This window comes from Rhinoderma darwinii (assembly GCF_050947455.1).
Source record: "Rhinoderma darwinii isolate aRhiDar2 chromosome 2 unlocalized genomic scaffold, aRhiDar2.hap1 SUPER_2_unloc_11, whole genome shotgun sequence".
In the NCBI taxonomy this organism is placed as follows: domain Eukaryota; kingdom Metazoa; phylum Chordata; class Amphibia; order Anura; family Rhinodermatidae; genus Rhinoderma; species Rhinoderma darwinii.
Window position 1 is genome coordinate 291,554 of NW_027461676.1, and position 72,089 is coordinate 363,642.

Sequence of the window (72,089 nt, forward strand, 5' to 3'; positions counted from 1 at the left end):
GGTGCCATACCACGACACCTACATGGAATTTTGAAAAAAAAATATGTCTCTATTCCCAATACCTTCCTATGGGAAACTTACTAGATAAGACTTTTGAACATAACAACACAAGAATTGTTATCTTCAAATAAAGGCCTCCTCCTCCCCTTCAGCCTTGCCTCTCCATCTCCAAAATTGGTGTCTTTACCAATCTTATGTGTCACTTATTGTAAATAGCAGCAAATACTAAAGTTCCTATAGCCTATGACCTCATAATGCGGAAATCCAGTCAGTACAGAATTCTTAAAAAAATAGTTTCAAACCCCTGGCTATCAGATATCTCATACTACTCTGGTACACAGAAGTAGAGACTGGTGACAAATTTACCAAAACCAAGTCCCTGTGGAGTCACTGGTTTCAAAGACTAAAAAAACACAGTGAACACCATCACTAAAATCAAATCAGATGACTTCCTAACCAGCAAATGGCGCCATACTATGACACCTACACAGAATTTTGAAAAAAGCAGACCTCTTTATTCCCAATACCTTTCAAGGTTATTGGTCTGTGGTATTTCTCCAAAACAAACATGATACCATCTCAGACCACACAATTTTACCTTGAGAGAGAGGAGCAATAACATAAGCATTACATCTCTCTTTATTGCCCTGATCAAATCCAGCTAAAGGGACCTACCCTAAGTTATTCCACTTCACATGAAGCACCAATATCCAAGGAGGGCCCAGCAACTGAACCAAACAAAGCACTTCTGACCAGACATCTCCATTGGAAATTAGATGAACATAATGGAAATGACACAGTGATATGATAGCAATCTCACCATATTACCAATTTAACTATAATGATTTGAGGTACATCTAACTTCAATGTAACAGAATAACATATAAAATATAGTAAAAGAATCTAGATAAAATCTCCATGATTATACACAGCCAATCAAAATCAAATGAGAGTACAACATTAACATGAAATGTGTGCAAGTATAAAACAAAATTGAAAACTATACCAAAAAATTTCCAACTTTTTTACAATAAACAGGAAAACACAGAATTAATTTACCCAGAAGTGTATACCCCTTTACAAGCACTTTTTTTTTTACAAAATGTATTGATTCTATAGTACAACACATGATAGCTATGCATTGGAAAACATACAAGGTCTGGATATCCTAAGTCTACACAATTTATCATCACACAAAAGCTCTCAAAATCTGCTTCAGTCCTGGTTCTTTATCTAAACCTATGGCACCACTACAGGCATTGGCTTTAAGCCCAATATACATATGAGTCTCCAACCATTTGTAAAACAGCTCTTAGTATATTAGGTGAGTAAATAATGCTACTTATATTATATTTGTCAGATAGTGGGTACATGAAGAATTTGGAAAAAAAGATAGCGAGCTATGGGAAACTTACTAGATAAGACTTTTGAACATAACAACACAAGAATTGTTATCTTCAAATAAAGGCCTCCTCTTCCCCTTCAGCCTTTCCTCTCCATCTCCAAAATTGGTGTCTTTACAAATTCTTTGCGTTACTTATTATAAAAATCAGTAGACAGTAAAGTTCCCATAGCCTAAGACCTCATCATCCAGGAAACCAGTCAGTCCAGAATTCTTAAAAAAATAGTTTCAAATCCCTGCCTATGAGATATCACATACTACTCTGGGAAAAATAAGTAGAGACTGGTTTATAATTTAATCAAAAAACAAGTCCCTATGGAGTCACTCGCTTCAAAGACTAAAATAACATAATGAACACCATCATGTAAAATAAACTCATATGACTTCCTAACAAGCAAATGGTGCCATACCACGACACCTACATGGAATTTTGAAAAAAAAATATTTCTCTATTCCCAATACCTTCATATGGGAAACTTACTAGATAAGACTTTTGAACATAACAACACAAGAATTGTTATCTTCAAATAAAGGCCTCCTCCTCCCCTTCAGCCTTGCCTCTCCATCTCCAAAATTTGTGTCTTTACCAATCTTATGTGTCACTTATTGTAAATAGCAGCAAATACTAAAGTTCCTACAGCCTATGACCTCATAATGCGGAAATCCAGTCAGTACAGAATTCTTAAAAAAATAGTTTCAAACCCCTGGCTATCAGATATCACACACTACTCTGGTACACAGAAGTAGAGACTGGTGACAAATTTACCAAAACCAAGTCCCTGTGGAGTCACTGGTTTCAAAGACTAAAAAAACACAGTGAACACCATCACTAAAATCAAATCAGGTGACTTCCTAACCAGCAAATGGCGCCATACTATGACACCTACACAGAATTTTGAAAAAAGCAGACCTCTTTATTCCCAATACCTTTCAAGGTTATTGGTCTGTGGTATTTCTCCAAAACAAACATGATACCATCTCAGACCACACATTTTTACCTTGAGAGAGAGAGGAGCAATAACATAAGCATTACATCTCTCTTTATTGCCCTGACCAAATCCAGCTAAAGGGACCTACCCTAAGTTATTCCACTTCACATGAAGCACCAATATCCAAGGAGGGCCCAGCAACTGAACCAAACAAACCACTTCTGACCAGACATCTCCATTGGAAATTAGATGAACAAAATGGAAATTACACAGTGATATGATAGCAATCTCACCATATTACCAATGTAACTATAATGATTTGAGGTACATCTAACTTCAATGTAACAGAATAACATATAAAATATAGTAAAATAATCTAGATAAAATCTCCATGATTATACACAGCCAATCAAAATCAAATGAGAGTACAACATTAACATGAAATGTGTGCAAGTATAAAACAAAATTGAAAACTATACCAAAAAATTTCCAATTTTTTTACAATAAACAGGAAAACACAGAATTAATTCACCCAGAAGTGTATACCCCTTTACAAGCACTTTTTTTTTTACAAAATGTATTGATTCTATAGTACAACACATGATGGCTATGCATTGGAAAACGTACAAGGTCTGGATATCCTAAGTCTACACAATTTATCATCACATAAAAGCTCTCAAAATCTGCTTCAGTCCTGGTTCTTTATCTAAACATATGGCACCACTACAGGCATTGGCTTTAAGCCCAATATACATATGAGTCTCCAACCATTTGTAAAACAGCTCTTGGTATATTAGGTGAGTAAATAATGCTACTTCTATTATATTTGTCAGATAGTGGGTACATGAAGAATTTGGAAAAAAAGATAGCGAGCTATGGGAAACTTACTAGATAAGACTTTTGAACATAACAACACAAGAATTGTTATCTTCAAATAAAGGCCTCCTCCTCCCCTTCAGCCTTTCCTCTCCATCTCCAAAATTGGTGTCTTTACCAATTCTTTGCGTTACTTATTATAAAAATCAGCAGACAGTAAAGTTCCCATAGCCTAAGACCTCATCATCCAGGAAACCAGTCAGTCCAGAATTCTTAAAAAAATAGTTTCAAATCCCTGCCTATGAGATATCACATACTACTCTGGGACACATAAGTAGAGACTGGTGGCAAATTTAATCAAAAAACAAGTCCCTATGGAGTCACTGGCTTCAAAGACTAAAATAACATAATGAACACCATCATGTAAAATAAACTCATATGACTTCCTAACAAGCAAATGGTGCCATACCACGACACCTACATGGAATTTTGAAAAAAAAATATGTCTCTATTCCCAATACCTTCCTATGGGAAACTTACTAGATAAGACTTTTGAACATAACACAAGAATTGTTATCTTCAAATAAAGGCCTCCTCCTCCCCTTCAGCCTTTCCTCTCCATCTCCAAAATTGGTGTCTTTACCAATCTTATGTGTCACTTATTGTAAATAGCAGCAAATACTAAAGTTCCTATAGCCTAGGACCTCATAATGCAGAAATCCAGTCAGTACAGAATTCTTAAAAAAATTGTTTCAAACCCCTGGCTATCAGATATCACATACTACTCTGGTACACAGAAGTAGAGACTGGTGACAAATTTACCAAAACCAAGTCCCTGTGGAGTCACTGGTTTCAAAGACTAAAAAAACACAGTGAACACCATCACTAAAATCAAATCAGGTGACTTCCTAACCAGCAAATGGCGCTATACTATGACACCTACACAGAATTTTGAAAAAAGCAGACCTCTTTATTCCCAATACCTTTCAAGGTTATTGGTCTGTGGTATTTCTCCAAAACAAACATGATACCATCTCAGACCACACAATTTTACCTTGAGAGAGAGGAGCAATAACATAGGCATTACATCTCTCTTTATTGCCCTGACCAAATCCAGCTAAAGGGACCTACCCTAAGTTAATCCACTTCACATGAAGCACCAATATCCAAGGAGGGCCCAGCAACTGAACCAAACAAACCACTTCTGACCAGACATCTCCATTGGAAATTAGATGAACATAATGGAAATGACACAGTGATATGATAGCAATCTCACCATATTACCAATGTAACTATAATGATTTGAGGTACATCTAACTTCAATGTAACAGAATAACATATAAAATATAGTAAAAGAATCTAGATAAAATCTCCATGATTATACACAGCCAATCAAAATCAAATGAGAGTACAACATTATCATGAAATGTGTGCAAGTATAAAACAAAATTGAAAACGATACCAAAAAATCCCAACTTTTTTACAATAAACAGGAAAACACAGAATTAATTCACCCAGAAGTGTATACCCCTTTACAAGCACTTTTTTTTTTTACAAAATGTATTGATTCTATAGTACAACAAATGATAGCTACGCATTGGAAAACGTACAAGGTCTGGATATCCTAAGTCTACACAATTTATCATCACACAAAAGCTCTCAAAATCTGCTTCAGTCCTGGTTCTTTATCTAAACCTATGGCACCACTACAGGCATTGGCTTTAAGTCCAATATACATATGAGTCTCCAACCATTTGTAAAACAGCTCTTGGAATATTAGGTGAGTAAATAATGCTACTTCAATTATATTTGTCAGATAGTGGGTACATGAAGAATTTGGAAAAAAAGATAGCGAGCTATGGGAAACTTACTAGATAAGACTTTTGAACATAACAACACAAGAATTGTTATCTTCAAATAAAGGCCTCCTCCTCCCCTTCAGCCTTTCCTCTCCATCTCCAAAATTGGTGTCTTTACCAATTCTTTGCGTTACTTATTATAAAAATCAGCAGACAGTAAAGTTCCCATAGCCTAAGACCTCATCATCCAGGAAACCAGTCAGTCCAGAATTCTTAAAAAAATAGTTTCAAATCCCTGCCTATGAGATATCACATACTACTCTGGGACAAATAAGTAGAGACTGGTGGCAAATTTAATCAAAAAACAAGTCCCTATGGAGTCACTGGCTTCAAAGACTAAAATAACATAATGAACACCATCATGTAAAATAAACTCATATGACTTCCTAACAAGCAAATGGTGCCATACCACGACACCTACATGGAATTTTGAAAAAAAAATATGTCTCTATTCCCAATACCTTCCTATGGGAAACTTACTAGATAAGACTTTTGAACATAACACAAGAATTGTTATCTTCAAATAAAGGCCTCCTCCTCCCCTTCGGCCTTTCCTCTCCATCTACAAAATCGGTGTCTTTACCAATCTTATGTGTCACTTATTGTAAATAGCAGCAAATACTAAAGTTCCTATAGCCTAGGACCTCATAATGTGGAAATCCAGTCAGTACAGAATTCTTAAAAAAATAGTTTCAAACCCCTGGCTATCAGCTATCACATACTACTCTGGTACACAGAAGTAGAGACTGGTGACAAATTTACCAAAACCAAGTCCCTGTGGAGTCACTGGTTTCAAAGACTAAAAAAACACAGTGAACACCATCACTAAAATCAAATCAGGTGACTTCCTAACCAGCAAATGGCGCCATACTATGACACCTACACAGAATTTTGAAAAAAGCAGACCTCTTTATTCCCAATACCTTTCAAGGTTATTGGTCTGTGGTATTTCTCCAAAACAAACATGATACCATCTCAGACCACACAATTTTACCTTGAGAGAGAGAGAGGAGCAATAACATAAGCATTACATCTCTCTTTATTGCCCTGACCAAATCCAGCTAAAGGGACCTACCCTAAGTTATTCCACTTCACATGAAGCACCAATATCCAAGGAGGGCCCAGCAACTGAACCAAACAAACCACTTCTGACCAGACATCTCCATTGGAAATTAGATGAACATAATGGAAATGACACAGTGATATGATAGCAATCTCACCATATTACCAATGTAACTATAATGATTTGAGGTACATCTAACTTCAATGTAACAGAATAACATATAAAATATAGTAAAATAATCTAGATAAAATCTCCATGATTATACACAGCCAATCAAAATCAAATGAGAGTACAACATTAACATGAAATGTGTGCAAGTATAAAACAAAATTGAAAACTATACCAAAAAATTTCCAACTTTTTTACAATAAACAGGAAAACACAGAATTAATTCACCCAGAAGTGTATACCCCTTTACAAGCACTTTTTTTTTTACAAAATGTATTGATTCTATAGTACAACACATGATAGCTACGCATTGGAAAACGTACAAGGTCTGGATATCCTAAGTCTACACGATTTATCATCACACAAAAGCTCTCAAAATCTGCTTCCGTCCTGGTTCTTTATCTAAACCTGTGACCCCACTACAGGCATTGGCTTTAAGTCCAATATACATATGAGTCTCCAACCATTTGTAAAACAGCTCTTGGTATATTAGGTGAGTAAATAATGCTACTTCTATTATATTTGTCAGATAGTGGGTACATGAAGAATTTGGAAAAAAAGATAGCGAGCTATGGGAAACTTACTAGATAAGACTTTTGAACATAACAACACAAGAATTGTTATCTTCAAATAAAGGCCTCCTCCTCCTCTTCAGCCTTTCCCATCCATCTCCAAAATTGGTGTCTTTACAAATCTTATGTGTCACTTATTGTAAATAGCAGCAAATACTAAAGTTCCTATAGCCTAGGACCTCATAATGCGGAAATCCAGTCAGTACAGAATTCTTAAAAAAATTGTTTCAAACCCCTGGCTATCAGATATCACATACTACTCTGGTACACAGAAGTAGAGACTGGTGACAAATTTACCAAAACCAAGTCCCTGTGGAGTCACTGGTTTCAAAGACTAAAAAAACACAGTGAACACCATCACTAAAATCAAATCAGGTGACTTCCTAACCAGCAAATGGCGCTATACTATGACACCTACACAAAATTTTGAAAAAAGCAGACCTCTTTATTCCCAATACCTTTCAAGGTTATTGGTCTGTGGTATTTCTCCAAAACAAACATGATACCATCTCAGACCACACAATTTTACCTTGAGAGAGAGAGGAGCAATAACATAAGCATTACATCTCTCTTTATTGCCCTGACCAAATCCAGCTAAAGGGACCTACCCTAAGTTATTCCACTTCACATGAAGCACCAATATCCAAGGAGGGCCCAGCAACTGAACCAAACAAACCACTTCTGACCAGACATCTCCATTGGAAATTAGATGAACATAATGGAAATGACACAGTGATATGATAGCAATCTCACCATATTACCAATGTAACTATAATGATTTGAGGTACATCTAACTTCAATGTAACAGAATAACATATAAAATATAGTAAAATAATCTAGATAAAATCTCCATGATTATACACAGCCAATCAAAATCAAATGAGAGTACAACATTAACATGAAATGTGTGCAAGTATAAAACAAAATTGAAAACTATACCAAAAAATTTCCAACTTTTTTACAGTAAACAGGAAAACACAGAATTAATTCACCCAGAAGTGTATACCCCTTTACAAGCACTTTTTTTTTTACAAAATGTATTGATTCTATAGTACAACACATGATGGCTACGCATTGGAAAACGTACAAGGTCTGGATATCCTAAGTCTACACAATTTATCATCACATAAAAGCTCTCTAAATCTGCTTCAGTCCTTGTTCTTTATCTAAACATATGGCACCACTACAGGCATTGGCTTTAAGCCCAATATACATATGAGTCTCCAACCATTTGTAAAACAGCTCTTGGTATATTAGGTGAGTAAATAATGCTACTTCTATTATATTTGTCAGATAGTGGGTACATGAAGAATTTGGAAAAAAAGATAGCGAGCTATGGGAAACTTACTAGATAAGACTTTTGAACATAACAACACAAGAATTGTTATCTTCAAATAAAGGCCTCCTCCTCCCCTTCAGCCTTTCCTCTCCATCTCCAAAATTGGTGTCTTTACCAATTCTTTGCGTTACTTATTATAAAAATCAGCAGACAGTAAAGTTCCCATAGCCTAAGACCTCATCATCCAGGAAACCAGTCAGTCCAGAATTCTTAAAAAAATAGTTTCAAATCCCTGCCTATGAGATATCACATACTACTCTGGGACAAATAAGTAGAGACTGGTGGCAAATTTAATCAAAACACAAGTCCCTATGTAGTCACTGGCTTCAAAGACTAAAATAACATAATGAACACCATCATGTAAAATAAACTCATATGACTTCCTAACAAGCAAATGGTGCCATACCACGACACCTACATGGAATTTTGAAAAAAAAATATGTCTCTATTCCCAATACCTTCCTATGGGAAACTTACTAGATAAGACTTTTGAACATAACACAAGAATTGTTATCTTCAAATAAAGGCCTCCTCCTCCCCTTCAGCCTTTCCTCTCCATCTCCAAAATTGGTGTCTTTACCAATCTTATGTGTCACTTATTGAAAATAGCAGCAAATACTAAAGTTCCTATAGCCTAGGACCTCATAATGCGGAAATCCAGTCAGTACAGAATTCTTAAAAAAATTGTTTCAAACCCCTGGCTATCAGATATCACATACTACTCTGGTACACAGAAGTACAGACTGGTGACAAATTTACCAAAACCAAGTCCCTGTGGAGTCACTGGTTTCAAAGACTAAAAAAACACAGTGAACACCATCACTAAAATCAAATCAGGTGACTTCCTAACCAGCAAATGGCGCTATACTATGACACCTACACAGAATTTTGAAAAAAGCAGACCTCTTTATTCCCAATACCTTTCAAGGTTATTGGTCTGTGGTATTTCTCCAAAACAAACATGATACCATCTCAGACCACACAATTTTACCTTGAGAGAGAGGAGCAATAACATAGGCATTACATCTCTCTTTATTGCCCTGACCAAATCCAGCTAAAGGGACATACCCTAAGTTAATCCACTTCACATGAAGCACCAATATCCAAGGAGGGCCCAGCAACTGAACCAAACAAACCACTTCTGACCAGACATCTCCATTGGAAATTAGATGAACATAATGGAAATGACACAGTGATATGATAGCAATCTCACCATATTACCAATGTAACTATAATGATTTGAGGTACATCTAACTTCAATGTAACAGAATAACATATAAAATATAGTAAAAGAATCTAGATAAAATCTCCATGATTATACACAGCCAATCAAAATCAAATGAGAGTACAACATTATCATGAAATGTGTGCAAGTATAAAACAAAATTGAAAACGATACCAAAAAATCCCAACTTTTTTACAATAAACAGGAAAACACAGAATTAATTCACCCAGAAGTGTATACCCCTTTACAAGCACTTTTTTTTTTTACAAAATGTATTGATTCTATAGTACAACAAATGATAGCTACGCATTGGAAAACGTACAAGGTCTGGATATCCTAAGTCTACACAATTTATCATCACACAAAAGCTCTCAAAATCTGCTTCAGTCCTGGTTCTTTATCTAAACCTATGGCACCACTACAGGCATTGGCTTTAAGTCCAATATACATATGAGTCTCCAACCATTTGTAAAACAGCTCTTGGAATATTAGGTGAGTAAATAATGCTACTTCAATTATATTTGTCAGATAGTGGGTACATGAAGAATTTGGAAAAAAAGATAGCGAGCTATGGGAAACTTACTAGATAAGACTTTTGAACATAACAACACAAGAATTGTTATCTTCAAATAAAGGCCTCCTCCTCCCCTTCAGCCTTTCCTCTCCATCTCCAAAATTGGTGTCTTTACCAATTCTTTGCGTTACTTATTATAAAAATCAGCAGACAGTAAAGTTCCCATAGCCTAAGACCTCATCATCCAGGAAACCAGTCAGTCCAGAATTCTTAAAAAAATAGTTTCAAATCCCTGCCTATGAGATATCACATACTACTCTGGGACAAATAAGTAGAGACTGGTGGCAAATTTAATCAAAAAACAAGTCCCTATGGAGTCACTGGCTTCAAAGACTAAAATAACATAATGAACACCATCATGTAAAATAAACTCATATGACTTCCTAACAAGCAAATGGTGCCATACCACGACACCTACATGGAATTTTGAAAAAAAAATATGTCTCTATTCCCAATACCTTCCTATGGGAAACTTACTAGATAAGACTTTTGAACATAACACAAGAATTGTTATCTTCAAATAAAGGCCTCCTCCTCCCCTTCGGCCTTTCCTCTCCATCTACAAAATCGGTGTCTTTACCAATCTTATGTGTCACTTATTGTAAATAGCAGCAAATACTAAAGTTCCTATAGCCTAGGACCTCATAATGTGGAAATCCAGTCAGTACAGAATTCTTAAAAAAATAGTTTCAAACCCCTGGCTATCAGCTATCACATACTACTCTGGTACACAGAAGTAGAGACTGGTGACAAATTTACCAAAACCAAGTCCCTGTGGAGTCACTGGTTTCAAAGACTAAAAAAACACAGTGAACACCATCACTAAAATCAAATCAGGTGACTTCCTAACCAGCAAATGGCGCCATACTATGACACCTACACAGAATTTTGAAAAAAGCAGACCTCTTTATTCCCAATACCTTTCAAGGTTATTGGTCTGTGGTATTTCTCCAAAACAAACATGATACCATCTCAGACCACACAATTTTACCTTGAGAGAGAGAGAGGAGCAATAACATAAGCATTACATCTCTCTTTATTGCCCTGACCAAATCCAGCTAAAGGGACCTACCCTAAGTTATTCCACTTCACATGAAGCACCAATATCCAAGGAGGGCCCAGCAACTGAACCAAACAAACCACTTCTGACCAGACATCTCCATTGGAAATTAGATGAACATAATGGAAATGACACAGTGATATGATAGCAATCTCACCATATTACCAATGTAACTATAATGATTTGAGGTACATCTAACTTCAATGTAACAGAATAACATATAAAATATAGTAAAATAATCTAGATAAAATCTCCATGATTATACACAGCCAATCAAAATCAAATGAGAGTACAACATTAACATGAAATGTGTGCAAGTATAAAACAAAATTGAAAACTATACCAAAAAATTTCCAACTTTTTTACAATAAACAGGAAAACACAGAATTAATTCACCCAGAAGTGTATACCCCTTTACAAGCACTTTTTTTTTTACAAAATGTATTGATTCTATAGTACAACACATGATAGCTACGCATTGGAAAACGTACAAGGTCTGGATATCCTAAGTCTACACGATTTATCATCACACAAAAGCTCTCAAAATCTGCTTCCGTCCTGGTTCTTTATCTAAACCTGTGACCCCACTACAGGCATTGGCTTTAAGTCCAATATACATATGAGTCTCCAACCATTTGTAAAACAGCTCTTGGTATATTAGGTGAGTAAATAATGCTACTTCTATTATATTTGTCAGATAGTGGGTACATGAAGAATTTGGAAAAAAAGATAGCGAGCTATGGGAAACTTACTAGATAAGACTTTTGAACATAACAACACAAGAATTGTTATCTTCAAATAAAGGCCTCCTCCTCCCCTTCAGCCTTTCCCATCCATCTCCAAAATTGGTGTCTTTACAAATCTTATGTGTCACTTATTGTAAATAGCAGCAAATACTAAAGTTCCTATAGCCTAGGACCTCATAATGCGGAAATCCAGTCAGTACAGAATTCTTAAAAAAATTGTTTCAAACCCCTGGCTATCAGATATCACATACTACTCTGGTACACAGAAGTAGAGACTGGTGACAAATTTACCAAAACCAAGTCCCTGTGGAGTCACTGGTTTCAAAGACTAAAAAAACACAGTGAACACCATCACTAAAATCAAATCAGGTGACTTCCTAACCAGCAAATGGCGCTATACTATGACACCTACACAAAATTTTGAAAAAAGCAGACCTCTTTATTCCCAATACCTTTCAAGGTTATTGGTCTGTGGTATTTCTCCAAAACAAACATGATACCATCTCAGACCACACAATTTTACCTTGAGAGAGAGAGGAGCAATAACATAAGCATTACATCTCTCTTTATTGCCCTGACCAAATCCAGCTAAAGGGACCTACCCTAAGTTATTCCACTTCACATGAAGCACCAATATCCAAGGAGGGCCCAGCAACTGAACCAAACAAACCACTTCTGACCAGACATCTCCATTGGAAATTAGATGAACATAATGGAAATGACACAGTGATATGATAGCAATCTCACCATATTACCAATGTAACTATAATGATTTGAGGTACATCTAACTTCAATGTAACAGAATAACATATAAAATATAGTAAAATAATCTAGATAAAATCTCCATGATTATACACAGCCAATCAAAATCAAATGAGAGTACAACATTAACATGAAATGTGTGCAAGTATAAAACAAAATTGAAAACTATACCAAAAAATTTCCAACTTTTTTACAGTAAACAGGAAAACACAGAATTAATTCACCCAGAAGTGTATACCCCTTTACAAGCACTTTTTTTTTTACAAAATGTATTGATTCTATAGTACAACACATGATGGCTACGCATTGGAAAACGTACAAGGTCTGGATATCCTAAGTCTACACAATTTATCATCACATAAAAGCTCTCTAAATCTGCTTCAGTCCTGGTTCTTTATCTAAACATATGGCACCACTACAGGCATTGGCTTTAAGCCCAATATACATATGAGTCTCCAACCATTTGTAAAACAGCTCTTGGTATATTAGGTGAGTAAATAATGCTACTTCTATTATATTTGTCAGATAGTGGGTACATGAAGAATTTGGAAAAAAAGATAGCGAGCTATGGGAAACTTACTAGATAAGACTTTTGAACATAACAACACAAGAATTGTTATCTTCAAATAAAGGCCTCCTCCTCCCCTTCAGCCTTTCCTCTCCATCTCCAAAATTGGTGTCTTTACCAATTCTTTGCGTTACTTATTATAAAAATCAGCAGACAGTAAAGTTCCCATAGCCTAAGACCTCATCATCCAGGAAACCAGTCAGTCCAGAATTCTTAAAAAAATAGTTTCAAATCCCTGCCTATGAGATATCACATACTACTCTGGGACAAATAAGTAGAGACTGGTGGCAAATTTAATCAAAACACAAGTCCCTATGTAGTCACTGGCTTCAAAGACTAAAATAACATAATGAACACCATCATGTAAAATAAACTCATATGACTTCCTAACAAGCAAATGGTGCCATACCACGACACCTACATGGAATTTTGAAAAAAAAATATGTCTCTATTCCCAATACCTTCCTATGGGAAACTTACTAGATAAGACTTTTGAACATAACACAAGAATTGTTATCTTCAAATAAAGGCCTCCTCCTCCCCTTCAGCCTTTCCTCTCCATCTCCAAAATTGGTGTCTTTACCAATCTTATGTGTCACTTATTGAAAATAGCAGCAAATACTAAAGTTCCTATAGCCTAGGACCTCATAATGCGGAAATCCAGTCAGTACAGAATTCTTAAAAAAATTGTTTCAAACCCCTGGCTATCAGATATCACATACTACTCTGGTACACAGAAGTACAGACTGGTGACAAATTTACCAAAACCAAGTCCCTGTGGAGTCACTGGTTTCAAAGACTAAAAAAACACAGTGAACACCATCACTAAAATCAAATCAGGTGACTTCCTAACCAGCAAATGGCGCTATACTATGACACCTACACAGAATTTTGAAAAAAGCAGACCTCTTTATTCCCAATACCTTTCAAGGTTATTGGTCTGTGGTATTTCTCCAAAACAAACATGATACCATCTCAGACCACACAATTTTACCTTGAGAGAGAGGAGCAATAACATAGGCATTACATCTCTCTTTATTGCCCTGACCAAATCCAGCTAAAGGGACATACCCTAAGTTAATCCACTTCACATGAAGCACCAATATCCAAGGAGGGCCCAGCAACTGAACCAAACAAACCACTTCTGACCAGACATCTCCATTGGAAATTAGATGAACATAATGGAAATGACACAGTGATATGATAGCAATCTCACCATATTACCAATGTAACTATAATGATTTGAGGTACATCTAACTTCAATGTAACAGAATAACATTTTAAAATATAGTAAAATAATCTAGATAAAATCTCCATGATTATACACAGCCAATCAAAATCAAATGAGAGTACAACATTAACATGAAATGTGTGCAAGTATAAAACAAAATTGAAAACTATACCAAAAAATCCCAACTTTTTTACAGTAAACAGGAAAACACAGAATTAATTCACCCAGAAGTGTATACCCCTTTACAAGCACTTTTTTTTTTACAAAATGTATTGATTCTATAGTACAACACATGATGGCTATGCATTGGAAAACGTACAAGGTCTGGATATCCTAAGTCTACACAATTTATCATCACATAAAAGCTCTCTAAATCTGCTTCAGTCCTGGTTCTTTATCTAAACATATGGCACCACTACAGGCATTGGCTTTAAGCCCAATATACATATGAGTCTCCAACCATTTGTAAAACAGCTCTTGGTATATTAGGTGAGTAAATAATGCTACTTCTATTATATTTGTCAGATAGTGGGTACATGAAGAATTTGGAAAAAAAGATAGCGAGCTATGGGAAACTTACTAGATAAGACTTTTGAACATAACAAAACAAGAATTGTTATCTTCAAATAAAGGCCTCCTCCTCCCCTTCAGCCTTTCCTCTCCATCTCCAAAATTGGTGTCTTTACCAATTCTTTGCGTTACTTATTATAAAAATCATCAGAGAGTAAAGTTCCCATAGCCTAAGACCTCATCATCCAGGAAACCAGTCAGTCCAGAATTCTTAAAAAAATAGTTTCAAATCCCTGCCTATGAGATATCACATACTACTCTGGGACAAATAAGTAGAGACTGGTGGCAAATTTAATCAAAAAACAAGTCCCTATGGAGTCACTGGCTTCAAAGACTAAAATAACATAATGAACACCATCATGTAAAATAAACTCATATGACTTCCTAACAAGCAAATGGTGCCATACCACGACACCTACATGGAATTTTGAAAAAAAAAATATGTCTCTATTCCCAATACCTTCCTATGGGAAACTTACTAGATAAGACTTTTGAACATAACACAAGAATTGTTATCTTCAAATAAAGGCCTCCTCCTCCCCTTCAGCCTTTCCTCTCCATCTACAAAATCGGTGTCTTTACCAATCTTATGTGTCACTTATTGTAAATAGCAGCAAATACTAAAGTTCCTATAGCCTAGGACCTCATAATGCGGAAATCCAGTCAGTACAGAATTCTTAAAAAAATAGTTTCAAACCCCTGGCTATCAGCTATCACATACTACTCTGGTACACAGAAGTAGAGACTGGTGACAAATTTACCAAAACCAAGTCCCTGTGGAGTCACTGGTTTCAAAGACTAAAAAAACACAGTGAACACCATCACTAAAATCAAATCAGGTGACTTCCTAACCAGCAAATGGCGCCATACTATGACACCTACACAGAATTTTGAAAAAAGCAGACCTCTTTATTCCCAATACCTTTCAAGGTTATTGGTCTGTGGTATTTCTCCAAAACAAACATGATACCATCTCAGACCACACAATTTTACCTTGAGAGAGAGAGAGGAGCAATAACATAAGCATTACATCTCTCTTTATTGCCCTGATCAAATCCAGCTAAAGGGACCTACCCTAAGTTATTCCACTTCACATGAAGCACCAATATCCAAGGAGGGCCCAGCAACTGAACCAAACAAACCACTTCTGACCAGACATCTCCATTGGAAATTAGATGAACATAATGGAAATGACACAGTGATATGATAGCAATCTCACCATATTACCAATGTAACTATAATGATTTGAGGTACATCTAACTTCAATGTAACAGAATAACATATAAAATATAGTAAAATAATCTAGATAAAATCTCCATGATTATACACAGCCAATCAAAATCAAATGAGAGTACAACATTAACATGAAATGTGTGCAAGTATAAAACAAAATTGAAAACTATACCAAAAAAATCCCAACTTTTTTACAGTAAACAGGAAAACACAGAATTAATTCACCCAGAAGTGTATACCCCTTTACAAGCACTTTTTTTTTTACAAAATGTATTGATTCTATAGTACAACACATGATGGCTATGCATTGGAAAACGTACAAGGTCTGGATATCCTAAGTCTACACAATTTATCATCACATAAAAGCTCTCTAAATCTGCTTCAGTCCTGGTTCTTTATCTAAACATATGGCACCACTACAGGCATTGGCTTTAAGCCCAATATACATATGAGTCTCCAACCATTTGTAAAACAGCTCTTGGAATATTAGGTGAGTAAATAATGCTACTTCTATTATATTTGTCAGATAGTGGGTACATGAAGAATTTGGAATAAAAGATAGCGAGCTATGGGAAACTTACTAGATAAGACTTTTGAACATAACAACACAAGAATTGTTATCTTCAAATAAAGGCCTCCTCCTCCCCTTCAGCCTTTCCTCTCCATCTCCAAAATTGGTGTCTTTACCAATTCTTTGCGTTACTTATTATAAAAATCAGCAGACAGTAAAGTTCCCATAGCCTAAGACCTCATCATCCAGGAAACCAGTCTGTCCAGAATTCTTAAAAAAATAGTTTCAAATCCCTGCCTATGAGATATCACATACTACTCTGGAACAAATAAGTAGAGACTGGTGGCAAATTTAATAAAAAAACAAGTCCCTATGGAGTCACTGGCTTCAAAGACTAAAATAACATAATGAACACCATCATGTAAAATAAACTCACATGACTTCCTAACAAGCAAATGGTGCCATACCACCACACCTCTATTCCCAATACCTTCCTATGGGAAACTTACTAGATAAGACTTTTGAACATAACAACACAAGAATTGTTATCTTCAAATAAAGGCCTCCTCCTCCCCTTCAGCCTTGCCTCTCCATCTCCAAAATTGGTGTCTTTACCAATCTTATGTGTCACTTATTGTAAATAGCAGCAAATACTAAAGTTCCTATAGCCTAGGACCTCATAATGCGGAAATCCAGTCAGTACAGAATTCTTAAAAAAATAGTTTCAAACCCCTGGCTATCAGATATTACATACTACTCTGGTACACAGAAGTAGAGACTGGTGACAAATTTACCAAAACCAAGTCCCTGTGGAGTCACTGGTTTCAAAGACTAAAAAAACACAGTGAACACCATCACTAAAATCAAATCAGATGACTTCCTAACCAGCAAATGGCGCCATACCATGACACCTACACAGAATTTTGAAAAAAGCAGACCTCTTTATTCCCAATACCTTTCAAGGTTATTGGTCTGTTGTATTTCTCCAAAATAAACATGATACCATCTCAGGCCACACAATTTTACCTTGAGAGAGAGGAGCAATAACATAAGCATTACATCTCTCTTTATTGCCCTGATCAAATCCAGCTACAGGGACCTACCCTAAGTTATTCCACTTCACATGAAGCACCAATATCCAAGGAGGGCCCAGCAACTGAACCAAACAAACCACTTCTGACCAGACATCTCCATTGGAAATTAGATGAACATAATGGAAATGACACAGTGATATGATAGCAATCTCACCATATTACCAATGTAACTATAATGATTTGAGGTACATCTAACTTCAATGTAACAGAATAACATATAAAATATAGTAAAAGAATCTAGATAAAATCTCCATGATTATACACAGCCAATCAAAATCAAATGAGAGTACAACATTAACATGAAATGTGTGCAAGTATAAAACAAAATTGAAAACTGTACCAAAAAATCCCAACTTTTTTACAGTAAACAGAAAAACACAGAATTAATTCACCCAGAAGTGTATACCCCTTTACAAGCACTTTTATTTTCACAAAATGTATTGATTCTATAGTACAACACATGATAGCTACGCATTGGAAAACGTACAAGGTCTGGATATCCTAAGTCTACACAATTTATCATCACACAAAAGCTCTCAAAATCTGCTTCAGTCCTGGTTCTTTATCTAAACCTATGGCACCACTACAGGCATTGGCTTTAAGCCCAATATACATATGAGTCTCCAACCATTTGTAAAACAGCTCTTGGAATATTAGGTGAGTAAATAATGCTACTTCTATTATATTTGTCAGATAGTGGGTACATGAAGAATTTGGAAAAAAAGATAGCGAGCTATGGGAAACTTACTAGATAAGACTTTTGAACATAACAACACATAAATTGTTATCTTCAAATAAAGGCCTCCTCCTCCCCTTCAGCCTTTCCTCTCCATCTCCAAAATTGGTGTATTTACCAATTCTTTGCGTTACTTATTATAAAAATCAGCAGACAGTAAAGTTCCCATAGCCTAAGACCTCATCATCCAGGAAACCAGTCAGTCCAGAATTCTTAAAAAAATAGTTTCAAATCCCTGCCTATGAGATATCACATACTACTCTGGGACAAATAAGTAGAGACTGGTGGCAAATTTAATAAAAAAACAAGTCCCTATGGAGTCACTGGCTTCAAAGACTAAAATAACATAATGAACACCATCATGTAAAATAAACTCATATGACTTTCTAACAAGCAAATGGTGCCATACCACGACACCTGCATGGAATTTTGAAAATAAAAAAGAGTGTCTCTATTCCCAATACCTTCCTATGGGAAAATTACTAGATAAGACTTTTGAACATAACAACACAAGAATTGTTATCTTAAAATAAAGGCCTCCTCCTCCCCTTCAGCCTTGCCTCTCCATCTCCAAAATTGGTGTCTTTACCAATCTTATGTGTCACTTATTGTAAATAGCAGCAAATACTAAAGTTCCTATAGCCTAGGATCTCATAATCCGGAAATCCAGTCAGTACAGAATTCTTAAAAAAAACAGTTTCAAACCCCTGGCTATCAGATATCACATACTACTCTGGTACACAGAAGTAGGGACTGGTGACAAATTTACCAAAACCAAGTCCCTGTGGAGTCACTGGTTTCAAAGACTAAAAAAAACACAGTGAACACCATCACTAAAATCAAATCAGATGACTTCCTAACCAGCAAATGGTGCCATACTATGACACCTATACAGAATTTTGAAAAAAGCAGAACTCTTTATTCCCAATACCTTTCAAGGTTATTGGTCTGTGGTATTTCTCCAAAACAAACCTGATACCATCTCAGACCACAAAATTTTACCTTGAGAGAGAGAGGAGCAATAACATAAGCATTACATCTCTCTTTATTGCCCTGATCAAATCCAGCTAAAGGGACCTACCCTAAGTTATTCCACTTCACATGAAGCACCAATATCCAAGGAGGGCCCAGCAACTGAACCAAACAAACCACTTCTGACCAGACATCTCCATTGGAAATTAGATGAACATAATGGAAATGACACAGCGATATGATAGCAATCTCACCATATTACCAATGTAACTATAATGATTTGAGGTACATCTAACTTCAATGTAACAGAATAACATATAAAATATAGTAAAAGAATCTAGATAAAATCTCCATGATTATACACAGCCAATCAAAATCAAATGAGAGTACAACATTAACATGAAATGTGTGCAAGTATAAAACAAAATTGAAAACTATACCACAAAATCCCAACTTTTTTACAATAAACAGGAAAACACGGAATTAATTCACCCAGAAGTGTATACCCCTTTACAAGCACTTTTTTTCCCAAAATGTATTGATTCTATAGTACAACACATGATAGCTACGCATTGGAAAACGTACAAGGTCTGGATATCCTAAGTCTACACAATTTATCATCACACAAAAGCTCTGAAAATCTGCTTCAGTCCTGGTTCTTTATCTAAACCTATGGCACCACTACAGGCATTGGCTTTAAGCCCAATATACATATGAGTCTCCAACCATTTGTAAAACAGCTCTTGGAATATTAGGTGAGTAAATAATGCTACTTCTATTATACAGTGGAGGAAATAAGTATTTGATCCCTTGCTGATTTTGTAAGTTTGCCCACTGTCAAAGACATGAACAGTCTAGAATTTTTAGGCTAGGTTAATTTTACCAGTGAGAGATAGATTATATAAAAAAAAAAATAAATAATAACATTGTCAAAATTATATATATTTATTTGCATTGTGCACAGAGAAATAAGTATTTGATCCCTTTGGCAAACAAGACTTAATACTTGGTGGCAAAACCCTTGTTGGCAAGCACAGCAGTCAGACATTTTTAGTAGTTGATGATGAGGTTTGCACACATGTTAGATGGAATTTTGGCCCACTCCTCTTTGCAGATCATCTGTAAATCATTAAGATTTCGAGGCTGTCGCTTGGCAACTCGGATCTTCAGCTCCCTCCATAAGTTTTCGATGGGATTAAGGTCTGGAGACTGGCTAGGCCACTCCATGACCTTAATGTGCTTCTTTTTGAGCCACTCCTTTGTTGCCTTGGCTGTATGTTTCGGGTCATTGTCATGCTGGAAGACCCAGCTACGAGCCATTTTTAATGTCCTGGTGGAGGAAAGGAGGTTGTCACTCAGGATTTGACAGTACATGGCTCCATCCATTCTCCCATTGATGCGGTGAAGTAGTCCTGTGCCCTTAGCAGAGAAACACCCCCAAAACATAATGTTTCCACCTCCATGCTTGACAGTGGGTACAGTGTTCTTTGGGTCATAGGCAGCATTTCTCTTCCTCCAAACACGGCGAGTTGAGTTAATGCCAAAGAGCTCAATTTTAGTCTCATCTGACCACAGCACCTTCTCCCAATCACTCTCAGAATCATCCAGATGTTCATTTGCAAACTTCAGACGTGTCTGTACATGTGCCTTCTTGAGCAGGGGGACCTTGCGGGCACTGCAGGATTTTAATCCATTACGGCGTAATGTGTTACCAATGGTTTTCTTGGTGACTGTGGTCCCAGCTGCCTTGAGATCATTAACAAGTTCCCCCCGTGTAGTTTTCGGCTGAGCTCTCACCTTCCTCAGGATCAAGGATACCCCACGAGGTGAGATTTTGCATGGAGCCCCAGATCGATATCGATTGACAGTCATTTTGTATGTCTTCCATTTTCTTACTATTGCACCAACAGTTGTCTCCTTCTCACCCAGCGTCTTACTTATGGTTTTGTAGCCCATTCCAGCCTTGTGCAGGTCTATGATCTTGTCCCTGACATCCTTAGAAAGCTCTTTGGTCTTGCCCATGTTGTAGAGGTTAGAGTCAGACTGATTAATTGAGTCTGTGGACAGGAGTCTTTTATACAGGTGACAATTTAAGACAGTTGTCTAATGCAGGCACCGAGTTGATTTGGAGCGTGTAACTGGTCTGGAGGAGGCTGAACTCTTAATGGTTGGTAGGGAATCAAATACTTACTTCTCTGTGCACAATGCAAATAAATATATATCATTTTGACTATGTGATTTTCTTATTTTTTTTTAATATAATCTATCTCTCACTGGTAAAATTAACCTAGCCTAAAAATTCTAGACTATTCATGTCTTTGACAGTGGGCAAACTTACAAAATCAGCAAGGGATCAAATACTTATTTCCTCCACTGTATATGTCAGATAGTGGGTACATGAAGATTTTGGAAAAAAAGATAGCGAGCTATGGGAAACTTACTAGATAAGACTTTTGAACATAACAACACAAGAATTGTTATCTTCAAATAAAGGCCTCCTCCTCCCCTTCAGCCTTTCCTCTCCATCTCCAAAAATGGTGTCTTTACCAATTCTTTGCGTTACTTATTATAAAAATCAGCAGACAGTAAAGTTCCCATAGGCTAAGACCTCATCATCCAGGAAACCAGTCAGTCCAGAATTCTTAAAAAAATAGTTTCAAATCCCTGCCTATGAGATATCACATACTACTCTGGGACAAATAAGTAGAGGCTGGTGGCAAATTTAATAAAAAAACAAGTCCCTATGGAGTCACTGGCTTCAAAGACTAAAATAACATAATGAACACCATCATGTAAAATAAACTCATATGACTTCCTAACAAGCAAATGGTGCCATACCACGACACCTACATGGAATTTTGAAAAAAAAAAATGTCTCTATTCCCAATACCTTCCTATGGGAAACTTACTAGATAAGACTTTTGAACATAACAACACAAGAATTGTTATTTTCAAATAAAGGCCTCCTCCTCCCCTTTAGCCTTGCCTCTCCATCTCCAAAATTGGTGTCTTTACCAATCTTATGTGTCACTTATTGTAAATAGCAGCAAATACTAAAGTTCCTATAGCCTAGGACCTCATAATCCGGAAATCCAGTCAGTACAGAATTCTTAAAAAAATAGTTTCAAACCCCTGGCTATCAGATATCACATACTACTCTGGTACACAGAAGTAGAGACTGGTGACAAATTTACCAAAACCAAGTCCCTGTGGAGTCACTGATTTCAAAGACTAAAAAAACACAGTGAACACCATCAGTAAAATCAAATCAGATGACTTCCTAACCAGCAAATGGCGCCATACTATGACACCTACACAGAATTTTGAAAAAAGCAGACCTCTTTATTCCCAATACCTTTCAAGGTTATTGGTCTGTGGTATTTCTCCAAAACAAACATGATACCATCTCAGACCACACAATTTTACCTTGAGAGAGAGGAGCAATAACATAAGCATTACATCTCTCTTTATTGCCCTGACCAAATCCAGCTAAAGGGACCTACCCTAAGTTATTCCACTTCACATGAAGCACCAATATCCAAGGAGGGCCCAGCAACTGAACCAAACAAACCACTTCTGACCAGACATCTCCATTGGAAATTAGATGAACATAATGGAAATGACACAGTGATATGATAGCAATCTCACCATATTACCAATGTAACTATAATGATTTGAGGTACATCTAACTTCAATGTAACAGAATAACATATAAAATATAGTAAAATAATCTAGATAAAATCTCCATGATTATACACAGCCAATCAAAATCAAATGAGAGTACAACTTTAACATGAAATGTGTGCAAGTATAAAACAAAATTGAAAACTATACCAAAAAATCCCAACTTTTTTACAATAAACAGGAAAACACAGAATAAATTCACCCCGAAGTGTATACCCCTTTACAAGCACTTTTTTTTTACAAAATGTATTGATTCTATAGTGCAACACATGATAGCTATGCATTGGAAAACATACAAGGTCTGGATATCCTAAGTCTACACAATTTATCATCACACAAAAGCTCTCAAAATCTGCTTCAGTCCTGGTTCTTTATCAAAACCTATGGCACCACTACAGGCATTGGCTTTAAGCCCAATATACATATGAGTCTCCAACCATTTGTAAAACAGCTCTTGGAATATTAGGTGGGTAAATTATGCTACTTCTATTATATTTGTCAGATAGTGGGTACATGAAGAAATTGGAAAAAAAGATAGCGAGCTATGGGAAACTTACTAGATAAGACTTTTGAACATAACAACACAAGAATTGTTATCTTCAAATAAAGGCCTCCTCCTCCCCTTCAGCCTTTCCTCTCCATCTCCAAAATTGGTGTCTTTACCAATTCTTTGCGTTACTTATTATAAAAATCAGCAGACAGTAAAGTTCCCATAGCCTAAGACCTCATCATCCAGGAAACCAGTCAGTCCAGAATTCTTATAAAAATAGTTTCAAATCCCTGCCTATGAGATATCACATACTACTCTGGGACAAATAAGTAGAGACTGGTGGCAAATTTAATCAAAAAACAAGTCCCTATGGAGTCACTGGCTTCAAAGACTAAAATAACATAATGAACACCATCATTAACTATTTCATAACTCTATAGGTAGAAAATGTATCGATTCTCTAGTAACACAGATGATAGCTACACATTGGAAAACAAACAAGCCCTGGATATCCTAAATCTACACAATTTATCATCACACAAAAGCTCTACTTATCTGCTTCAGTCCTGGCTCTTTATCTCTAAACCCATGGCACCACTACAGGAATTGGCTTTTAGTACAATATACATATGAGTCTCCAAACATTTGTAAAACAGCTCTTGGAATATTAGGTGAGTAAATAATGCTTTTTCTATTATATTATTTAGATAGTGGGTAATTAAAGAATTTGGACAAAAAGATAGCGAGCTATCAAAAACCTTTGTTAGGGCCTATTCACATCACCGTTCATTTCCGTGCCGGGGTTCCATCGGAGGGTTCCGTCGGGTGAACCCCGCAACGGAAAGTGAAACTGACAGCACAGCTTCCGTTTCACTTTCCGTTGCGGGGTTCACCCGACGGAACCCTCTGACGGAACCCCGGAACGGAAATGAACGGTGATGTGAACAGGCCCTTAATAAGACTTTTGAACATAACAACACAAGTATTGTTATGTTCAAATAAAGGCCTCCTCCTCCCCTTCAGCCTTGCCTCTCCATCTCCACAATTGGTGTCTTTACAAATGTTTCGTGCCACTTATTGTAAATAGTAGAAAATAGTAGAAAATAGTAACGTTCCCATAGTACAGTGGTACTCAGAAGTAGTCTGGTCGCAAATTTACTAAAACCAAGTAACTGTTGATTCACTGGATTGAAAGACTAAAAGAAACTTACTGAACACCATCACATAAAATAAACTCATATGACTTCCTAACCAGCAAATGGTGCCATACCACGACAGCTACATGGTATTTTGAAAAAAGAAGATATCTGTAAAGGGAATTGTTTTATATATTTATATCTATGTACATGTAGTATAGATATATATATATATATATGTATTTGTCACTCCAGAAAGGTATCATCTAATCAGACACCCTGGATGTAAAACAAACAATGAACTAATCCAGGAAGCAGGAAGTTCCAACTGCCCTTCCATCCCCCTACTAGATAATGGAATTCCATGAGGCCCAGGCTCCCTCCCTTTCACGTGCATGAGCCTGTGAGGTCACACAGATGTGCACGGGGGGTGGGGGTTTAAAAGGACAAACAGTCTCAAAGTTCTCGCTCTTGTTCCTGCTCCCTGGCTCCACTAAGGGTCTCCTCTTCCCTCCTGGCCTGCTCTTGCCTCATGGCCCTTCCTGAGAGACCACACCAACTTGTACCACATGAAGCGCTAGTTAGTGTATAAGTGATTAAACATTGTTCTAATTTTTTTAATTTTTTTCACGAGTCAGGAAATATTATAAATTAGATTCTAATTTATAACATTTCCCAGTGCTGGTCACTAGATGGAGCAATTCCCAAAATTGAAGCATTGGCATGTGGTAAAGCAACCACATTGCTTTATGCTGCAAAATTTGAGAATACTCACTCGCTCTAGTGAGCTCACAGAATCCCCCCTCTTTTATCCTGGCTAGTGCCAGGAGAAAGGAGGGGATTGAACGGTCAAACCTCCTACACTGTGTGTCGCCATTTTTTGAGCTAACACACAGTGTAGTAGGTTTACATACAGTAGTAATCACACACTAAAACACCTGCATACACAGACCTAACTTACCTGCTCCTGCCGCCGCCGCTCCCTCTGGTCCGTCCGCTCCGTCTGCTCCCTCCGCTCCAAGTGCACAAGTCCGGAAGCCGCGACCGGAAGTAGTAATCTTACTGTCCGGCCGCGGCTTCCGGTCCACAAGAAAATGGCGCCGGACATCTTTTGGCCGAAAACCTTCAATTTGGACTGTGTGGCATGCGCCGCTCCCACACAGACGGCGTACAGCATAGTGGATGGAACGGGCCCTGTTCGCATTCACTATGGGGCTGTATGTGCCGTATTCCATGTCTGTATGTGTCGTTAATCGACACATACAGAGATGGAAAAAAAAATGGCTGCACCCATAGACAAGAAAAAGTTACAAAATAAAAAAAAGTAAAACACAAACACACAAATAAATAAAACATTTTTTAATAAAACATTAAAAGCAAATTGATATAAAAAAATTTTTTTTCGCGACACTCGTCCTTTAAAAGGATATTCTCATCTTAGATATTTATGGCATATCCAGAGTATGTGTCTCATGGATGTGGATAATAGCTGTAGGACCCGCACTTATTTTGAGGATGGGAGATCCCTGATAGCATACCTGTCGCCTAATATATGTCATAAATATACAAATAAACCATCATCCATTTCTCAAACAGAATTGTTGTCATTATTAAGTCTTTTCAAACAGTAAATTTGCAATAGCCTAGAATCAAAACTCAGTAATTCTGTTAATCCATAATTGAAACAGGCTAAAAAAAAAAATTCAAACAACTTGCATAGGTATAACAAAATAAATGTAGCAACACTCACCTTACCAATAAAATTGAAAAAATATAATAATACTCACCTTACCAATAATAAAAAAAACAGTAATCCAAATTTTTTTGATCCCCTTTTCTCCCATGCTAGCGTGTCCCTGGTTGCCTGCTACTCCCTGTTCTTCTGACCTCAGCAATAATGTGTCGACACGACATGTGACCGCTGTAGTCAATTACTGGCTGTAGTGGTGATATGTCCACACCACTGGGTTTACCTTTGCAGTCAGTGATTGTCTGCAGCAGCCACATGTCTTGTCAACACATTAATGACACGAGCGCTGTGTGCGTAGTTTTTCACGTCCGAGGTGCATCCGTGCTCTGCGCTGTGGGACGTGATGTCACGCATCCCCCATAGATTAGGCCTGATTCACATGAATGTGATAAACGTCCGTGTGTCGGCCGTTGAAACAACGGCCGTCACACGGACCTATATAATTCAATGTGGCCGTTCACACGTCAGTTGTTTCAACAGACCATGTGAAGGGTCAGTGAGAAAATAGGACATGTCCTATTTTTTCACGCTTCACGCATCCCTCCATAGGCTCTAATCTATGGGGGATGCGTGACATCGCATCCCGCACCGCAGAACTGTAGTTTTTCACGTCCGAGATGCGCATTGCTCGTGTGAATAATGCCTTAGAGTCTATGGAGGGATGCGTGAAGTGTGAAAAAATAGGTCATGTCCTATTTTCTCATGGACCCTTACCACGGTCCGTTTAAACAACTGACGTGTGAACGGCCACATTGAATTATATAGGTCCGTGTGACGGCCATTGTTTTAACGGCCGACACACGGACGTTTATCACGTTCGTGTGAATAAGGCCTAAAGCTAAACAGATATCAGCGGGGGACAATGAAAGTGTCGGAACAGGAGTGGCAGGGTATTGGTAAGGTGAGTATTACTTCTTTTGTTATTGTAAACACATGTAAGCTATTTGGAAAAATTGTCATTGGGTTGGACGACCACATTATTATTACAGTGTAACCTCTACATTGTTACATGTAATGGTTGTTTACCTATCATAATTACTGGCATATCTCTAGGACATGCCAACAAATATAATGTCTGACCGCCTAAACTAATACTGATCAAGAGATGCCAGACATAGCGGAAGGAGCAGCGTCAATCCAACCAGTGCCGATACAGCATTATTCTCTTCACAGGCGGCAGTCCTAGCAGTCACACCGGCACTAAGTACATCTTCACGACATGATGTAGCAATATCAATCAATCCTGATACGTTGTTTTTTTTTTACTTTTCATCGAACACAGAATAATTGAGGGAACAAGGATTTGTTGACTTAAAACTCAAAGGAAGTAGATTAAAGGGAATGTGTTGCCAGAAAAACATGTTTTTTTAAAAAAAATTAAACATTTAGTGTGTGGGTGATTAAACATTGTTCAAATTTTTTTTATTTTTTTCGCGAGTCAGGAAATATTATACATTTTTTCTAATTTATAATACTACCCATTTTTGGTCACTAGATGGAGCTAGTTCCCAAAATTGCAGCATTGCAACATTGGGTTAAAAGCCCTCGCTCTAGTGAGCTCTCAGCATCCCCCCCTCCTTTATCCTGGCTAGTGCCGGGATAAACGAGGGGTTTGAAAGGTTTAACCTCCTACACTGTGTGTCGCCATTTTTTGAGGTAACCCACAGTGTAGTAGGTTTACATACAGTAGTAAACACACACAAACACTAACATACATTGAAATCTCTTACCTGCTCCTGCCGCCGCGGCTCCCTCCGGCCCGTCCACTCCCTTTGCTGCCGCTGTTCCATGTGCACAAGTCCGGAAGCCGCGACCGGAAGTAGTAATATTACTGTCCGGCCGCGACTTCCGGTCCACAGGAAAATGGCGCCGGACGGCGCCAATTTCGAATAGGACTGTGTGGGAGCGGCGCATGCGCAGTTCCCACACAGACGCCGTACACGGCAGTCAATGGGACGGGAGCCGTTCGCAGTCCCTATGGGACTGTGGCTGCCGTATTCCATGTCTGTGTGTGTCGTTAATCGACACACACAGAAATGGAACAAAAAATGGCAGCCCCCATAGGGAAGAAAAAGTGTAAAAATAAGAAACAGTAAAACACAAACACACAAATGAATATAAACGTTTTTATTAAAGCACTAACATCTTTAACATATAAAAAATTTATTTGTGATGACACTGTTCCTTTAAGGTTATTCTGTTCTTTTTGTAGCTGCTATATGGAGCAAAATTTCAATACGATGTATATTACAAAGTAACTTTAATTTATATTATTACAAAATTCATTTAGCTGGGCGGTATTACAGCACTTCCTTGTGGCTTTATTTGGGCATTTTGAGTTGGTTTTACTCTAGAAATGTAAGGCCTTACTATAAAGTGCCCATTTTTGGCCTTCTATAGCAGTATCATTTTGGCATGGGATGGTGATATTATTTGATTTCTGAGTTGAGGTGTTACAAAATGCAGTCCTAGTAAGTGACTAGGACACTGCTGCTTGGTTACTGAATGGCAGTATTAGTTGAAGTGGTTCTGTACTAATGCTAAATAAATGTTAAAAAGTGTCAGCACCTAAAGTGATAAGTAATATACAATGTATTAAAATTCTGCCTCTGTAAATAGATACTCTACTGAGATACCAATGAGCTACAAGCATCTTCTTTCTAGGGAATGGTGGGTGGTATCAGAGACTACACCCCAGTGATGAAAACCTCTGATATGTCTACATATAGGTTTTCTATACTGGACGTGTTGTTTAAAGGGGTTGTCTTATGAAGACATGTATATGAAGAAGATATAGAAGGTGATTAGACGCTCAGGAACCCCCAGTCTATGAGCCAAAATGGAGAGACAATATGTTAAAGCGGTTCCTGTTCTGGAGGACTGGAGTCGTCTATACATAACATAAATAGCCATTCATTTGACTTGTCACTATGTAATATTACATTTCCCTTCCTCCTTTCTCGTCTCTGATGGGACAATCCTTTAATGAACTTGTGTTGGCTGATGTTCTTCTCTCTTACATGCAGTTGAGGATCGCAGTTATAAATGATTTCTACTTTTCAGTTTTACGCTACAGTACATTTACATAAAAAGGTTTTTCCATTGATGTTTTACTAAATTACATTTCTAGATTATATACAAATGGACTGGCCATTTCCAATTATACCATAGACTGGCCAAATAAAGAGATATAAAGGGCATCATCACAATGCAGACCAGGCATATCATAATGATTATAATATTGATCATGTGAAGGGAAAGGCACAGTAAAACAATAAATATAAAAACATTAAAGGGGCTGTCTGGGCATGGGACGGTTTTCCATACTGATGACCTATCCACAAGATAGGTTATCAGTATGTGATGGGTGGGGGTCCGACACCCAGACCCCGAACCAGGCATCGGATGTTATGCAGTTTCCGGTGTTGGAAGCAGATGGCTTGTACACTGTATTGCAGCTGTGCTATAGTACTGCAGCTCTGCTCCTATTCACTTGAATAAGAGCAGAGCTGCAGTTCTGCAGCATGGCCGTTATCCTGTGAATGAAGCCATCTGCTTCTGGCACTGACCACTGCATAACTTCCAGAGGCAGCCAAAACAGCTGATCGTTGTGGGGTCTGGGTGTTGGGCCCCCGCCGATCATATGCTGATAACCAATCTTGTGGATAGGTCGTTAGTATAAAAAAATGCATACGGACAACTCCTTTAAATCCAGTGACTTACGGCTGAGGTGGTTCGCTTTACTTTTCATTTTTGTCAGGGCTAGACCATTGTGAAGTGTTCTTACAGCTACGACTTTACTCTTCAGCAAATGAAAGTCTCGGCTCTAGCAGGGCACAAAAAAATAAATTTTTTAGATGCCATAGTAACCCAGTTGCATTACCATGGTATACATTGTCTACCACATTGCCTACCAGCTGCCACATAAAAAGTGGCTGTTAACCCCATAAACAGTGTCAGCCCTGCTGCTACTTTAAAAAAAAAAAATGGCCAGCTGGGCCGATGCATAGTGCCAGCCATGGTGCTCAAATGCTGTGAAACAAAAATATCATGCCATTTCCTAACAGCATTGTCTGGCCTAATTCTACCTTAATTTCATGATTTGCACACAGATTCATGGCGCTGAGGTTCATACATTGGTGTAACTATAGCCGTAACAGCCATAGCAGCTGCAATAGGGCCCAGAGGTCTAGAGGGCTCAATCAGGTGCAAGAACATTGTTCCTTTTTGTGGAGATTACAAAGTTGGTGGCTTTCTGCTATCTAGCACCACTATGTGGGTTCTCTGATATACGGGACTATTATCCATTTCTTCAAGTCTCGCTACTTATGCTGCTTTGTTCGCTCTCAGCCATATCCATCACTCAGCTGAACTGACGGTTTGGCTGAGAGTGGGTCCTGTGTGTCTCTAACAACTTAGATGTGATCAACACCCGCTCTTAGCTGAGCCATCATTTCAGCTGAGTGACAGATTTGGGTGTTAGTGAATGATGCAGCTTCTAAGTATAGAGGATATATGAAGGCCGCATCTGAAAAATTATAGAACCTTTTTTTAATAAAAGTCAATATAAAATAACAGCTAAAACATACATTTAATAAAAATAAATAAAGTTGCAACACAAGGATGTCACAAGAGGGAGCAAACTGAATACAGATTTATACAAGCTCACTGGGCAATGTAAAGTGGAGCAGTTGTCCATAGTAACCAATGAGGTCATTGCTTTCATTTTATAAAGAGCCACTGAGAAATGGCAGCTGGAATTTGATTGGTTGCCATGGGCAACTGCTTCACATTTCCCTTGCACTAGTCTTAATAAATCTCAGTGATCCTGTATAAATCATTACTCACTTTGCTCCCTCTAATTATAAATGATCTCCGAATTTTATCTCTGGCGGTTCTGCGGTGGTCTTTCCCTATTGAAGATGAGCAGTCAGTGACCGGCATTATAACCATAACATTTCTGTTTTTATATGAAAATGAAAGTAGAGCAATGAGGGTGATAAAAAACATGTTTAAAAAAAAAAAGGTTTTGTTTTTATTTCTGAAAAAAGACATACAAAATATGAGCTATAGGGAATCACATGAGACCTTATAAATGTTTTCTTTTCCTGTGAAGGACATTTAAGGGAGATTAATTTGATATGTGTTTCATTGGTGGGAGTCTGACCAATGGGACCCCACTGGTCCCTAGGATGGAGCATGCTCAGCTGTTGCCGTTTCTCCCATAGACATTAATGGAGGGTGACTTCCCATGCTTGGCCACTTTTACACTGGATGACGGGGTCTGGAATATTTAGTAGTGAAATGAGGGCACTTACCTCTGTACCAACACTTTTAGTAGACATGCTGGTGTCTGGGTGGCATCTGTATTCACCTTACAGTCCAGAAACAGGGTAGAGTGAGAAACAGCATCATCTCCATACAATTCGTGGGGCCACAGCACTGGTCTTGCAATGGTCTTCAAGCGGTCTGTAGGGTGGCAGTTGAACTGACCAGTGCTGCAGCATAACAGTTGTCATAGCAACTGAGCCCAACTCTGCCAACAAACAGTGGAATGTACCACTACAAAAACAGGTAAGAGTCACCAAAATGAAAAATATGATATAGAAAGGCAGCCATACAATTAAAAACATGAAAAAGTGAAAGTTCTGCGTCTCACTGCGTCTTCTCTTTTTTTTTTAAGCATATTGCTGCAGTTTACCTGCTCTTTTATTTTATCCACCCATCTATGGTTCAGTCCGTTGTTTGATTACCGACGAGTTGCTTTAAAATAAAAAATTGTACCTATAAAAGTATAATTAAAGGGCAAGTTACGATTTATTTTTCAAGACTGTTTTTAAAAACGCAATAGTTACTTATGCTGTTTACATGTAATGAAATTGCTGCAGATTTTCCTTCTGGATTTGTGGGCGGAAAATCTGCAGAGTATTACAGTAGCAGCAAAGTGGATGAGATTCAACAAATCTCATCTACATGCTGCAGAAAATGTATGTGCAGAAATTGAACTGCGGTGCAGAATTTTTAATCTGCAACATGTCAATTTATGCTGCATAATGGTTGCGCATTTGTTTCAGATTTCTCCATTGAGTTCAATGAGAAAGGAAAAATCTGCAGCAAATGATCAGTGTCGGGAGTTTCCCTGCAGAAAAGCTGAGACGTCGCATGAAAAATAACAAGCAAGAAAAAGGATTTTTTTTTACTCTAAAATAAAAACAAAACAGACTTCTCCCCCTGGCGCTCTAGTAGCAATGCCTCACTGCTCTCCTGGGTTCTTCTCTGTACAGCCAGCCTCCTGGGATGACAGGAGTAGGTGAGTATGGACTTTTTTTTTTAATCCCCTATTCCCCCCTGATCTTCTCTGCAACGATTTGGAGTGGATTTACAGTATCTAAATCGGATTTACTGCATTGTTTTCCGCAGCAAATCCAACCTGTGTAAACTTACTATAAAAATGGACAATATACAATCAACTGTCTGATGAGAGTAATAATTAATTAATAATTTTATCATACTTTGTCAACTACACCCAAAGTTATGGTAAATATTTTAGTAGAGAATGTCCTAAATTCAACATAATGTAAAACACTAAATAAAGAATGTATTCACTTGTGGACTCACAAGATTGTCCAAATAAAAGATATACAATGCATCTGGTTGTATGGTTTATACAACATTTATTTGCAAATAACAGCTCAGGTGTGACTTGTGTGTTCAGTGCGGATATGGAAACAATAATCTCAAGAATATTTTCTCTTAGACTATCACTATAAATACTTCCAATCATGGACATGGATTGTAATGGGGCCATATTAAAAATTCTACTACTCGTAGATGGTCGTTCTGTAACACTGGGCTTACTCGAGTAGCGCCCCATCAAAACAAATACAATCGCAGACCAAATGACCGTTGGACAATTATCTTTACTGAACACACAACTATTATTACAATGGCCCATTAGCTTATTTGGTTACAACACTTAAAGTCGTACGGTGGCTCAAACAATACTATACTGCTCATATATAAATAAATATATATATATATATATATATATATATATATATATATGTCAAAAAATCAGCAGCAACTCCAATAGTAAGGGTGAAAAAAGTGGGTACTTTTATTGCCCGTGCAACGTTTCAGCTCCGTTCACTGGAGCCTTTCTCAAGCCTGATAGGATGTCCAGGTCCTATATATATATATACAGTGAAGGAAATAAGTATTTGATCCCTTGCTGATTTTGTAAGTTTGCCCACTGTCAAAGACATGAACAGTCTAGAATTTTTAGGCTAGGTTAATTTTACCAGTTAGAGATAGATTACCTAAAAAAAAAACAGAAAATCACATAGTCAAAATTATATATATTTATTTGCATTGTGCACAGAGAAATAAGTATTTGATCCCTTTGAAAAACAAGACTTAATACTTGGTGGCAAAACCCTTGTTGGCAAGCACAGCAGTCAGACGTTTTTTGTAGTTGATGATGAGGTTTGCACACATGTTAGATGGCATTTTGTCCCACTCCTCTTTGCAGATCATCCGTAAATCATTAAGATTTCAAGGCTGTCGCTTGGCAACTCGGATCTTCAGCTCCCTCCATAAGTTTTCGATGGGATTAAGGTCTGGAGACTGGCTAGGCCACTCCATGACCTTAATGTGCTTCTTTTGAGCCACTCCTTTGTTGCCTTGGCTGTATGTTTTGGGTCATTGTCGTGCTGGAAGACCCAGCCACGAGCCATTTTTAATGTCCTGGTGGGGGGAAGGAGGTTGTCACTCAGGATTTGACGGTGCATGGCTCCATCCATTCTCCCATTGATGCGGTGAAGTAGTTCTGTGCCCTTAGCAGAGAAACACTCCCAAAACATAATGTTTCCACCTCCATGCTTGACAGTGGGGACGGTGTTCTTTGGGTCATAGGCAGCATTTCTCTTCTTCCAAACACGGCGAGTTGAGTTAATGCCAAAGAGCTAAATTTTAGTCTCATTTGACCATAGCACCTTCTCCCAATCACTCTCAGAATCATCCAGATGTTCATTTGCAAACTTCAGACGGGCCTGTACATGTGCCTTCTTGAGCAGGGGGACCTTGCTGGCACTGCAGTATTTGAATCCATTACGGCGTAATGTGTTACCAATGGTTTTCTTGGTGACTGTGGTCCCAGCTGCCTTGAGATCATTAACAAGTTCCCCCCGTGTAGTTTTCAGCTGAGCTCTCACCTTCCTCAGGATCAAGGATACCCCAAGAGGTGAGATTTTGCATGGAGCCCCAGATCGATGTCGATTGACAGTCATTTTGTATGTCTTCCATTTTCTTACTATTGCACCAACAGTTGTCTCCTTCTCAACCAGCGTCTTACTTATGGTTTTGTAGCCCATTCCAGCCTTGTGCAGGTCTATGATCTTGTCCCTGACATCCTTAGAAAGCTCTTTGGTCTTGCCCATGTTGTAGAGGTTAGAGTCAGACTGATTAATTGAGTCTGTGGACAGGAGTCTTTTATACAGGTGACCATTTAAGACAGCTGTCTTTAATGCAGGCACCAAGTTGATTTGGAGCGTGTAACTGGTCTGGAGGAGGCTGAACTCTTAATGGTTGGTAGGGGATCAAATACTTATTTCTCTGTGCACAATGCAAATAAATATATATAATTTTGACAATGTGATTTTCTGTTTTTTTTTAACTATTATCTATCTCTCACTGGTAAAATTAACCTAGCCTAAAAATTCTAGACTGTTCATAACTTTGACAGTGGCCAAACTTACAAAATCAGCAAGGGACCAAATACTTATTTCCTTCACTGTATATGTATATATATATATATATATATATATATATATATATATATATATATATATATATACATATATATGTATATATATGTGTATATATATATATATATATATATATATATATATATATATATATATATTGTAAAGGATCTGCCAGGCACAACTTCTGTGTATACGCCCATAGGTAAACAGTCTGCACCTGAGTCTATGTCTCTGAGACTGACTCCAGCTTCCACCACTCAGGATGGCAGGCTTAGGAGTGGGAGAGCCTATCGCAGCCTGGCCAGACGGAGCTAGCTCCCGCCCTCTGTCTATTTATACCTGCCTTTCCTGTTCCTCCTTTGCTTGTGATTCTTCTCGTGTGGTTTCCTGGCCCAGCTACAGATTCTGACTATTTGATCCTGCTCCATACTGACCCTGGCTTTCTGACTACTCTCTTGCTCTGCGTTTGGTTCCTCGTGCACTCCTGGTTTGACTCGACTCGTTCACCACTCTTGTTGCTCACGGTGTTGCCGTGGGCAACTGCCCCATTTCCCTTTGCTTTGTGTTCCCTTGTCTGTTTGTCTCTTGCACTTACTGAGCGTAGGGACCGCCGCCCAGTTGTACCCCATCGCCTAGGGCGGGTCGTTGCAAGCAGGCAGGGACAGAGTGGCGGGTAGATTAGGGCTTACTTGTCCGTTTCCCTACCCCCGTCATTACATAATCACAAGCCCATTACCTAGTCTACCCTGGTCCCTGACACTACTATGGACCCCCTTGAGACCCTGGCCCAGAAAATGCAGGGTCTCTCCATACAGGTCCAGGCCCTGGCTCAGAGGGTCAACCAGCCTGACGCTACCATGGTAGTGCCCCTCACCTCTTGAACCCCACCTCAAGTTGCCTGACCGGTTCTCAGTGGACCGGAGGACTTTTCTCTCCTTTCGGGAGAGTTGTAGGCTCTACTTTCGTTTAAAGCCTCACTCCTCAGGTTCTGAGAGCCAGCGGGTGGGTATTATTATGTCCCGGCTCCAGGAAGGGCCCCAAGAGTGGGCCTTCTCCTTGGCTCCTGACGCCCCTGAACTTTCCTCCGTTGATCGTTTCTTTTCTGCTCTCGGACTCATTTATGACGAGACTGACAGGACTGCCTTTGCTGAGAGTCAGCTGGTGACCTTACATCAGGGTAAGAGACCTGTTGAGGAGTATTGTTCTGACTTTAGGAAGTGGTGCGTAGCTTCTCGGTGGAATGACCCTGCCTTAAGGTGCCAGTTTAGTTTGGGTCTGTCGAACGCCCTGAAAGACCTGCTAGTTAGCTATCCCTCTTCTGACTCCCTAGACCAGGTTATGGCTTTAGCGGTACGACTTGACCGACGTCTCAGGGAACGACAACTTGAACGTTTTTGTGTTTTCCCCTCTGACTCCCCCATGATGCCTCCCGAGGTCCCGTTGCTTCGCTCTTCCATGGAAGACTCGGAGGTACCTATGCAACTCGGGGCCTCCGTGTCCCCCCAACAAGTTCCGCAGGAAGAATGGTCTCTGCTTCTATTGTGGGGATGACAAGCATCAAGTGAACACCTGCCCTATGTGTAAGAATAAGCAGCTGGAAAACTTCCGCGCCTAAGTGATCATCGGGGAGGTCACTTGGGCGCACAGGTATTTCCCGTAAATATGAAACATAATAAAATCTTGCTTCCCTTTCAGGTCTCTTTTGGGGGTAGGTCTGCTACCGGCAGTGCCTTCGTGGATTCAGGGTCTTCTACTAATATCATGTCTGTGGAATTTGCCATGTCTCTAGCTATGCCTTTTTATTGATTTGCCTAAACCTGTCCCGGTAGTGGGTATCGACTCCACTCCTCTTGCTAATGGTTATTTTACACAGCATACCCCTGTTTTTGAACTCCTTGTTGGCTCCATGCATTTGGAGCAGTGCTCTGTACTGTTGATGCAGGGATTATTGTCCGATTTGGTTTTAGGCCTTCCCTGGTTGCAGTTGCATAATCCCACGTTTGAGTGGAATACTGGGGAGCTTACCAAATGGGGTAATGAATGCTTGACGTCATGTTTTTCTGTTAATTATATTTCTCCCCCTGAGGAGGTGAACACGCTACCTGAGTTTGTTCAGGACTTCGCTGATGTTTTGTCTAAGGAGGCCTCTGAAGTGTTACCTCCTCATAGAGAATACGATTGCGCTATCAAATTGGTACCAGGAGCTAAGCTCCCTAAGGGTAGGATATTTAATCTTTCTTGTCCCGAACGTGAAGCCATGAGAGAGTATATCCAGGGATGCCTGGCCAAGGGTTACATTCGCCCCTCTACTTCTCCGGTAGGTGCTGACTTCTTCTTCGTAGGGAAGAAGGATGGTGGTCTTAGGCCATGCATTGACTACCGTAACTTGAATAAGGTCACTGTAAGGAACCAGTATCCCCTTCCTTTGATTCCTGATCTCTTTAATCAGGTTCAGGGGGCCCAATGGTTCTCTAAGTTTGATCTACGGGGGGCGTATAACCATATCCGCATCAAAGAGGGGGATGAGTGGAAGACTGCGTTTAACACGCCCGAAGGTCATTTCGAATACCTCGTCATGCCCTTTGGGTTGTGTAATGCTCCTGCGGTCTTCCAGAATTTCATAAATGAGATTTTAAGAGATTACCTGGGGGTATTTCTTGTAGTGTACCTTGATGACATACTGGTGTTTTCCAAGGACTGGTCCTCCCTCATTGAGCATGTCAGGAAGGTGCTCCAGGTCCTTCGGGAAAACAAACTGTTTGCGAAAACCGAAAAATGTGTGTTTGGGGTACAGGAGATACCATTTTTGGGTCAAATCCTCACTCCTCATGAATTCCGCATGGACCCCGCCAAGGTCCAGGCTGTGGCGGAATGGGTCCAACCTGCCTCCCTTAAGGCGTAACAGTGTTTCTTGGGGTTCACTAATTATTACAGGAGATTTATTGCTAACTTCTCGGTCATCGCTAAGCCTCTTACGGATCTCACTCGCAAAGGTGCTGATCTCCTCCACTGGCCACCTGAGGCTGTCCAGGCTTTTGAGGTCATTAAGAAGTGCTTTATCTCGGCCCCGGTGCTGGTTCAGCCCAACCAAATGGAGCCATTTATCGTGGAAGTTGACGCATCCGAGGTGGGAGTGGGGGCTGTCTTGTCCCAGGGTACCAGGTCCCTCACCCATCTCCGCCCCTGTGCCTACTTCTCCAGGAAGTTTCCGCCCACTGAGAGTAACTACGATATTGGCAACCGCAAACTTTTAGCCATTAAATGGGCATTTGAAGAGTGGCGCCACTTCCTGGAGGGGGCTAGGCACCAGGTAACGGTCCTTACCGACCACAAGAATCTGGTTTTCCTAGAATCTGCCCGGAGGCTAAACCCGAGACAAGCTCGATGGGCGCTATTTTTTACCAGATTCAACTTTTTGGTTACTTATAGGGCTGGGTCTAAAAATATTAAGGCCGATGCACTGTCGCGTAGCTTCATGGCCAGCCCTCCTTCGGAGGAAGATCCTGCTTGTATTTTGCCTCCTGGTATAATCATTTCTTCTATTGATTCTGATTTAGTCTCTGAAATTGCGGCTGATCAATGTTCAGCTCCCGGGAACCTTCCTGAGGACAAGCTGTTTGTTCCCCTGCAATACCGGCTAAGGGCACTTAGGAAAATCATGACTCCGCACTATCTGGTCATCCAGGCCTCCTGGGTACCAAACACCTCATTGCCAGAAACTATTGGTGGCCTGGGTTGCCTAAAGACGTTAAGGCGTACGTCGCCGCTTGTGAGGTTTGTGCTAGGTCCAAGACTCCCAGGTCCCTACCAGTGGGCTTACTACGTTCTTTGCCCATTCCCCAGAGACCTTGGACCCATATCTCCATGGATTTTATCACCGATTTGCCTCCATCTCAAGGCAAGTCGGTGGTGTGTGTTGTAGTAGACCGCTTCAGTAAGATGTGCCACTTTGTGCCCCTCAAAAAACTACCCAATGCTAAGACGTTAGCTACCTTGTTTGTCAAACACATCCTGCGTCTCCATGGGGTCCCTGTCAATATTGTTTCGGACAGAGGGGTACAATTTGTTTCATTGTTTTGGAGAGCCTTCTGTAAAAAGTTGGAGATTAATCTGTCCTTCTCCTCTGCCTTCCATCCTGAAACTAATGGTCAAACTGAGAGGACTAATCAATCTCTAGAACAATATTTAAGGTGTTTTATCTCTGACTGTCAATATAATTTGGTCTCATTCATTCCCCTTGCCGAATTTTCCCTTAATAACCGGGTCAGTAACTCGTCAGGGGTCTCACCCTTTTTCTGTAATTTTGGGTTTAATCCACGGTTCTCCTCCGTCTCACCTGGTAGTTCCAACAATCCCGAGGTAGAGGTCGTTCATCGAGAACTGTGCACAGTCTGGGCCCAGGTTCAGAAGAACCTAGAGGCGTCCCAGAGCGTACAAAAAACTCAGGCTGATAGAAGACGTTCTGCTAACCCCTTGTTTATGGTCGGGGATCTGGTGTGGTTATCGTCTAGGAACTTGCGCCTTAAGGTCCCGTCCAAGAAGTTTGCTCCCCGGTTTATTGGGCCGTATAAGGTCATTGAAGTCCTCAATCCTGTCTCCTTCCGACTGGAGTTGCCCCCATCTTTTCGAATACACGACGTGTTTCATGCCTCCCTCCTTAAACGATGCTCCTCGTCCTTGGCTCCCTCGAGGAAACCTCCTGTTCCCGTTCTCACCCCTGAGGGGGTGGAATTCGAGGTGGCCAAGATTGTGGACAGCAAGATGGTCCAAGGCTCCCTCCAGTACCTGGTCCATTGGCGAGGATACGGGCCTGAGGAGAGGACTTGGGTACCCGCCCGGGATGTTCACGCTGGGGTATTGGTCAGGAGGTTCCACCTTCGTTTCCCCAATAAACCAGGTCCACTTAGAAAGGGTCCGGTGGCCCCTCATAAAAAGGGGGGGGGTACTGTAAAGGATCTGCCAGGCACAACTTCTGTGTATACGCCCATAGGTAATCAGCCTGCACCTGAGTCTATGTCTCTGAGACTGACTCCAGCTTCCACCACTCAGGATGGCAGGCTGAGGAGTGGGAGAGCCTATCGCAGCCTGGCCAGACGGAGCTAGCTCCCGCCCTCTGTCTATTTATACCTGCCTTTCCTGTTCCTCCTTTGCTTGTGATTCTTCTCGTGTGGTTTCCTGGCCCAGCTACAGCTTCTGACTATTTGATCCTGCTCCATACTGACCCTGGCTTTCTGACTACTCTCCTGCTCTGCGTTTGGTACCTCGTGCACTCCTGGTTTGACTCGACTCGTTCACCACTCTTGTTGCTCACGTTGTTGCCGTGGGCAACTGCCCCATTTCCCTTTGCTTTGTGTTCCCTTGTCTGTTTGTCTCTTGCACTTACTGAGCGTACCGCCGACCAGTTGTACCCCGTCGCCTAGGGCGGGTCGTTGCAAGTAGGCAGGGACAGAGTGGCGGGTAGATTAGGGCTCACTTGTCCGTTTCCCTACCCCCGTCATTACATATATATATATATTGTAGCAGTGCAGCTAATGACAGTACAGAAACTGTCCGGTTTTAAGCGACCAGGGAATATGTACAGCAGAGAGGGTTTTCTCTGCTGTTGCTTGGGTATAAAACTCAGAATAGGGCCTGGTTTGCTGGAGTGTGAAGGAGAAGGGCGGGCTTCCACTTCATACAGACTGTCCGTGTCTTGGGCTGTCTGATGAGCCTACTAAGGCTTCTCCTGCGGCGGCTCTTTAACCCCTTCCCTCTTTGGCCACTTTTGATTTTCCTGACAGAGCCTCATTTTTCAAATCTGACATGTTTCACTTTATGTGGTAATAACTTCGGAATGCTTTTACCTATCCAAGCGATTCTGAGATTGTTTTCTTGTGACACATTGGACTTTATGTTACTGACAAAATTTGCTCGATACATTCAGTATTTAATTGTGAAAAACACCAAAATTTAGTGAAAAATTGCGAAAATTCAAAGTTTTTCTAAATTTTAATGTATCTGCTTGTAAGACAGGCAGTTATACCACACAAAATTGTTTCTAATTAACATCCCCCATATGTCTACTTTAGATTGACATAGTTTTTTGAACATCCTTTCATTTTTCTAGGACGTTACAAGGCTTTGAACTTTAGCAGCAATTTCTCACATTTTCAAGAAAATTTCAAAAGGCTATTTTTTCAGGGACCAGTTCAGTTGTGAAGTGGCTTTGAGGGCCTTATATATTAGAAACCCCCAATAAGTCACCCCATTTTAAAAACTTGACCCCTCAAAGTATTCAAAAAAGCATTTAGAAAGTTTTGTTTTTTGTTTTTTTAAATGCTTTATTTGGTTTTTTATCTATATAAAAAAACAACTCAACTCGCGGGTGGAATTTTGTATAAACATACATTTATATTGACAAAAGAGATATTTGAAATATACTTTACCCCCCCCCCCCCCTATCCATGATCCGTGCTCATCCACTTTCCTTTCTTTTTATTTTAATTTATGTGCATCTCTTTAAACTCTGCTCTAGATAATATTCTATTAACAATTGGCTCCCATTTTGTTTTCCATCTAGCTGGATTATTCTCTCTTTTTAATTTTTTTTTGTCGATCCACTGCTAATATAATATTTTTTTCCATAATCTCTTAACCTGCAGAAATGACGGAATGTGCTTTGATACCCACTCTGATAGAATAACTTTTTTCACTGAAAGTGTCATTAAATGAATTAGATCAGAAAGATAGTCATCGTTTTCACCCGGTTTAAACTGGACCAAAACACATCCATTCGTCTAGTTTTACCTCTTTATTTAGTACATAGCTAATATATTTTTCTGCCAAAACCCACAACCTTCTGATTGCCGGGCATAGCCAGAAACAATGGATCAATCCTGCGTTAATCTCCCCGCATTTTGAGCATCGTCGTGTATAATTAGACAGATGCAGATCAGCAGCACAGGACAATTTTTCTAAAGCGGGTGCACGCCTCCTAGGTCACAGTCCAAGAGTGACCCCTCAATCAGGACAAAAAGAAATTGAGGCAGCACTACCAAATATTTGGATAAAAATCCTTTTATTCCACGTGTGTGCAACGTTTCAGCTTGTTGTGCTTGAGAAAGGCTCACACCGAGCTGAAACGTTGCACACACGTGGAATAAAAGGATCTTCATCCAAATATTTGGTAGTGCTGCCTCAATTTCTTTTTGTCGTGTATAATTAGGTACATATTTTTCGTAAAGCAGATTAAATGAATTATAAAGTCTAGCCCCTACCTTCCACTGCATCTCCATTAAATTTTCAGATGACGTTGCCCTCCTAACCCAGGCCCATCCTTTTACCAGGCGTTCTTCTACTTCTTCATCCGAGATATGTGTATCCAGATCTCATTTGCATTTTTTTATTATATTTTTTATACCTTTCCTATCCTCCTTAACTGAGATATTTATTCTAATAAATGCAATCGATGGACTCCCCTGCATACCTCTCATCATATCTCCGAATTCTTTTTGTTTGATACCCAGTCATTTTTTTTAAATCCCCTTGTTTTTGTATTATGTGGCATATTTGAATTTGTTGCAAGAAAAACCCTTGCTCAAGACAACATTTTTCTTTTATTTGGCCAAAGGTTTTAAGTTTTCTATTTTGTTCATCCATCAAATCCGAGATTCTGCATATACCTTTTTTAGCCCATTTTTTTTCCGTTCTATATAATTCTGATAGCCTTTAGATTGTAAATATTCCCTAATGGTCAGAAACCCTGACAAGCTATAGGATAAATCAAAGCTTTTTCTTAGCATTCTCCATATTATTTTAGAGTCTCTCAACAAAACCGAAGATCCTGTCCTCAAGGGACCCCCACCCGGTGATTGATGGAGATATGAATGGAAAGAAGTTTGAAACTGTTTATTGTTTTTCGATTTTAGAAATAACAAATATATTATTATCATTAACCTCTTAACGACGAAGGACGGATATATCCGTCCTCAGCAGCTGCTAGTTCGCGCAGGAGGACAGATATATCCGTCCTGTGATGGCGTGGGTACTGTCACTGTAGCCACGCGATCAGCAGCAGGAGCACGGCTGTTATACACAGCCTGGCTCCTGCTGCAACTGCCGGAATCGAAGCGCGCTCCGATTCCGGCAGTTTAACCCATTAAATGCCGCTGTCAATAGTGACAGCGGCATCTAATGTGTTTGACAGAGGGAGGGAGCTCCCTCTGTCACCCGATCGGCGCCCCCGCAAACAAATCGCGGGTCGCCGTCGGGTTTCCATGGCAGCCGGGGGTCTAACAAAGAACCCCAGGTCTGTCTTCCGCAACTGCCTGTTAGGCGATGCCGGAGGCATGTCCTAACAGGTTGCCTGTCAGTTTTACACTGACAGGCAATAATGCTTTGGTATACTAAGTATACCAAAGCATTATATATGCGATCGGCACATCGCATAGTGAAGTCCCCTAGTGGGACTAAAAAAAAATATGTCAATCAGTTAAATAAAGTTTGTGAAAGAAAAAAATAAAATAAAAATTACAGTGAAAATCAAATAAAACTACTTTTTTTGCCCAAAAAGTGGTTTTATTTAGTAAAAGTGTCAAAACAAATCACACATACACATACAGTGAAGGAAATACGTATTTGATCCCTTGCTGATTTATTAAGTTTGCCCACTGTCAAAGACATGAACAGTCTCGAATTTTTAGGCTAGGTTAATTTTACCAGTGAGAGATAGATTATATAAAAAAAAAAAAAAAGAAAATCACATTGTCAAAATTATATATATTTATTTGCAATGTGCACAGAGAAATAAGTATTTGATCCCCTACCAACCATTAAGAGTTCAGCCTCCTCCAGACCAGTTACACGCTCCAAATCAACTTGGTGCCTGCATTAAAGACAGCTGTCTTAAATGGTCACCTGTATAAAAGACTCCTGTCCACAGACTCAATTAATCAGTCTGACTCTAAGGGTATGTTCACACGGCCAAATTTCAGACGTATACGAGGCGTATTATGCCTCGTTTTACGTCTGAAAATAGGGCTGCAATACGTCGGCAAACATCTGCCCATTCATTTGAATGGGTTTGCCGACGTACTGTGCAGACGACCTGTAATTTACGCGTCGTCGTTTGACAGCTGTCAAACGACGACACGTAAATTTACTGCCTCGGCAAAGAAGTGCAGGGCACTTCTTTGCCACGTAATTTGAGCCGTTCTTCATTGAAATCAATGAAGCACGGCTCAAGGTTTACGAGCGTCTCAGACGCCTCGTAAATTACGAGGAGGAGCTTTTACGTGTGAAACGAGGCAGCTGTTAACAGTCTGTCTTTTCACACGTAACTGCCTCTCAGCGTGTGAACATACCCTAACCTCTACAACATGGGCAAGACCAAAGAGCTTTCTAAGGGTATGTGCACACGTAGTGACCAAAAACGTCTGAAAATCCAGAGCTGTTTTCAAGGGAAAACAGACCCTGCTTTTCAGACGTTTTTTTACCAACTCGCATTTTTCGCTGCGTTTTCACGCCGTTTTCGCTGCGTTTTTTACGTCCGTTTTTGGAGCTGTTTTCATTGGAGTCTATGAGAAAACAGCTCCAAAAACGTCCAAAGAAGTGTCCTGCACTTCTTTTGACGAGGCTGTATTTTTACGCGTCGTCGTTTGACAGCTGTCAAACGACGACGCGTAAATAACAGGTCGTCTGCACAGTACGTCGGCAAACCCATTCAAATGAATGGGCAGATGTTTGCCGACGTATTTGAGACGTATTTCCAGACGAAAAACGAGGCAAAATACGCCTCGTATACGTCTGAAATTTGGCCGTGTGAACATACCCTAAGGCTGGGTTCACACGACCATGTTACGTCCGTAATGTACGAAACGTATTTCGGCCGGAAGACCCGGACCGAACACAGTGCAGGGAGCCGGGCTCCTAGCATTATAGTGATGTACGATGCTAGGAGTCCCTGCCTCGCTGCAGGACAACTGTCCCGTACTGTAATCATGATTACAGCACAGGACAGTAGTTCCACGCAGAGGCAGGGACTCCTAGCATGGTACATCACTATGATGCTAGGAGCCCGGCTCCCTGCACTGTGTTCGGTCCGGGTCTTCCGGCCGAAATACGTTCCGTACATTACGGACGTAACATGGTCGTGTGAACCCAGCCTTAGGATGTCAGGGACAAGATCATAGACCTGCACAAGGCTGGAATGGGCTACAAAACCATAAGTAAGACGCTGGGTGAGAAGGAGACAACTGTTGGTGCAATAGTAAGAAAATGGAAGACATACAAAATGACTGTCAATCGACATAGATCTCGGGCTCCATGCAAAATCTCACCTCGTGGGGTATCCTTGATCCTGAGGAAGGTGAGAGCTCAGCCGAAAACTACACGGGGGGAACTTGTTAATGATCTCAAGGCAGCTGGGACCACAGTCACCAAGCAAACCATTGTTAACACATTACGTCGTAATGGATTCAAATCCTGCAGTGCCCGCAAGGTCCCCCTGCTCAAGAAGGCACATGTACAGGCCCATCTGAAGTTTGCAAATGAACATCTGGATGATTCTAAGAGTGATTGGGAGAAGGTGCTGTGGTCAGATGACACTAAAATTGAGCTCTTTAGCATTAACTAAACTCGCCATGTTTGGAGGAAAAGAAATGCTGCCTATGACCCAAAGAACACCGTCCCCACTGTCAAGCATGGAGGTGGAAACATTATGTTTTGGGGGTGTTTCTCTGCTAAGGGCACAGGACTACTTCACCGCATCAATGGGAGAATGGATGGAGCCATGTACCGTCAAATCCTGAGTGACAACCTCCTTCCCTCCACCAGGACATTAAAAATGGCTCGTGGCTGGGTCTTCCAGCACGACAATGACCCGAAACATACAGCCAAGGCAACAAAGGAGTGGCTCAAAAAGAAGCACATTAAGGTCATGGAGTGGCCTAGCCAGTCTCCAGACCTTAATCCCATCGAAAACTTATGGAGGGAGCTGAAGATCTGAGTTGCCAAGCGACAGCCTCGAAATCTTAATGATTCTCAGATGATCTGCAAAGAGGAGTGGGCCAAAATTCCATCTAACATGTGTGCAAACCTTATCATCAACTACCAAAAATGTCTGACTGTTGTGCTTGCCAACAAGGGTTTTGCCACCAAGTATTAAATCTTGTTTGCCAAAGGGATCAAATACTTATTTCTCTGTGCACAATGCAAATAAATATATATAATTTTTATAATGTGATTTTCTTTTTTTTTTTATATATATAATCTATCTCTCACTGGTAAAATTAACCTAGCCTAAAAATTCTAGACTGTTCATGACTTTGACAGTGGGCAAACGTACAAAATCAGCGAGGGATCAAACACTTATTTCCTCCACTGTATATGGTATCCCCGCGTTCGTAACAACTTGACCAATAAAATGAACACATTAATTAAACCGCCGGATGAACGGTGTCCAAAAAAACCTCAAAAAACAACGGCAAAATTCGCTCTTTTCTCCCATTCCCCCCATAAAAAATTAAATAAAAATTAATCTATAAGTCCTATGTACCCCAAAATAGTACTAATGAAAACATAAATGATCGCTTTCGATCGCTGCATCTAAGGGGTTAATGGCAGGGATCGGAGCTAGCTCCAGTTCCTGCCATTACAGGTGGATTGTCAGCTGTAACATACGGCTGACATCCACTGCTGATAACGCCGGCTCAGCTCCAGAGCCAGCGCCATCTTGCCGTCAGCTACGAAAGCCTTTCAAGCTCCGCCTCTGGGCGGGGCCTGGAAGATTTCTGTGCTAGGCAGACCGAGAGGCCTGTATTAGGCCTCCGGTTGCCATTGCAATCACTGGAACCCCTGCAATTTAATTCGCTTTTGACAGCTAGCTGCATTTAAGGGGTTAATGGTGGGGATCGAAGCTCATTTTGGTCCCCGCCATTACAGCTGGATGTTAGCTGTAATGCACCGCTGACATCCGGCGATGATGACACCGCTTCTGAGACGGCGCCATGCATTTGTCGTATAGATACGGAAAAATGCGGGAAGCACTAGCATTCCATGACATATCCATTAGGCAAATGTCGGGAATGGGTTAATGATTCATGATTAAAAAAATTAATAACTCATGATACATGATTCATGATAAACGATTAATGAATTATGATGCATGATTCATGATTACTGGTTATCCACAAGATAGGGGATACATGTGTGATCGCTGGCACTGATAAGGAGAACGGGGGACCGAAAGTCCCTCGAAGTTCTCCATGACTAACCTCTGACTTCCGGAGTCTGCACAGCTCAATAAAAATGAAAGGAGCGCTGGTCACGCATGCGCACAAGCGCGACCGGCGCTCCATTCATTTCTACGGAGCTGCTGACACAGACCCCGGAAGTCCGAGGTTTGTGATGGAGAACTTCAGGGGACTTTCGGTCCCCCGTTCTCCCTGTCGCTGCCAGTGATCACACATGTATCCCCTATCCTGTGGATAGGGGATACATGTCTTATGTAGGAACAACCCCTTTAATGGCAGAGCGGGGAGATACCTCCCTGCTCTGCCATAGTGTATAGTGGTGTCGCGCTGTAGCAGCCATAGCGGCAGCTAGCGAAGCCTCCGGCCATGGAGGGGGCCCGTGCCGGCAGGCGACTCGGGCCCCCTCATGCCGCGGGCCCCGTAGCAGCCGTTACGGCTGCTATAGAGGTAGTTACGCCACTGGAATCATTTATCATGAATCATGAATCATAAATCAAATCATGAATCATAAATCATGTATCATTAATCATGAATTATACATCTTAAATCATAAATCATGAATTATTAATCATGAATTATTCATCATGAATAATGTATCATGAATCATGTATTATGAATAATTAATAATAAATCATTTATTATGTATCATTAATCGGAAATCATGAATAATGTATTATGAATCATGAATCATCATTAATTATGAATAATGTATCATCAATCATTAAACATGTATTATGAATAATAAATCATGAATCATTTATCATGAATCATGTATTATGAATCATGTTACATGATTCATGATTAATTATTCATGATTAAATGATTCATGTTTAATGATTCATTATATATTATTCATAATTAATGATTAATGTTTCATGATTCATGATTCATAATACATGATTCACGATTCACGATTATTGATTCATAATACATGATTCATAATACAATATTAGTGATTCATGACACATTATTCATGATTAATAATTCATGATCAATAACTCGTGATTAATGATTAAGGATACACGATTTATGATTCAAGATTCATGATACATAATACATTATTAATTATTCATAATACATGTTTAATGATACACAATTCATATAACTTTTTATTTTTTTTAAATGAACATTTTTATTCAACACAGTGTAAAAATTTGACAGGAATAGAATAAATTTTAACAGAATATTGCAATACACACTTTATAATACAAAATTACTTTTAAAACTTTTACCATAACCCTTGACAACCCCCCACCCCCCATAATGCCCCTCCGCCCTTATCCACCTTTAGAAAGGCATAGAATCAGACTACTTGAAAATTACTAGAAATTACACAGGAATAGGATCACTACCATTGACCCCAGTAGCAATTTTTAAGGTTACTCCAGGAGGTACTATTGTTGTTTATTTTTTCATAACTTATGATTTTTTCACATTATGGATCCATGCTTTTACACCTTAGGAGTGTTAGAGATCCATTTTCTAATGATCTGAAGTTTGGCGATAAACAATAACTTTATTACACCATTTTTCCAGTGTCTAGGTACATTTAAGGCAGAATCATCTCCCTGTAATACTAATTGGGGAGAGAAAAGAATATCCACCTCCTGACAGTCCAACATTTCTTTAGAAATTGCTACCAAAAATGTTATAACTGTCGGACAGCACCATAGGATGTGCAAATAGTCGGCCTTCACTACCATACATCCGGGACAGTTAGATGACTTTTTTTTAATAGATTCTGTTCAGGAACACTGGAGTGTAATAAAGTCTTTGAACTATATTGAATTGTATCAATTGGTGATTCCTGTTTAATGAGGCTCTACTAATGTTTTTATATATAATATCCCATTTTAACTTGCCTACACATTTCAAATAATTTTCCCATTTTTCAATATTCCTAAATTGAAATTGATCTGAATTAACCTCTAACAATGTTTTATAGATATTAGAGCCTTGACCCCTACTTCTTGGATGAAAAATCTTGAATAGAAGCCATTCGTAACATCCTTGTAAAGGAGCAATTTATTGTCCAAGTGATTAAGGGCAGGTTTTAATTGAGCAAAGGAGAACCTTTCCTTTGAGGATAGACCAAAAACTGCAGAAAGTTGCTGCCATGATTTAATTTTTCCCTCCTCCCCTACGTCTAGTATACGCCTTATTTCTTTTTGTCTTAGGAGAGGATGCTCTGAGATATCCTTGAGCTGCTTGAACCATGAATTATGCCATAAAGGCGAGAATTATATTGAACTTTTCCTTCCTATAATTTTACCCATGAGAGTACAACAGTCATGTAGATGACGGGCTGTTGGCACAATTGCTAGTACACCGGATAGTAATTGGCCTGACTCTAACACTTAAAAAAAATTGGAGTATTAACCTTTGGTCTTAGACATAACCCACAGCAAATCCTTGTTCCATTCCTTAATGTAAAGTAGTTGGGCTGCTAAAAAATACAAGCGGATCTCAGCGAATGCCAAACCTCCACTTGTCTTTGGAAGGCATAAAAAGTCTAATTTTATCCGAACCCTTTTCCTCCCCCATATAAGTTCATTGGACATAATAATTATTATTTTGAAGTGCTTATCATGGATCCCGACTGGGCATACTCCAAAAATAAACAATAATTTAGGTAATAAACTGCTTTTATCAGAATAATTCTGTCAGCTTTTGATATAAGTAGTTTACACCAAATTTTTGTTTTTTCCCCAGTTATTTTATCATACAGGTAAGGTTAAGAGCCCCAAAATATTCTATCTTATTGTAGATTTAAACTCCTAGGTATTAAAATGTTTGACCCGGGTAAAATCACTTATTTTATTTTGTAGTATTACATTTCTTTTATGAAGGGACAACAACGTGGCTTTCGCCCAATTAATTTCAAGACCAGAGAAAAAAAAAAACTTCTGCATTTTGGCTATTACATACTGCAATTTACCCTCTGGATCTTTCACAAACAGGAGTAAGTAATCCGTGTAGAGGCCAATTTTGTCCTCTCTCTCCCCCGCACCAAATCCCTCAATGTACTGGCCTGTCCTGACTAGATTGGCCAAGGGTTCAACCGCCAAGGTAAATAACAGGGTGAGGGAGGGGACAGCCTTGCCTCATACCCCGCTTTAAGAAAAAAACACTGAATTCTTCCCATTGACCCGGATTTTAGCTCTGGGAGCGGTATATAGTAATCTAAAAAATCCAATAAAAAAATAGCCAAATCCTATTTTCCTCAACACTGCCCAAAGGTATCCCCACTCCACCCTGTTGAACGCTTTAACTGCGACAAAAGACCGGATGGAGCGGGGATCCCACCCAGATGTCACTTGAATATTACCAAACACTCGTCAGACACTTTGCCGCACCGTTCTGCCTGGAATAAAACCTTTTTGATCCTCATGAATTACCGTTGTGATTATTTTTGCCAATCTAATTGCCAAGACTTTTGCAAAAAGTTTAACGCTTGTATTTAACAGTGAGCTTGGTCTTAATGAGTCCACCTTTACTAAGCACTTATCTTTTTTTAATATTAAAATAATTTTTGCTTCTGTCATGGTAGTTGGCAGTTTACATGCCTTTTGTCACGTTGGGTATGTGGACCCACTGGACCGTACCGCCTTGACGGTATGGCAGCTGGCCAACAGGACACGGGTCACAGTCTATAGTTCGTATAGTGTACCTGTGGTAGCTCAGACAGTAGCAAGACAGGCTCGGCTGGGACTAGGCAGCAGGCAGGCTCCAGGCGTGGTGTAGCAGGACAGGCGTGGTACACAGCACATCACAACTTCAGCTCAACCTGGTGGGTTGCAGGGCAGGGCACAGCCCTTCTTATAGCCCAGGGTGGACTGGGAAAAATCAGCTCAATCTCCCACCTGTGTGCGCTTTGGCTCTTTAAATCAGGACTGAGCTTGCGAGCACACCCTGGTGATCACTGTGGAACAGGACGGCCGCATGTGCAGACATCTCTGGAGAGAAGGGCGTCGACTGGATGGAAGGAGATCGTGGTCAGTGACCACAGACGTTACAGTATCCCCCCTCTTACGCCCCCTCCTCTTGTGGCCAGAGCGAGAGAGAAACCTCTTAATGAGGGTAGGAGAATTAAGATTCTCTTCTGGCTCCCAGGACCTCTCTTCAAGACCAAACCCCTTCCAATCAACTTTTTTAGTGTCCAGGATCTCCTTAACCTCAAAAGTCTCTGATGTACCACTGGGAGCCACTGCAGGAGTGGAAGTCTTGGAGTAGCGGTTCAAGATCACCGGCTTCAGCAGGGAGATATGTAAGGAGTTGGGGATCTTGAGGGCATGAGGCAGCCGAAGCTTGTAGGAAACAGGGTTGATTTGTTGCAAAATCTCGAAGGGTCCAAGGAACCTGGGAGCAAACTGGTACGATGGCATCCTCAGCTGGATATTCCTAGAGGACAGCCAGATCTTAGTACCTGGAAGGAACTGGGGAGGCTCTCGTCTTCTTGTGTCTGCCTTTCTCTTCATGTGGTCGACTGCCAGAAGAAAAGAAGATCGAGTCTGCTGCCAGATTTGTAGAAAGTCTCTGTATGCAGGGTCAGCTGCAGGCACATGGGACGTAGTGGAAACAGGAAGAGGTATACGAGGGTATTGCACCCAGTATTCATGCTGCCTGAAGACAAAGTGTCGTAGATAGTTCTCCATAATCTGGTTTATTCTCTAAAATTGACCATTGGACTGGGGATGGTAGACATAGGAAAAGTCCAACTTCACACCGAGAAGTAGGCAGAGGGCTCTCCAGAACTTAGAGGTGAACTGAACCCCCTGATCCGACACAATATGTAGAGGCAAGCCGTGCAGACGGAACATGTGTTGGACAAAGAGATTGGCCAGTTGGGAAGCGGACGGTAGGCCGGTCAGTGGAATGAAATTAGCCATTTTGGAGAATCGGACAACCACCACCCAGACCGTACTGCAACCAGCAGAGAGAGGCAGGTCCGTGACAAAGTCCATAGCAATATGTTGCCAGGGGGCATCGGGCACAGGCAACGGCTGGAGCAGGCCTGCCAGTTTGGAGTGGGCAACCTTATTTGCTGCTCACACCGTGCAGGAGACAAAGACCATGATGTCTTTGGGCAAGGTGGGCCACCAGAACTGACGAGCAATCAGGTCTCGGGTCTTACGGGCGCCCGCGTGACCTGCCCATTTGGAACGGTGTTCCCAGTGGAGGATTCTTCTTCTGTCCGACAGACGCACAAAAGTCCTCCCTAGGGGAATGTCTCTAACTGGCAGAGGGTTAACAGGGATGATGCAGGATGGGTTAATGATACTCTGTGGAGACTCCATAGTGTCCTCTGTCTTAAATGACCTGGACAAGGCATCGGCTGGATGGTAGTGGAGCTCAAATTAGAACCGGGTAAAGAACAGCAACCACCTGGCCTGACCAGGATTCAGTCGTTGGGCCGTCTGGAGATAAGTGAGGTTCTTGTGGTCCGTAAATATCAAGATAGGATGAACTGCACCCTCTAATAGATGTCTCCACTCCTCCAGAGCCAATTTGATGGCCAGTAACTCCCGATCCCCAATCGAGTAGTTGCGTTCTGCGGAAGAGAAGAGCTTATAGTAATAGCCACATACCATTGACTTGCCCTTGGAACCTTTTTGGAACAGGAGTGCTCCAGCACCAACAGAGTAGGCGTCCACCTCCAACGAGAACTGTCGAGAAACATTTGGATGATGGATGATACAGCTTGACGTGAAGTCACTCTTCAGACTATTAAATGTGAACTCTGCTTCTGGAGTCCACAACTTGGCGTTCATGCCTTTCTTGGTGAGGTTAGAGATAGGAAATGTCAGTGAGGAGAAGTTTGGAATGAACGGTCTGTAGAAATTGGCGAAGCGCTCTATGGCCCTCAAGCCTTGAGGGCGTGGCCATTCCAGAACAGACTTTACCTTTTCAAGATCCATCTTGAGACCTTGATTCGAGATGATGTAGCCCAGGAAGGGTAGAGCATCTTTCTCAAACATGCACTTCAACTTGGCATACAGGCGATTCTCCCTCAACCGCAGCAAAACTTGACGGACATGTCTCTGATCAGGAAAAAAAAAATCAAGATGTCATCAAGATAGACCACAACACAAACATTGGAGGAGGTCGCGGAAGACGTCATTAACGAACTCCTGGAAGACCGCAGGAGCACTACACAGGCTGAAGGGCATTACTAGATATTCATAGTGTCCGTCACGGGTGTTAAATGCAGTCTTCCATTCCTCACCCCGGCTAATCCGAATTAGGTTGTAAGCCCCATGCAGGTCTAGTTTAGAAAAAATCTTGGCACCACGTATACGATCAAACAGTTCAGAGATCAATGGCAACGGATACCTATTTTTCACCATGATCTGGTTGAGACCCTGGTAGTCGATGCAAGGACGAAGAGAACCATCCTTTTTCTTGACGAAGAAGAACCCGGCTTCTGCCGGGGTGGAAGACTTCCGTGTGAAGCCCCTCTCTAAGTTCTCTTTAACATAGGCGGACATGGACAGAGTCTCTGGCAAAAGAGAGGATATACCCTACCATGGGGAAGGGAAGCACCAGGAACTAGGTCGATAGGAAAGTCATACGCACGGTGTGGGGGCAGCATCTCAGCCCCTTTCTTGCTGAAGACGTCCAAAAATGCAAAATAATGACCAGGCAATCCTGCCAAGGACCGAGGCAGAGGAGGCTGAATTGAACTAATCTGTACCAGGCAACGATTGAGACACTCAGGCCCCACTGGAAAACCTCTCCAGAATTCCAGTCCAGGACTGGGGCATGCAGTCGGAAACCAAGGGAGACCCAACAGCACGGGTTGACGGCCTTAGGCAGGACAAAGAACCAGAGGAGCTCGGAGTGGAGGGCTCCCACTTGGAGCCTCAGCAGCTTGGTCACAGCTATAATTGGGTCTGGCAGAGGTAGTCGATTTACAGAAGCAACCATCAACGGCCTCTCCAGAGGGGTAGTGGGCAATTGGAGAAGATCCACCAGGTCTCTACGAATGAAATTAGCGGTGGATCCAGAGTCCAGATACGCAGAGACCTGATGCGTTTTCTCGTCGGACACTATGGTCACGGGAATGCACAATTTAGATGAAAGTCCTTCTTTACCCAAGGTTGTCTCTCCCACCAACCCTAGGCTCTGGGGCTTTTGGGGACACAGACGCACAAGATGGGCTCCGAGGCAGCAATATAGACAGAGTCCCGAGATGCGTCTGTGTTGTCTCTCCTGGATAGATAGCTTAAACTGGTCCGTTCCCACAGATATCTTAGGAGAATCGGCATCTGAGGACAGCAGGGGTTGCTGCAAAGTAGGGACCGGACTAGGGAGTCCTTTCTCCCAACGACCTACTTGGAGCTGTTCTCGGATCCTTATATCAATCTGGGTGGCCAGAAGGATGAGGTCATCTAGGGTAGATGGTAGATCTCGGGCGGCAAGCTCGTCCTTAATCTCAGGAGACAGTCTCTGCCAGAATGTAGCAACCAGGGCCTCATTGTTCCACAACAGTTCTCCCGCCAGGGTGCGGAAGCGGATGGCATACTCGACCACGGAGGTGTCTCCCTGGCGTAGGTTCAGCAGGCGGCGGCTGCAGACAAGACTCATCCAGTCTACTCAAACACTGTGCAAAATGTCTGGAGGAACCCTTGGAAGTCACGTGTCTCTGGTCCTTGTCTCTCCTAGATAGGATTCGCCCATGCAAGGGCCCTGCCAGTGAGGAGAGAGACGATGAAAGCGACCCTTGCGCCATCAGACATATATGCCCTTGCATACAGGCTAAAGTGGATCTGGCACTGGTTCAAAAATCCATGGCAGGTCCTTGCGTCTCCATCATAGTGGTCAGGTAGTGGCAAAGAAAATCTGGGATCAGCACTGCCAGGAGGTGTTAGTCAGACGATCGGCAGCTTGCACCTCCAGCCGACGTGCAATAATGTTCAAGGTCTGGAGGAGTTGGTCCTGTTGAGACTGGAGGTCTAGCATATCCGCCCCCATCTCTTGTGACGTCATCATGGTCTTGTATTGACCAGCGGGGTCCATGTCCTGAGCCTACTGTCACGTTGGGTACGTGGACCCACTGGACCGTAACGCCTTGACAGCTGTCAAACTTCAGCTCAACCTGGTACTTGGCCAGGACAGCACGGGATACAGGTTACAGGTGGCAGGAACGGGAAGCACTGGGAACTGGGAAACACTAGGAGACCATTTGCTTAGACAGACTAGGGTAGACAAAAAGGCTCAAGCACTGCAGGGAGGGGCACAGCCCTTCTTATAGCCCAGGGTGATCTGGGAAAAAGCAACTCAATCTCCCACCTGTGTGCGCTTTGGCTCCTTAAGTCTGGACTGAGCTCGCGAGCACACCCTGGTGTTCACCATGGAACAGGACGGCCGCATGTGCAGACATCTCTAGAGAAAAGGGCATCGACTGGATGGAAGGAGTTCGTGGTCAGTGACCATGGACATTACACCTTTATTGATGAGCACAGTGTCCTATATAGTGCTGTAAGCAATTCCTCCTCGTATTTTCTGTACAGCTCAAAGGGAAACCCATCCAAACCTGGGGCTGAATTACCCTTTCCCCCTTTAAAGCACTGGGAGTAACTGGGAGGTCTAAATGTTCCCTTTGAGTGCATGATATTTGAGTCCAGGGGATAGAGTCCAAATGCTCCTCTAACTGTACCTTGCTATACTTTACCTTGGACTTATATAAATTTGAATAGTATTCAAAGAATTAATCTCTAATCATAGAGTCATCTATAATTATTAAGCATGCCCTGTTCCTCAACGCTGAAACATTATTACCCTTATTTTGATTTTTAATAATGTTTATTAACATCTTATTCGGGCTACCTGCTTCACAGAAACTTTTTTTCCTTAACCCCTTAGTGACCAAGCTTGTTTGGACCTTAATGACCAAGCCAAATTTGTCAAATCTGGTATGTGTGACTTTATCAGAGAATAACTCTGTGAAAGTTTTGAATATCCAAGTAATTCTGACAATGTTTTTTCGTCACATGTTGTACTTTATTTTAGTGGTAAAAGTAGACTGATACGATTTGCGGAAATAACTTAAAAAATAGAAAAATTGAAGAAATTTTGTAAAAATTATCATTTTTCCCTATTTTTAACTGCAATATGTCACATATGTACACACATACTGTACAATTTTTTTTATTAAATATATATTTCCATCTCTTTACTCTATTTTGGCAGCACTTTTGAATAAAAAAAAATATTTTTTGAGCAATTTAGAAGACTTACAAGTTAAGTAATAATTGTATCAATTTTGTAGTACATTTTGTTTTCCTGCACCAAGCCAGGTTTTCATAGGCTCATAGGTGTCAGAATGGTGGAAACCCCCACAAGTGACCCCATTTTGAAAACTAGACCCCTTAAGGTATTTATTAAGGGGTGTTGTAAGTATTTTGACCTCACAGTTTTTTTGTAAGAATTCATGCAAAGCAGGCATAAAAAAATATAATTTAACTTTTTTCATAAAAGTATCACTTTGAAGACCGATTTCTTTGTAAAGCGACCATGAGAATGAAGAAATACACCCCAAAATCTATCACCCTGTTTCTCCTGTTTTCAAAAATACCCCCATTGTGACACAAATGCGTTGCCTGGACACACGGTAGGGCCCGAAAGGGAGGGAGCACCCGGAAGCTTTCAGGACTCATATTTTGCTTGAAAATGTTTTAGGCCCCACTGTACATTTGGAGAGGTTTTGAACTACCAGAACGATAGAAACTCCCCATAAACGACCCCATTTAGAAAACTAGACCCCTTAAGGTATTTATCTAGGGGTGTAGTAAGTATTTTGACCCCACAGTTTTTTGCTAAATTTAATGCATAGCTGGTGAAATTTAAAAAAAAAACACTTTTTATATAAAAGTATCACTTTGAAGACCGATTTCTTTGTAAAGCGACCATGAGAATGAAGAAACACACCCCAAAATCTATCACCCTGTTTCTCCTGTTTTCAAAAATGCCCCCATTGTGACCCTAATGCGTTGCCTGGACACACGGCAGGGCCCGAAAGGGAGGGAGCACCCGGAGGCTTTCAGGACTCATATTTTGCTTGAAAATGTTTTAGGCCCCACTGTTAATTTGGAGAGGTTTTGAACTACCAGAACTATAGAAACTCCCCATAAACGACCCCATTTAGAAAACTAGACCCCTTAAGGTATTTATCTAGGGGTGTAGTGAGTATTTTGACCCCACAGTTTTTTGCTAAATTTAATGCATAGCTGGTGAAATTTAAAAAAAAATCACTTTTTATATAAAAGTATCACTTTGAAGACCGATTTCTTTGTAAAGCGACCATGAGAATGAAGAAACACACCCCAAAATCTATCACCCGGTTTATCCTGTTTTCAAAAATACTCCCATTGTTGCCCCAATCTGCTTATTAGACGTGTGGCTGGGCCAAAAAGAGAGGGAGCACCCTTTGGCTTTCAGGGCACAATTGAATAAATTCTAGGCCCCATATCATGCATTTAGAGGCTTTGAGCTGCCTGAACAAAAAAAAAAACACGCAGAAATGACCCCATTTTAAAAACTAAACCCCTAAAGGTATTCATCTAGTGGTGTAGTGGGCATGCGGACCAAAAATTTTTTAAAGGAGGAAATAATGGGTATCATTTCAGACACTATGGGTATATAATGTTTTCTTCAAGCTTTTATTACGTTTCCACATGAAATAGAGGAGACGTGGTAGAAGGTTATTTTGTTAGAAATACGCCACATTAATAAATTTGTGCGGCACAGAATAGAAGTGAAGCCGTGTATTCATAATGGATACATGTTGCTATAGGCGTATTTGCCTGTACTTATGACTATGTCTTGCTGAAGAAGCAGTTGGTGCCATTATGATGTCATTGTGGACAGAATTCTGTCCTAATATAAAATCAGTCAGAGAGGAAAAAATAAACTGTACTGGAGTGACGGGCAATATCTTCAAACAAATGGAGGAAAATGTATCCAACTATGTTGCAAACTCGAGTCTGTTCACTAGATAGAAGAACACCTGCAGGGCTGTCATGACAAGGATTTTTTTTTTCAGTGACTGGTTGTACAACGTCTCTTTAGCTCCATCAATCCTTATGAGGGACGAATGTGCCAAGTGACGCGGTACACCATAACAGACCCCTGCCCGGCAAGGTAGGAACTGCTATGTGCACAAAACAACCAATCACCTACAGAATATATAAAAGGACAGTGTCCAAAACCATCTATAGGAACAGTAAAGGATCACTAATCCCCAAAATGATGTCAGTATTTCCAGAAGAACCGTAACAAAGCCCATGGTGTATTGATAAGGAACAGCTCAATTATTAGAGATCCTCCAAATAAAAAAAAAAGATCATGCCCGTATCACGGTACAGAATTAGGAATGTAACAGCTGTATGTGGCAGGACATAGTCATAAGAACAGTCAAAATAAAAAAATTGTGGATGTGGGATTTTGTACTGGACAATTAATTCCAGCACTTGATCACCCACAAATAAATAAAAAAAATCATAAGGGGTAAAATTAGTTTCACGGTCTGAAAAAAATGTGCTCTACAACCTCTCCCACAAGAAATAATCCCTACTTGGAAAGCCCACAAACTAAAAAGAAAATATAAAGAAATTGACTCCCTAAAAAGGCCCCCAACCCATTTTTTTTTTTTTGTGTTAAATTCTAGTAATTTGCAACCATGTGAAAGGTTTCGAAACAGGGGTAGTTACAAAGGGCTGGTTTTGATGGACACATGGGGCAATAAAAGTGGGTATCCCTCCTCCTGCCATGCTTGCTACATACCCGACACCTTTTTTGGGGATATTTTTGGGTCTCAGAGGAAGGAATAGGGTGTAAAAAGTGGCGCTCTGAAAGCCTGCGCACATCCTCAGATTCGCAGGATTGTGCCGGTATAGTGGACTCAAAAAGGAGATGCTCAATGACCTTCTCCTGAAATTGAAGGAAAGTGAGCGTTCCTTGGGCTTTTTTGAAAATAACAAAACTGTTATAGGTAGCAACCTGGATGAGGTAGATTGCTACCTTTTTGTACCAGGCATGATTTTTGCGCTTCACCAGGTAAGGCTGAAGCACCTGGTCGGAAAGGTCTACACCCCCCATAAATTTGTTGTAGTCTGTTACACAGACAGGTTTCTGCTTTGCAGTGGTAGCCCCCCTCTCCGTAATTGCCACAGTGGTGTCCGTGTGTACGGTGGACAGCATGTAGACATCCTTCTTGTCGGCCCACTTCACTGCAAGCAATTCCTGACTTGCAAGGGCCATGGATGTTCCTTTTCCCAAACGCCTGGACACCAACTGTTGTGGGAGTCCCACTCTGTTCTTCCGTACTCTCCCACAGGCCCCTGTATTTGCAGCATGGAGGGCTTTATAAAGGGCAACGCTGGTATAAAAATTGTCTGTATAGAAGTGGTACCCCTTGTGCAGAAATGGCTCCATTAGGTTCCACACAATTTTGCCAGAGGTGCCAATAGTTTCTGGGCAGCCTGGGGTATGAATTTGGCAGTCCCTGCCTTCATAGATTTTGAAACCGCAGGTGTAACCCGTTGTGCTCTCGCACACTTTGTACAATTTCACCCCATATCTGGCTCGTTTAAAAGGGATGAATTGACGAAAGGAAAGACGCCCTTTGAAGCTCATGAGCGATTCATCTACAGACAAATTTTTGTCAGGGGTGTACAACTTTAAAAATAAATCATTTAGAAGGGTGATTAATGGCCTTAATTTATTAAGCCGATCATAGGCTGGGTCGCTTCTTGGGGGGACTTGGGAATTGTCAGTAAAATGCATGAATCGCATTAGGGCCTCATAGCGGTTTCTGGACATCACTGCTGCAAATACAGGGGTAGCGTGGACAGCACTACAAGTCCAGTAGGACCGGACAGAGGGTTTTTTAACCAAACCCATATTGAGGGTAATGCCTAAAAACTTTTTTATTTCTGGGACACTTGTGGGTCTCCACATTCTGGAGTACATAGACGCAGGCTTTTGTAGAACAAACTGCCTAGAATACAGATTAGTCTGCTGGACTATCAAGTCTAGGACCGTATCACATATAAATAAATTAAAAAAATTATAGGGGGTAAAATTTTGGATGTCGACACTAATTCCTGGGGTCGCTTCAAATTGGGGTACTTGGGGGGAAAATGATAGTGCAGGATCCCACATCACGGGAGGGACTGCAACACTCGGCCCTGCACTTGACACCTCTACAGCGACTGACGTATCCACCACCATAGGACTATGGGGTTCAGCGGTGGAATTAGAATCATCACTGTCACTGTCTGGAACAAATTCTGAAGCGGTGTCTGTTTCGCTTTCAGGAGTGTTGGAACATAGCAAGGCGTAGGCTTGCTCCGCGCTGTACATACGCTGAGACATATTTTATAGATGTGTATGTATATATATATATATATATATATATATGCCCTATAAGTCCTAACCCTAAAGTAAACCTAAAATCCTAAAAACGACACAAATTATTATTATTTTTTTTTATATATATATATTTTTTTATATATATATTTTTTTTTATATAACAGACGTAAAATTAATTCTAAACGGCCCTAAACACGAACGCTAAACTAGCCCTAACCCTAAAGTAACGCTAAACTAGCACTAAACCTAAACTAACGCTAAACTAGCACTAACGCTAAACTAGAACTAACGCTAAACTAGCACTAACGCTAAACTAGCGCTGGCGCTAATCTAGCGCTGACGATAATATAGATTTGATATATTATATATATATATATGTGTGTGTATAAGAACGATGATTTTTTTTCACTTTTTCTTTCTTCACAGCACAGGACTTAGACTGATTTCTCTCTCCTCTCAGAACAACTACAATGGGAGGAGAGAGAAACACAGCCCATGTCCTGGCTGTGTTATGAAAATAACTGTCAGTGATCTCTGTGATAGGTTTTATCACAGAGATCACCTGATCAGGGACCAGTCACAACGGTCCCTGATTGTTGCTGTGCCAGATGACGACACAGGTAAGATATGCAAAGCGCACTCGGGCGCAATTTTGGGGGGGGAATCGGACCGTGGGGGGGGATCGGACCGGGGGGGGGGAATCGGACATGAAGGGGAATCGGACGGGGGGGATCGGACATGGGAGGGGGGGCGCACTAATTACCCATTCTCTCTCCTCTCTAAGGAGTTATTCCATGAGAGGAGAGAGAAATGGCGATTATCTGCCGCTTTAGCGTGAACGCCGTGAAATAGCGATTCACGGCGATCACTTGACCAGAGACCACTCGTTATGGTCTCTGGTCGTTGCCCCGAACTCTCAGCTACCTCCGGTAGCTGAGAGAACGGAGCTCCGATCTTTAATTTCGGCGCTACTTTAGGCTAATGCGATCACGTTAAAAGGCGTCGCATTAGCCTAAAGCCCATTAGTGAGGAACGTAAAAAGGCGTACTGTTGGTCACTAAGGGGTTAATAATTATGTATATAATAATAATAATAATAATAATAACAATAAAAAAGATAACAATAAAAAGTATTTATTACTAACTCCAATTACTTAGGTTCTAAATTCTGGTTATCAATTAATATAAAAAAAAATTCAACCCTTTAAAATGCCATATGGTCAATTTAACAACCAATACATTGTTTCAGCTTCCAAACCTAATGCAATGTTATCAACAGGGGCTCCCAGGTCATGTGATCCTCTGACACTTATGATTGACAATATTCTGTTATAGGAATACCCTATTTAATAACTAATTTTTCCAGCTAGTTTCATCACAAGTAACGACTCCCTTATAGTTTTCTGGTCTTTCTAGGTCTTGCTGTTGGATTGACACTGTGTTACTTACTGTGTTGCTTATACGGTTAGCGATTTGTCCTATTTTCGGAGAACTAGAGGCGATTAGTCAAATTCTATCTTGACTGTCTCCTGGTTTTCTACCAAGGACATTGGTGCAGTTTTGCACCCGGGCATTAAACAACCATGCCTTTTTGGAAAAAATCTAAGAAATATCATGTCTCCCAAATTCCTGATAAAGGAAATCTGATGGGAGACATACCAACTATGGAGGAGCCTAACATCTCGCTCCAGAAGTTTTCTGTCATCAAAGATATGGCAGATGAAAAATCCAGCGATCTTAGTCACAGCAAATATTGTGACATTACGTCAAAGAACACCAAGAAGAGCGCATTCAGCCTGCTGACCCGCCTGCGCTCCAAAAATATCCGTAAAAGGTATGTAACTAATAATTCTCATACATTGCTCAGATATCCAGAGCTGTGGTATAACAGTCACTAGATCTTTAATTCTCCCCATATCTTCACAGAAACTTTGGCAGCAGCGCTGTGATCGGCGCTAGAGAACTGGATCGCTATTTCCCAGATAGACGGTTGAGACTATATGTTGCCACCTGGAATATGGAGGGAAAGGTGAGAAGTAATGTACAATATTTATTGTGACCCATCAGTATGCCCGAGCTCAAGTTGGATGAAATGGGCCAGTAACCATGTCTCTTTAGTTTGTAGTTGAATATCACATAGTCAGGTTATATTCTACCCTATGTCAGTTGAGTTGGCGCTCTTTGTATACAATATTAATGTTTGTATATTTTGAACAGGATTACCCGCAAAATGTGGAGGATCTGCTGTTACCATCAGATGATACGAAAGACATTTATGTTATTGGCGTTCAGGAAGGATGTCCAAACAGGTAAGTCTTCTCAGGTTGTCTTACACCAGCCTATGACTGCAGATGGACAGCAGGTCGGCTGATACAAATTCTCTCTCAATGCTCTACTTATTGTATTATCACTCCTTAATTTTCAAAATTCAACACCAGAGGTTATTATATTGAGTGTTGATACAGATGAGTTGAGTATCTTAATCTTGTGTCATTTATTAATATGTAAATCTGAAATTGTGTCTTCTTGTAGACGGGAATGGGAGATAAAATTACAGGAGACCCTTGGACCACACTATGTATTATACCACTCCTCCGGGCTCGGAGTCCTGTATCTCACCATCTTTGTTCGACGGGAACTAATCTGGTTCTGCTCAGGTAAGATTCACATTCCTACGTCTACATAAGAAGTCTTGAATGTAGTCATTAGCTGGAACATCTTATTTAGTTATTAGAATTAGATGCCTAAGAGCTTGGCTCTCAGATTCTTGACTTCTGAGTATTGGAGATCTAAAAGTTCACACCACAGTTACAAAGTATGAAATTATGTTCTAGTAATATTTCCATAGTTTAATTGGAAATAATTTCTATTCCATTGTTGCATGTAGTACTCTTAACCACTGACCCGTCTTTTTGTGTTTAATTTCTTATACAGAGGTAGAGCACACCCATGTAACAACCAGGCTATTCCACCATGTGAAAACTAAAGGAGCCTTGGGTGTTGCCTTCACCGTCTTTGGAACATCTTTCCTTTTTATTAATTCACATCTGAGATGTAAGTATTTACAATATTAATATATGACCATGTACAGTTTTACTTTGTATAAAATTGCTGCTATTTCATAATTAACTGAAATATATGGGATGATATCAAGAGATCTGTACTTATGTTTTGGTAAAAATAAAAGGTTTGTTCCAGTTTGATCAAACTTTTTCTAATCTATCAATCTCATTCTATGTTGTGAGTGGCCAGTAATACAGATACACGCAGGTAGAATTAGTGCAGGAGGGGGTGGCGGCGGCTGGTTTCAGTTGCGCCGCCTCCCCCTCAGAGAGGCAGCAGGGCGGACGGTGCGGCTGTATAATCCCTCACACCCACCCCTCCTCTCCATTAGCGGCAGTGGCACGCTGCAATGTGTTTTTTTGGAAATAATATGCGATTCGGGCCGCCCATATGATCATCTGCCACTGCTAATATGTATTTTTTTGTTGGCAGTTGGGGCAGTCAACAAGAGGATCCAGGACTATAAAACCATCACTGAGGGTCTCCGTCTGCCTCAAATTATTCCGGAAAGAATCAACTCCAATGCCTGTGAGTATTACTTATGTGGTTGAACCTATGGATCCTTTTATCTCTAAATTTGTCTCAGTTGAGTCTAATGCAGTCATGTGCTATAATTTTTTTATTTTTTTTTATTCTACAGTGGACGTCACCAGCCGCTTTGATCGGGTGTTTTGGTTTGGAGACCTCAATTTTCAGCTTAAAGAGGACAGAAAAAATGTGGAATCTCTTCTGCAGAAGATCGAAGGAAAAGATATATCCAGTCTCCTCAAACACGACCATCTGAATGAAGCCAAGAACAATGGTATATTTACTAGTAGACAGATCTCTATCACTCCTCAACCTTCATTAAAGGGGTTCTCCACCTTCTGACAACTGATGACCTATCCACCGGATAGCTCATCAGTATATCATCGGTGCGGGTCCGACACCTGGACGCTGCACCGTTAAGCTGCTCCAGTGGCCTGCGGGCACCGGATGTTATGCCACACAATGCTATGTACGGAGCCAGAAGCAGTTTGCTCCTTATATAGCATAGCTGCCATGATGCATAACTGCGGGTCTGCCTCCTATTCACTTGAATAGGAGCAGAGTTGCAGTACTGCAGCTCGGTAGCAATTCCGTGGCCGGCGCCAACTGCATCCGGCATGTACGTCCGGTGCTCAAAGGCACCGGACCAGCTGATTAGTGCAGGGTCCGGGTGTCGGACCACCACAGATCATGTACTGATGACCTATCTGGTGAGTATGTCATCAGTTGTCAGAAGTTGGAAAACCCCTTTAATACCACAACCACTTCCACAGATTAATACAAATCACTGACATGATGGTTGATATGTTCCCCAAATTCTTATATAGTGCTAAAATTATCAATTGCTCCTTTTTTTTTTTTAATACTGACAACTTTTTTTTCTTTCAACTTAAGGGTCCATATTTCTAGGGTTCAAGGAGCACACCATTGATTTCCTTCCTACATATAAGTTTGACATTGGCACAGACACCTATGATACATCAGCAAAGCAGAGAATTCCATCATATACGGTAAGATATCTTATTTCCAGGTCTACAGAGCTTGAGAGACAATAGAATCCATGGGCCAGAGCACCCATTATATAATGAATCCCCTCCCCCAATGTAATGAATTGTTATTATTATAGCTGGAAGAGTAATTTCTTATGAACAAAGCTTTCAGTTAATTTTACTTTTATGTAGTGAGTTTGTCATCACAGTTTCCCAGTGTAATATGTCGTTGCCCAGCATGGGTCAAGGATACTTATTTAATGAAATCTGTGTGACCAAGTCAAACCTAAAATACAATAAAGTCTCAATATTCTGCAATATAAATAAAGTAGGCCCAACATTTAGGTCTGTGTTGTTTTGCAGTTTAATAATATATTATAATATGATTTCACTAATGATATTTGTTATTTTCATGACCTCTACAGGACAGGGTGTTGTTTAAAAGCCAATGTGAGGGAGATGTACGAGTCCTGAGATACGACTCTTGCCCTGTTTTGAAGACCTCAGACCACCGACCTGTTTTTGGCATCTTTGAAGTAAAGATCAGGCCTGGTTCAGATGAGTAAGTCATGTTTTCCTCCATGTTGTTGGTATGATACTTTCAGTAGCCGTCATTACTACATGGTCCTTATAGCCAGAGCTCACACTTTGGGGCAGGTGGCTGTACACCTTGGTAACAGTACTGGAGGATTATAGGATGTGAAACTAAGCAAAGTGTGGTTACCTGCTAACATTATCATATGTCTTACATAAATATATTTCTCATTCCAGCATCCCCTTGGCTGGTGGACGCTTTGATCGTAAAATCTATGTAACGGGCATTAGGAGGAAAGGACAAAAAAAGTAGCTGCATCTGTTCATGTCCTTACAGGTAAGAGCTTTGTAGTTGTCTATTATGTTTGCGGTGAAAATGTTCTTCCATCTCTTAGGTTTTCCTCTGTATCTGTAATTTATTTTATCAACTAATTTAACTAAAGTGTAAATAAGTATTTTCAATCTTAAAATTCCAACTCCTTGTATTTAGACACGTTTTCATTTCTGAATGAAGGTTGTGGGCTTTGGGGAACAACTTCCCCAACTGTAAGCATGTATGTAGTATAGTACAATGAGTTTCCTAAAGGAACCTGTCATCTGAATGGATGGAACAACTGCATTTTATGATGCATTAGCTTCTAAGCAAAAATGATGGATACAAGGAACTTTGCTATTGATGGAAGACATTACTTGGCATCTTGCAGGACTCCTAAGGAACAGTTACAATCTCCGGGGCATAAAACATCGGAACATCAGAAAGTTCCCGTAACATGCTGAAGAACGCAGCTCTAGGTCAGACCCACTGCTTGCATCAACCATCTTCAAGGTTTGTAGTGTGACGCCAAGGATCAATTAAGAAATGTATTTACCTCAAATCACCTTAAAAAGTCTTCTAGATTTTGTGTCTGCTAAGAAACACACATTATAGAACATTAATAGCAAATATTTGTCTTGCAGCATAAACATCAATTCCGCAGTACATCTGGCGAGAATAGCGCTCCCTGTCACCGGAGGAGCCACCATCAATGCTGATAGAAAGGTAAGTTCCTCTGGATGTGTCCCCTCTCTATATTTATCAAGCAGCCTGAATGATCAATATTTAATAGGGTTGTGTGCTTCTCCCCCCAGAACAAGTCAGCAGATATCAACAGAACATCAACACCAATAACAACCAAGGGCAGAATCCGCCATCTTACAAGAATTCCAATGGCGAGACTTAACATTTCTACAACATCTGTCACAGAAGAGACATCAATGTGGTCACCAGGGCATCAATATCACCCAGAAGACCAGGTTCAGAACAGGACAATATGTCATCTCTACTTGTGTCTGTGGAATCCAGATTTTCCACCCCTTACTGATACTACAGTATATACTGTGACATATTCCGTCGTTTTTGCTGGATCTTGTATTACCATCATCTTTACCATTATATATTTTGATCTACAAAAACCTTAAATAAATCTTTAACATCAATCCATAAGTGTGACTGGTAATTGTTATGTGCGCGGCTGCAACTTACCACAGTGTATACATTTCACCTAACCGACCCTTCACAGCGCTATTTGTGTGACATCGCGTTTAATCCAGTGGTAGGTGACAGGACATTGTATCATATGTACACAATACAGAGTGTATGGAACGTGCCGCCATATGTACTGGATTATATACTGTAGGACAAAGAGTGACAGGAGAAGTAAAACATTGATATATTTGATAGTTGCTTAACCCCTTAAGGACGCAGCCTAGTTTGGGCCTTAGGGCTCAGAGCTCATTTTTCAAATCTCATTGGTGTGCAAGAGCAGTAATGATCCCAATTTCCCAGCTGCTATTGAGTTGTTGAATTTATTAAAATGTAACTTTTATTATTTTAATTTAGAAATGAAGCGCAGCAGAGAGAAGAAAGACGTACAACATTGAGGTGAGTTAAAATGGTTCCAAGTCGGTTAGCGTAACGTTTGAGATCCAATGTGTATTAGGGTCTCATAAGAATAAAGTGGCAGGCGCAGTCAGCAGCTGCAGACTGCTAGAGAGCCTCTTTGTCACACAGAGAATTGAAAGAGAAAAGCACGGCGCCACATAGTGTGAGTAAGCCCAGGAAAAAACAAACTATGTTTGACAGATGGAGGCTTACCACAGGTGGAAAGGTCAGGAGCGTGTAGTAGGTAGATAAGTATTGGATGAGTGCTGCTGCCGAGATCCCAGCCGGTCAATCCTGAAGGACCACCGCAATAGATAATGTGTAAATTCTTTGAAAAAACGGGACCCCATACGGCGCTGCTACTCAGGAAGGATACAGTGGTAGTTATAAATGATACTTTATTGTAGGCTACGCGTTTCAATGCCGCACCGGCATCTTCCTCAGGCCACACACATTGCAGTCTGAACAACAGCCCTTTAAATACACCACGCGGGAGAAAAAACCGCCAATGTAAACAGGGTTAAAGTGCAAGGTGACGTAATCACCGGGAGAAGTTCAAACTTAACAGATACAAGAAAGACATTCAATTGTATATACTGCTAATTTAAACTAAAATCGGCAGAGTTGAATTAAAATGCGGTATGGGATCTTAACATAAAAAAGGGGACAATTGCAGACAATCTATAAAACATTAATATCCATATCGATGAATTTAAACAGTTGCTAAAACATAATAAAATATACAGAAGTTTAGCGATGTATCGTACTTGCAATATTTTGTGGTAATTCACCAATTAATTAAAATGAAAACGAATTAAAGGAAAATAAACTGAATGGGTGAAAATAATAAAAACTGCTATGGAACCCATATTACTGGGAACTCAACTGAACGTGACCCTTTGGCCAATTCAGGAGAGTGAGGAAGAATTGCTCGTCTGAAATTAATTTTTTAAGGGAATGTGAGATTTTAGAAAGTAGATTTAAGGTGAAAAATTTCCCTACACAACTGATTAAAGGTGCACGTTTAAAAGCAGCAGAATTGACCCAAAAGTCCTGTGTTAACCAAACAAAAAAGACAGAGGATACTACCGATTGCACTAATAAAAATGGAAAAACTAATACCAACAAGATTAAGTTTACAAATAATTTTATTACATCATATAACAGTGGACATAAATTGGTGAGATCTATTTTGTCCAAACATTGGCATATCTTGAAAAATGATCCTTTCCTCAAAAATTCTCTACCCGACAAACCAAATATCACCTTTAGACGGTCAGCTAATTTGAAGATTATATTGGCCCCTAGTCTTATCAATAACCTTAAACCTTCTATTCCAAGAGTTTTACCAGTTTTGAATGGATCCTATAAGTGTAGCCAAGGACGTTGTCTGTGTTGTAACAATATCTCACACAAAAAACTGACCTTCTGTTCCAATACAACCAAAGAAATTTTCCCAATTAAGGCTATGTTCACACGGAGTCTTTTGCCGAGTTTTTTGACGCGGAAACCGCGTCGCAAAACTCGGCAGAAACGGCCCGAGAACGCCTCCCATTGATTTCAATGGGAGGCGTCGGCGTCTTTTTCCCGCGAGCAGTAAAACTGCCTCGCGGGAAAAAGAAGCGACATGCCCTATCTTCGGGCGCTTCCGCCTCCGACCTCCCATTGACTTCAATGGGAGGCAGGAGAAAGCGTGTTTTCTGCCCGCGGCGCTCAATGGCCGCGGGCGAAAAACGGCGCGATCATTGCTATTCACACGGAGTATTTTGGGGGAGGAATATCTGCCTCAAAATTCCGTTTGGAGCTTTGAGGCAGATATTCCTCCCCCAAAATACTCCGTGTGAACATAGCCTAAGGCTTTCCTTAATTGTGGTAGTAATTTTGTAATTTACCTCCTTGAGTGTTCGTGCCGCTTACAGTACATTGGGAGGACCATCCAATGTTTGAGAAGCAGAATCAACAAACATAGATATAATGTTCTAAAGGGGTTTTTAAAACACAGTGTTTCGAGACACTGTGCTTCTTCCCATAACTGCCAGTTTAATAGAATTACCATTACGCCTATTGAACAAATTCCTTGTGACGTTCCCAACCGGTTCCAAAAACTCAAGCAAAGAGAAAATGTTTGGATTTTTAAACTATTGACCCTACATCCAAACGGTTTGAATGACATCACGGAAACTAGTCTTGATTAATGCTTCTTTTATTACAGATGAATTTGTGTTTTTTTAGCATATAGTACTCACTTTTGACTTATACATGTATACCTAATACTTATATATATTTGTTCATGTTAGAAATCTTTAGTGAATTTTCCACAATTTATTAAAAAGGTTAACCACTGTTAATAATATCAAGATCATCGTAAAGGATGAGCAGTGGTTCTATTAAAATCAACATCATTGGGTGGAATTTCCCTGATTAGTTGAGTTCTGGCCGTTATGGGTTTTATGGTATTTTTAATCATTTTCTCTTCCTGAATCCATTTTTCTCTAAATTCGTTTTGATTGCAAATCATTGGTGAATTACCGCAAAATATCGCTGTTTTGATACAGCATAAACTTCTGTATATTCTTTTGAGCTTTTAAACTTTTATCTTAATTCATAGATAAATATTTGAGATTGTCTTAAATAGTCCTCTCTTTTATTCAAATTAATTTTACTCAACACCCATACTCTTTTATGATGGAATGTCCTCACTTTATTCCAAAGGATAACTACTGAAAATAAAAATATAAATGACATTTAGATCAACTTAATGGTTGATTGTTGTTTTTTTACCAAAATATACATCATTTTATATGTTTTCCACGTTCAGTTGAGTTCCCAGTAATATGGGTTCCATAGCAGTTTTTATTATTTTCACCCATTCAGTTTATTTTCCTTTAATTCGTTTTCATTTTAATTAATTGGTGAATTACCGCAAAATATTGCAAGTACGATACATCGCTAAACTTCTGTATATTTTATTATGTTTTAGCAACTGTTTAAATTCATCGATATGGTTATTAATGTTTTATAGATTGTCTGCAATTGTCCCCTTTTTTATGTTAAGATCCCATACCCCATTTTAATTCAACTCTGCCGATTTTAGTTTAAATTAGCAGTATATACAATTGAATGTCTTTCTTGTATCTGTTAAGTTTGAACTTCTCCCGGTGATTACGTAACCTTGCACTTTAACCCTGTTTACATTGGCGGATTTTTCTCCCGCGTGGTGTATTTAAAGGGCTGTTGTTCAGACTGCAATGTGTGTGGCCTGAGGAAGATGCCGGTGCGGCATTGAAACGCGTAGCCTACAATAAAGTATCATTTATAACTACCACTGTATCCTTCCTGAGTAGCAGCGCCGTATGGGGTCCCGTCTTTGTCACACAGGGTAAGATGCAGTAGCTTGTGCCGACTAGGATTATTAAAAGAGCGCTAGCCCCCCCGACATGTTTCGCTGCTTCAGCAGCATCCTCAGGGGATAAATTCGGGGCTAATGGTCTGAAGCAGCGAAACATGTCGGGGGGGGGGTAGCGCTCTTTTAATAATCCTTTTAACTCACCTCAATGTTGTACGTCTTTCTTCTCTCTGCTGCGCTTCATTTCTAAATTCAAATAATAAGGGTATGTGCACACACACTGATTACGTCCGTAATTGACGGACGTATTTCGGCCGCAAGTACAGGACCGAACACAGTGCAGGGAGCCGGGCTCCTAGCATCATACTTATGTACGATGCTAGGAGTCCCTGCCTCGCTGCAGGACAACTGTCCCGTACTGTAATCATGTTTTCAGTATGGGACAGTTGTCCTGCAGCGAGGCAGGGACTCCTAGCATCGTACATAAGTATGATGCTAGGAGCCCGGCTCCCTGCACTGCGTTCGGTCCGGTACTTGCGGCCGAAATACGTCCGTCAATTACGGACGTAATTAGTGTGTGTGCACATACCCTAAAAGTTACATTTTAATAAGTTCAACAACTTAATAGCAGCTGGGAAATTGGGATCATTACTGCTCTTGCACACCAATTTGCTTTTGTATATAATCCATTCCTGCCAGCTACTAGGGTCTGCGCTATTTCTTTTGACATTTTTCAACGTCGGAATGCTTAAACCTATCCAAGCGATTCTGAGACTGTTTTCTCGTGAGACATTGGGCTTTATATTAGCTGTAGAATTTTGTTGATATGTTCAATGTTTATTAGTGAAAA